At 38.6% G+C, this 72,089-nt stretch overlaps 2 protein-coding genes across 2 annotated transcripts in view; one reads left to right on the top strand and one right to left on the bottom strand.

The window, feature by feature from the left end:
• Positions 1-36,849: 36,849 nt before the first annotated feature.
• Positions 36,850-37,398, bottom strand: LOC139191151 (uncharacterized). Its single transcript, XM_070811713.1, has one exon. The coding sequence runs from the start codon at positions 37,396-37,398 to the stop codon at positions 36,850-36,852; it is 549 nt and encodes a 182-aa protein (XP_070667814.1).
• Positions 37,399-70,024: 32,626 nt separating this feature from the next.
• LOC139191150 (uncharacterized) overlaps positions 70,025-72,089 on the top strand; it is a 3,318-nt gene continuing 1,253 nt past the window's right edge. Inside the window, exons 1-3 of the mRNA XM_070811712.1 lie at positions 70,025-70,268; positions 70,395-70,865; positions 71,898-72,031. Coding sequence (XP_070667813.1) covers positions 70,025-70,268; positions 70,395-70,865; positions 71,898-72,031 — 849 coding nt within the window. The remainder of the gene's footprint in view (positions 70,269-70,394; positions 70,866-71,897; positions 72,032-72,089) is intronic.

Raw genomic sequence — 72,089 nt, 5'->3', positions numbered from 1 at the left:
CCTAAAAGATTTGGATTCATTCCAAAGAATATATTTATCGATATGAGTTAGTAAACTAGTATATGGAGCCACATGAACACCAAAGCAAGGGGAAAAAATAAGAATTAAGAAATAAATTAAAATTATTAGAGGCTTAGAGGTCCTAATAAAAATATTTAGTAAGTGAGCAGGTTCACCCAATGATGATTTAGAAGTATAATTTAGAAAGACTTATGGGCAGATACAGTGAAGCCACAACGAAAACGAAGGCTGTTAAGTAAAGAGATACGGTTGTACTTTATCTTTTAAAAGATAAACAAATAATTTAAAAGATCGGATCGAGTTGTTTAAAGGGGGAATAAAATTAGGTCTTCGGGGGGTGGGGGATGCCAAATTACCAATTGTCAAGGAAAAGCTAATTACGCACGCCCAAAAGGGAGATAAAAGAAGCAATCACAAAAGCCTAACGAGATGCCAAAGTTGGAAAATTAGTGCTAAAAAGGCTCATCAAAGAAACTAGGCCATTGTATTTGTTTGTATAGGATCTGCGATGATGGCTTTTGAAAGTCTTCTGTTACCTTGTGATTACTACTTGCTAATCAGACAATTTAAACCTTTTTATTTATCAAATAAAGATTACAAGGAGTTCGTAATGTTATGCTCATAAACTCGACGTTGTATTCATATCAATTCTCAGCTTATTTTTAGCTATACTTTTTGTAACTCGACTTTAATTTTATTTTGCTCTCTATAACTTAAAAGTCATCACTTTACTTTCTGAAACTCAAAACTCAACCCCTGAAATAATGTGGGACTCACCACCCAATTAGATTATGCCACATGTGCCAATGAATTTGATTATAAATTTTTACTATGCGTTAACATTCAATAATCAGAAAATATTAAGTTTAAAAGAAGAAAAAAAACATTAAGAATGGAATTTTTTTTAAGTTGCTGTGCTTGAGTTGCTGAGATTAGGGCTGGTTCGGGTCGGGATCCCGAATCGAAACCCAAAGCCCGAATCCCAAACCGACTCTCTTCGGGATAGGATTCTAAAACCCGAAACCGTACCAGAAATTTGGTATTCCCGAATTTCCGGAATCCCGAAATTGTTTCGGTTTTTCGGTTCGGGATCGGGAATGAATGCAATCAGAAGATATCAACCTAAATTAGGAAGATCGAATGAATGCAGTCCCCAAATAACAAATTTCCAGTCCCCTAATCCCAAATTTGCAGACAACCCATCAAAAATCAGACAATCAAGGATCGAAGAAGCCGTTGATCAAAATTCAAAAGCAGAAAAATACAAAGAAATCAAGCATGCATTAACTGAAATGAGGGGATTTTCAAAACAGAAATCCTAATTTTAATTCTAAATCCCCAAATTGAAAGTTCAAAACCCTAATCCTCAATTTCAGAATCCAAATCCAAATCAAGGTACAATAATTTCATGAAGTTTGGCACCTTCAGATTGGAGAAGCTTCGATATGGAGGTCGTTGGAGGTGGAACCGTGGAAGTTTGGATTTGGAATATAGTGTAGTGGTCGATGACTCGACGGCCGACATGTTGAGTTTGTGACAAGCAGAGGAGGAGGGTGCAGAGAGTCTAGAGACGATTGAGAGTGTTGAGTCCGAGCCTGTTAAGTGTTGACATAGCAGAGGAGGAGATGAGACAGTGCAGAGAGATCCAAGAGGTTTCTGTCTTGAGTGTGAGAGAGAGAGCATCGCATATTCATTTGAGAAAAGAGAGACAGTGAGGTCTTTTAGGCTTTTAGCCAACGGTTGAGATTTAATCTCAACCGAATCCAACGCTTAAGGTTTATTCAAGTATATATAATATATAAATAAATAAATATATATATATGTATATATCGGTTCGGGATTACCGAACATTTGACAACCCATTCCCGATTCCCATACCGTAGTTTCGGAATTATTTCGGTATGGGTTACCGAACTTTTTGGGATTTTTGATTTCAGGATTTTTCGGTTTCGGGTTCGGGAATTTTTCGGTCGGGTTCGGGTAATTCGGGAATTTTATCCAGCCCTAGCTGAGATGGAAGAACTTGAGAATTTGGATTTTTTACTTTAAGTGTAACATGATGATTTTTGAGTTTCAGGGGGGTAAAATGAGATCAAAATCAAGTTCCATATGGCAAAGTGGAGCGAATTTGAAGTTCTAAGGAGTAAAGTGGCGACTTTTGAGTTACAGGGGGTAAAAAGATTAAAATCGAGTTTTAGGAAGCTTAGCTATAAAAAGCCTTAATTTTCCTTGTTTACACCTTTGTTTTACTCTTTATATTCTATTTGTGTTTTGTAGGTTATAACAAGCGAAGAGTGGAAAATGACTAAAAAGAAAGTATTGAAACTAAAAACGCTTTCCTATGCGATAGTTCTTTTGTTACTTGGCGTAGGCACAAGACTTGGTCATTTTAATTTACTTATGTAAAAAACTCAATACAAGACGTGATTATGGTGATCAAGCATAACAAATATATGTAAAGAGTGAAGTATAATATGAAATTAATCAATAAAAAAATAACTTGGCTTTCAACCGAACCCTATGGTACTTAGTTATTCATGATGAAATTGGATAGCAAAAACATCAACAAGAAATTAAAAGAGGAAGAAAAAAGCTCATGCACGTTTCTGAAATGTATCCGAATGAATTTTTTATTGCATGATATATGAACTATAAAGTCGTTGTACGATTGATGAAAACATGTATTGGACATGTAAAAAATACCAACAGGATTTGCCTCATACTTCTTCGCAACCTCAATTGAAAAGTGTAGAGAAGTTTTGATATCCATTACGGAAATTATAACTTTTTCTCAGAACTGCATTTCAAGGGGTATTAGCTCATTCCAATAACAAGTCATTTGAACCTTGTTAAACCCTATCTGATACAAGAATATATACACTAGTATTCTAGTTATACAATGCATGAAGACATAAATTAAACATTTTGTAAGAAAATGACATGTGGACTATTAGCTCAATTTGATGGATTTACATTTGACGCCATGAGTAAACCACACACAAAACCCTAGTGGGCTAAGGACCTGCTTGCCCTATAGGTCTTGGACCTTCGGGCTCAAGTACATATCATGGTGTCCATTCCAGGCCCATGATATCCCTACTCCTGCCATTGTGCCCTTCTTCGAGCCCAAGGAGGCAATGACTCTCGAAAGTCTCCCTTAGGAGTCCTCTGCTTTTGCAGACACATCTACCAAAAGATAGCGCTTACCACCAGAGACTGCACCAGCAATTTGTTGAGTGAGGTATACACCACACTAGCATTACGCAAATGTCTACCTAGTATGGCATGCAATCTCACTTCTTGGTTGCCTACGTAAAGTCTCTCCTATAAATAACCAAGTCAAACAAGGAAATCAATAATCGTCATTTATCTCTCAAAGCTCTCTCAAGTTCAATTTCTCTCAAATTTATTTCTGACTTTGGCAGTAGAGGACCTTTGGCAGACACCTCTCCCCCTTTTCTTGGTGTTTGCCAATTAGCCTAACAATCTTATTGTTTTGCCAGTGTGATTTTCTTCAATCTATCATTAGTAGAAATTTGCATTTACAATTTTTTTTACAGCTTGAACTACTGTTTGAGTATTATTTCTATGTACTTCTACTTAATATCTTTGTATGAAAAAATAACACTTACTTTGCCAAGAGTCAATTCAAAGTTATTTAGAACATAAATGATAAAACGGGTCATCTAGATATATTGGGACCTAAAATTAGATATCCTAATATAAACCATATAATAAAGGGTATTTTTTTAGTTGATTTATGAGATCTAAATTCAGGACCTCCACCAACAAAATAAAAACTGCATACCACTAGACTAAATTGTGCGATAATGCACTTATTATATTGAAACAGAAATGGGTGTTTTTTAATTTTCGAGTTCTTTAATAGCCATTGTTGTCTTTCGTGAGAGGTTAACAAATAATTTCAAAATTATTCCTATAATAACCTACCAAGAAATGAAAATCAATGCATGGCGAGGCCTCCCAAATAACTTGGTAGGTCAACCCTCCAAGAGTTGTCTTTACATCAATCCATCAGAAAAAATGATTTTCCTAGATTTTCTCTTAACGCATGAGCTGATATCGTAGACCTTTCCTCGATCCATATTAGCACGTAATATTCACACCTCAATTAGGTCTTTCAATACGCCATGGTTTGCACTCTTTGTAGGCAAATTAAAATGCGATTGACTTCTGCAAGTTCTTCAATCAAATAAATTTGAGCTTCTCATTAGTCTGTTTCTCGTTCCTTGAATTAATAAAAAATAAAAAAAAGTGTTTCATGCTTATTGCGTTCCATTAACTTACATGTCATTGTTCATGCCTTTCACCAACGAATGAAGATGCTCTTCCATTGGGACTGTACTCTTTTTGCTTTTGGTGTTTGTGGAACAATGTATTGTACTAGAACACATACTGCAATTCCAAGAGATGGATGCTCGTGTTTGGATAAATCAAAACGAAAGTGACAATCAAGATTATACAAAGGTATTAAGAAGTTAAAAATAGTGTGTATATATCTCCTAGTATACATATGTGTGTGTTTCTAACAACCTAAAAACCCAAGTTGCTTGAACTGGGGTTATAATTAACTTGGGAATCACTCATTTGTAAAAGGTCAATGTTTTTTTTTTTTAAAAAAAAATGCAATTTGTTGATGCACAAAATCAGTGAGGACTTTGGTACAACATAAAGTGTTAAGTTTGTGACCTTCGCTAGATTGCTTTGGTCACTAGTGTGAATAAGTATGTAAATGGATAGAGACAGGGAAGCAAACACAAGATGTACGTGGTTCACCCAAATTGGCTACTTCCACGGAGTAGAGGAGTTCTCATTAATTGTGAAGGGTTTACACAAGTACATAGGTTCAAGCTCTCATTTTGTGAGTACTAGTGAATGATTTAGTACAAATGACATTATGAAATATTGTGAGAGAATGATCTCTATTTATAGAAGAGAGTTTCTAGTTTCATTTTGACATTGACACGTATCGTGTTGTGATTGGCTTCTGATGTTGACACGTGTCGCGTTATGATTGACTTCTGATGTCGACACGTGTCGCGCTGTGATTTGCCATTTGGTTGGAGGGAAACTCTTCCGGGTCCTTGACGGTATAACGTTGATCGGTGCTTAGTAATTTTGGGATTTGTCAAGTATGGTACAAATAGTGCTCCCCTAAGTTCCTGAGTGAAGGAAGTTCCTCGGTTGGGGACTTGCAAGATCCAAGCCATTGAGTAATCATGAAACTTCTAAGTACCAAAGTGTGGTATTATTTTCACTTGCCTTATTTGTCTCATATGTAGATGTGGCATCTTCTCTAAAAGTAATTTTCCTCCATCAAGGGGTGGTATCTTTAATCGATGAAGATGCACAAGGTAATGTATCAATTTCACTTGAAGCTTACTTGTAGTTTCGGGCTTGGTCAAGTGTGATACAAACCCTATAGTAGGAGTCCCCCAAGTCGCCGAGCTAGGAGATTTGCCGAATAAGGTAACAGACAAGGTAAGCAATCAGACTTCCAAGCAAGCAACCTGGATCGGATGTTCGACTTCGGCTTCCGGTTGATTGTTCTCATTCTTTTTGTGTCGTAAATAGCAACAAGGATAAGGAGAAGCAAATGGAGAAGAGATGATATGAGATACTTTTTCTTTTGAAGAAGTAACTTTCCACATGCTTATTCTTGAATTGGGCTGGAGGGTTTTCTGGTTTCCTCCAGAGTATAAGGCCGACTCAAGAATTTGAGGGTCAAAACAAGTCCATCAAATCTAGAGTACGTTCGACCCTGATGATATGGGATACTTTTGCTGTTGACAAAGTAGTGGATGTATCGGCACGTGTTCTGTTACGCTTGTCTCCACATGCTTCCATGTATCCTTCTCACTTGCCCTATCTGTTCCTCATGCAGATGTGGTATCTTTTCTGGAAGCATAAGATGTTGAAGATGAGTACTTGAGAGCAATGCCAGGTAAGTAATCAGGCAAGGGGTTCCAAGCAGTCAGTTCCTGACTGGAAGCTTGATTCCAAGTGCTGACTGATTGCTTTCTTTCTCCTTGTCTTGCAGGTAAGAAAAATGGGAAAGGAAGAGACAGGGAAAAAACGTGATATGGGATACTCTTGCTTTTAACCCTGATGATATGAGATACTCTTGCTCTGGTGTGGCTTGTTTACAAATGTATTATCTGGGGGAAAAAAAGCTGAGTATTTCGAGAGACTCTGCTGAGAGTGCCTTCTAGGATGTGACTACCTAGTATTGAAGCTCCGAATAATCACCCTCTGGTGCCTCTTTTTTCTGGGGCTCTGCAGATTGTTGAGACTTATTCTGAGCAACCTTTGTGAAGGCTCCCTCTTATTTATTTATTTTGATTCATGTATATGTACATATTTGTAACTTAGCGGAGATATCAATAAACAAGTTTTGCTTCATTTCAATATGTTGTGTTAAATACACCAAGGCCTTCTTCACTAAGTTCTTTGAGTTTTTTCTTTTGTTGAAGCTTGTATGTTGAAGCTTTGTGAGTGAATCATGTATGTTGAGGTAGTGCTCCCTTAATTTCCCGAGTGAGGAAAACTTTTTGGTTTGAGACTTGAAAAATCCAAGTTATTGAGTGGTTGTGAGACTTTTGAGTATCAAGGTGCGGTAGCATATGGTAGGAGTCCCCCAAGTCTCCGGTCGAGGGAGTTGACGAATGAGGCATTTCCTTTCTAAGTGGTAGCCCAAAACTCCTCTTTCATGTACATTTGTTATGAAAGTTGTTAGGCCCAAAGAAGGGAGGCCTAGGCAATTTTTTATTTCGAATTTTTTGAATTTTTGAATTTTCGAAAAAAAAAAAACAAAAAAAAAAAAAAATATATATATATATTTTAAGCTTTGTAGGTGAAGCTTTGTAGATGAAGTTTTGAGGTTGAAGCTTTGTTGGGTACCATGAATCGATTTTGTTTCACACTATCTTGATCAAGATAGTGTGAAGCTTTTGTAGGTGAAGCTTTTATGTTGAAGCTTTGTAGGTGAAGCTTTTGTAGGTGAAGCTTTTGTGGTGGGTGAAGCTTTTGTTGGTGAAGCTTTTATGGGTGAAGCTTTTGTAGGTGAAACTTTTGTGGTGGGTGAAGCTTTTGTGGTGGGTGAAGCTTTTGTGGGTGAAGCTTTTGTTGGTGAAACTTTTATATGTGAAGCTTTCGTGGTGGGTGAAGCTTTTGTTGGTGAAGTTTTTATCGGTGAAGCTTTTGTAGGTGAAGCTATTGTGGGTGAAGCTATTGTGGGTGAAGCTTTTGTGTTGAAGCTTTGGAGTTGAAGCTTTGTAGGTGAAGCTTTTGTGTTGAAGCTTTTGTAGGTGAAGCTTTGGAGTTGAAGCTTTGTAGGTGAAGCTTTGGAGTTGAAGCTTTTGTTGGGTACCATGAATTGATTTTGCTTCACATTATCTTGATTAAGATAGTGTGAAGTTTTTGAGAATTTGTAGTTGTCCTCCATTGATGAAGCTTTATTGAATTTCCCATTTTTTTTTTGGAAAACTAGAAATTTGTTGAATTTCCCATTTTTTTTTTTGGGAAACTACAAATTTAAAAATGTGGGAGAGACAACATATACAAATTTTGTTTCCACATTGTTGACCAAGAGATTGTGATGCAAGTCATACCTTGTAGTAGTCGAAGGTTTGGACGAACCATATAAATTGAATTTGCTTCGAACAGTCTTGATCAGGAGTGTGTGAAGCTTTCTACGAGTTGTAGTTGCCCTTCATTGATGAAGCTTTTGTTGGCACCATAAATTGGTTTTGCTTCACACTGTCTTGATCAAAGGTGTGTGAAGCTTTTGAGAATTATGGTTGTCCTCCTTTGATGAAGCTCTTGTTGGCACAATAAATTGGTTTTGCTTCACATTGTCTTGATCAAGAGTGTGTGAAGCTTTTGAGAATTGTGGTTGCCCTCCATTGATGAAGCTTTTGTTGGCACCATAAATTGGTTTTGCTTCACACTATCTTGATCAAGAGTGTGTGAAGCTTTTGAGAATTGTGGTTGAACTCCTTTGATGAAGCTCTTGTTGGCACCATAAATTGGTTTTGCTTCACACTGTCTTGATCAAGAGTGTGTAAAGCTTTTGAGAATTGTGGTTGCCCTCCATTGATGAAGCTCTTGTTGGCACCATAAATTGGTTTTGCTTCACACTGTCTTGATCAAGAGTGTGTGAAGCTTTCGAGAATTGTGGTTGCCCTCCATTGATGAAGCTCTTGTTGGCACCATAAATTGGTTTTGCTTCACACTGTCTTGATCAAGAGTGTGCGAAGTTTTCGAGAACTGTGGTTGCCCTCCATTAATGAAGCCCTTGTTGGCACCATAAATTGGTTTTGCTTCACACTGTCTTGATCAAGAGTGTGTGAAGCTTTTGAGAATTGTGGTTGAACTCCTTTGATGAAGCTCTTGCTGGCACTCTAAATTGGTTTTGCTTCACACTGTCTTGATCAAAAGTGTGTAAAGCTTTTGAGAATTGTGGTTGCCCTCCATTGATGAAGCTCTTGTTGGCACCATAAATTGGTTTTGCTTCACACTGTCTTGATCAGGAGTGTGTAAAGCTTTTGAGAATTGTGGTTGAACTCATTTGATGAAGCTTTTGTTGGCACCATAAATTGGTTTTGCTTCACACTGTCTTGATCAAGAGTGTGTGAAGCTTTTGAAAATTGTGGTTGAACTCCTTTGATGAAGCTCTTGTTGGCACCATAAATTGGTTTTGCTTCACACTGTTTTGATCAAAAGTGTGTGAAGCTTTTGAGAATTGTAGTGTTTGCATTGTTACAGAAGAGAAATGCAGATGTAAGAGGGTTGAATAGCTTTTGAGAATTGCAAATGTAAAAGGGTTGAATAGCTTGATCTTCGTATGCCATGCACTGAAGTTGTTGTTGGCTTGCAATAAGACTTTGTTGGTGACTATAACTCTTGTTGGGCATAAGTACTCCCCTAGTTGAGTTGTCAAGCTTAAGGATTTTTGATTATTTGTGAATGTTAGGAGTTCACATGTACAAGTTGTACCACTCGTTTTCTGGTAGGTGGAATGAATGGTGAGTTGCTTTCATCACTTAGTTGGTGGTACGAATGTGAGTTCCTTCATCACATTTCATCACCTGGTTGGCACGAATATGAGTTCCTCCTTCACCTGGTTGGTGGCATGAATGGCAAGTTGCCAAATGATATTAGAGTACGGTTTGTACATTTCATCACTTGGTTGGTGGCATGAAGATGAGTTCCTTCTTCACCTGGTTGGTGGCATGAGTGGCAAGTTACCAAATGATATTAGAGTACGGGTTGTACATTTCATCACCTGGGTAGTGGCATGAATGACAAGTTGCCAAATGATATTAGAGTACGGGTTGTACATTTCATCACCTGGTAGGTGGCATGAAAGAGAGTACGGGTTGTACATTTTATCACCTGGTTGGTGGCATGAAGATGAGTTCCTTCTTCACCTGGTTGGTGGCATGAGTGGCAAGTTACCAAATGATATTAGAGTGCGGGTTGTACATTTCATCACATGGTTGGTGGCGTGAAGGAGAGTACGGGTTGTACATTTCATCACCTGGTTGGTGAGAATAAGGGCAAGGTGTCGAGGCACATTGTAACAAGTGTCGAATGACACAAAGTATGTTGAACCCTTTCGAAGCACAGTTGGCTTATGTATGAATATGTTGGAATGTATGATTGAATGAATATACTGTGAAGCTGTTCATTTATTTGTATAGTCTTGTTGACATAGACTTTGTTTGATGTTGGAAGCATTCATGTTGAAGCTTTGAACCCGAGTGTTTCATTGCTAGGAATGTAAGAAGATTAAGACCAAGTTGTCTAAATCACCTCTTTATTGAATTCATGCCAAATAGTCTTCGTTACATAGGATACCGAACGGCTGAAGCTTAACACTTGTACAATGTGAGTTTACTTGTAATAGTACTTCAAATGATCAGCGTTCCATGGATGGCCAATGGTTTTGCCATCAGAGCTTCTAAGCTTGTAGGAGCTAGGGCGATTGATGCCAACAACTTCAAACGGTCCATCCCAGTTTGGACTAAGTGTTCCTTTACTCGGGACTCTGTCGCAGAGTAATCTTTTCTTTAATACCCAGTCCCCCACTTTGAAAGAATGAGGTTTGACCCTTGAGTCATAGTAGTTGGAGATGCGCTGCTTGTAGGCGACATTCCTCAAGTAAGCCTGGTTTCTATGTTCCTCGACTAGATCTAAGTTGAGGGTAAGTTGTTTGTCATTTTCGCTTTGCACGTAGTTCTGGACTCGGAACGTTGCTTGCTCAAGCTCAACTAGGATAACTGCTTCTGTACCAAAGGTAAGTGAGAATGGGGTTTCTCCTGTTGATGTCCGATACGAAGTGCAGTATGACTAAAGAACTTGGGGTACAAATTCTGGCCAACAACCTTTAGCCTTGTCCAAGCTGGTTTTCAATGTTCGCTTGATTATTTTGTTGATGGCTTCAAGTTGTCCATTAGACTGGGGATGAGCTGGGGAGGCAAAACATAAGTTGATGTTGAACTTAGAGCAGAACATCATGAACTTATTATTGTCGAACTGTCACCCGTTGTCAGTGATTATCGCATTGGGAATCCTGAATCTACAAATGATGTTCTTCCATATGAAGTCTTCTATTTTTGCCTCAGTAATGGCTGCCAAGGGTTCTACTTCAGCCCACTTTGTGAAGTAGTCAATTGCAACGATTGCATAACGGACCTTACCCTTCCCTGTAGGTATTGGGCCGATCAAATCAAGTCCCCATTGGGCAAAGGGCTAAGGGCTGATCATAATAGTGAGCAGTTCGTGAGGGGAGTGAGGAATAGTTATGTAACGTTGACACTTATTACATGAGCAAGATATTCTGATAGCATCTTGGTGGACTGTTGGCCAGTAATATCCTTGGCGAAAAACCTTGTGTGCTAGGGATCAAGATCCGGCATGATCTTCGTAGACTCCTTCATGTATTTCCCGAAGGACAATTTCTGCCTCTACGGGCGTAAGGCATCTTAGGTATGGTAGGTTAAAACCCTACTTGTAGAGTTGGTCATTAATGATCATGTAACGGGTAGCCTTGTATCGAATCTGCTTAGCTTGGACTTTGTCATTTGGAAGGGTGCCATGAGTAAGGAATCTATAAATCGGGGTAATCCAACTATCACCCTGTTGTAAGTTACACACTTCCGCAACCATGGTGCTTGGTGCTGCCAACAATTCGATTTGAATTTTTCTCCCAATCTTGTCTTCCACCGGTAAGGCGAGGCGAACGAAAACATATGCATGACTGTTTGCAGCTCGAGGATTTTGGGTGATCTGGTAGTAGAAGTGCTTGAGCAACAATTGTGTTTGTGCCAGATATGCTGCCATGGAGCTATCATTAGCGTCAAAGTTGTTGGTGACTTGGTTAACCATCAATTGGGAGTCACTGAAGATATCAATTTGTTTAACCCTAAGGTGTTTGGCCAAACGTAAGCCTGCTAGGAGGGCTTCATATTCGACCTCATTGTTCGACGCCTTGAATTTGAAACGAAGAGCATACTCCATCGCCACTTTATCAGGGGTCGTAAGGACTAATCCTACTCCACAACCTTGTTGCTTGGATGAGCCATCAACATATAGACTCCATGCTGGGGCTGTTGGTTCTATTTTCTGAGCTTCCGAAAGTAATGAAACCACTTCTTTAGGCGTAGAAACAATGTCAACAGGATATATGAAGTCGGCGATGAAGTCTGCCACTGCTTGGCCCTTCTCAGCTAGCTTTGGTTGGTATGAGATGTCAAACTCACCCAATGCTATAGCTTATTTGATCATTTGCCCGGAAGTGTCAAGACTTTGGAGTATCTGTCGAAGATGATGATTGATAAGCACGATGATGAAGTATGCTTGGAAGTAAAGGCAAAGTTTTCAAACAGACATGCCCAATGCTAAAGACAATTCTCAATGTTGGAGTATCGTGTCTCCGCATCTTGTAAGTCCTTGCTAGCATATTAGACAGACCGTTCAACATTACCATCATTTCGAATGAGAACAGAACTTACTGCTGAAGTTGATACCGATAGATAGATAATGAGAGTGTCACTAACCTTAGGTTTGGAAAGTAGATGGGCTTTACTCATGTAGTCCTTGAAGTTCTTGAATGCCTCGGCACATTCATCAGTCCATGTAATGTACTTCTTACTTCCCTTAAGTGCTTTGAAGAAAGGAGCACATCTATCTGTGACTTTAGAGATGAACCTAGTTAAGGTTGCCACCTTGCCAGTAAGGCTCTGGGTGTCTTTTGAAGTTACCGGTTTCTTCATGTCGAGGATTGCTTTGATCTTCTCGGGATTAGCCTCAATGCCTCATTGGCTTATCATGAAGCCTAAGAATTTTCCAGAGCCTACGACGAAGGCACATTTGTTGGGGTTCAACCTCATTCGATACCTCTTCAGAATGGTGAAAGTTTCAGATAGGTTGGTGATGTGTTGGTCAGCATGTTTGGTCTTGACTAGCATATCATCAACGTAAACTTCCATGCTTTTCCCAATATGTTCAGCGAACATTGAATTGACTAGTCTCTGATAAGTTGCTCCTGCGTTCTTTAGGCTGAAAGGCATGACTTTATAGCAATATAGTCCCCTATTAGTAGTGAAGGCTATGTGTTCTTGGTCCGGAGGGTTCATGAAGATTTGGTTGTATCCTGAGTAAGCATCCATGAAGTTTAGGAGTTCATACCCTACCGTAGAGTCTATAAGTCTGTCTATGAAAGGAAGAGGAAAGCTATCCGTCGGGCATCCTTTGTTTAGGTCAATGTTATCGACACACATTCTCCACAAGACCTTTTGAAGCAGAAGACTTTCCTTGGTCTAATTCTTCTTAATAAGGACAACATTTGCTACCCACGTTGGATAATTGACTTTGCGAACGAAGCCTATGCCTTTGAGTTTTTCAACTTTTGCGTTCATTTCCTCGTATCAGCGTCATAAGATCTTCGTTTCTGTCTCACTAGCTTGGTCTTGGGGTCAATACTTAAGCGATGACAGATGATATCGGGCGTGATGCTTGGCATGTCCTCGTATGACCAGGCGAAGACCTCAGTGTTCTCTTGCAAAAAAGAAATCAATGCCAACCAAATAGGTGGTGACAAGGTGGTGCGAATCTTCACCATGCGATCTGGATAATCTTTTGAGATAGAAACCTTCTCCAGCTTTTCAGCGGGTTATGCTTGCTGGGTGAAAGAGTCATCTCGAGGATCGTCGGGTTGACTGTTGCCACCGTGAAGATCCAAGTTGGCTTTGTTCGGCTAGTCTTTATGACTTGGTTATGTATAAAAAATGTTTCCTTGGGCACAGGCAGTTGCTGTTGCTTGACCGAAGTGTTGTAACATGACCGTGCATTAAGTTGATCTCCTCTGATGTAACCATTGCCATAGGGGGTTGGAAATTTCATCAACAACATATGTGTGGATACCATGGCCTTGAGATCATTGATGCCTGTGCGTCCAAATATGACATTGTATGCCATTGGGCAATCAACCACCAGGAAGTTAGTGGTAATGGTAGCTGTGTAAGGGCTTGTACCAATGGTGAAAGGTAAGTGTATGCTCCCTAAAGGTTGCACGATATCACCGGAAAAGCTTATCAGAGGAGAAATTGAGCGATCTAGCAAGTGTTCAGCTACATTAAGTGCCCTAAAAGCTTCAGCAAACATGATATTGACCGAAGCCCTCGTGTCTACCAGGATTCGTCGTACTTCAAAGTTGGCTATGTGAGTCTCCACGATCAGTGGGTCGTTATGAGGGTAGATGATTCCTCTTTCTTCCTCAGGGTAGAAACATATTGGATCCCAGTTAGGCTTTTGATACTTGCCTCCCCTGATGTCTTCCACGTGAAACACTTGGTGGCCAGGCGTTAAAGCTCGTTCGTTGTTTTTCATAGCCTTATTGGAAGATTCAGATATGGGTGTGTCGCCGCTTGTGGAATATATCACATTCACTTGGCGTTGGTTATGGTTATCCCTTGAAGGGTGAAGAAGGAATCGATCAATTTTTCTTTCACGCGCCAAAGCTTCAATATGATTACGAAGGGTGATACACTTCTCGCTGTCATGGCCGTTATGCTCGTGGTAGCAACAAAACGTGCCCGTGTTCTTCGTGGGCTTGTAACCCGACTGCCTCGGCATTGGCTTCGGTATCAGGTGTGCTATGCTAGGGTAAATGGCCACGCATGTGGCGTTCAAAGGTGTGTATGTCTCATACCTCGGGGTAGGGCCTGTCCTGACACGTGCTTGGCCCACTGTGTTGATTGCCTGGGGGCGAGCATTATCGTGGCGATACCCTTGGTTGTCGCGATAGTGTCCCTTACTCATTTTACTAAAATGAGACTGGTGAGGATGGAAATCTTTCCTTTTGCCCTGAGGTTGATATGTCTGTTGACTTAGCGAAGTATTAAGTAAGGCAGAGAGAGGCACTGCTGCCGTTTGGAAGGTCGATGTCTTCTCATTTGGTTGGATCTGGCTTCTACTCGCTGCTTGTTGATAAGGGGTGGTTGTGGGGGGTTTCCCTTGATATGTCCTTACCTCGGCGGAGGCATGGTTGTAAGCCTGTGCCATCACCTCAGAGTAAGTCTTCCAAGTGTTGGCATTAATCATGTACTTGAAGAAACAATCACGTAGGCCTTCCATGAAGGCTTTAAGGGCAGTTTTGTTGTCTGCCTCGACACAACGGGAATACTCATGGCTGTAGCGACCAGCATACATACGTAATGACTCGTCTGGCTTCTGGCGAATAGTGTACAAGTCATCCGCAGAGTCCAAACGATCAGTCTGGAAAATGTGTTGAGAAACAAACAGTTTCCTCAATTCCTCAAATGAGTCTATTGTCTCAGGAGGATGACGGTAATACCAATTTAGAGCTCCGCCAGAGAGGGTGGATGGGAAGAGAAGACATTGCTCTTCATCGGTGTGCATCCGGTATGCCATGGTAGACTCAAAGAGGTTAAGGTGTTCAATCGGGTCCTCCTTTCGAGTATAGAGTTGCAAGCTAAGCTTCTGCTTTGTCTTTACTTAGAGGGGTTGTCGAGGATTCTCCTTGTAAGAGGGCTAGACTTAGGTTGGTTCCAATCAGGTATCTCAGCTTGTTGTTCGGCCTTCAACTTGTTTACTTCCTTAAGGAGTTGTAGGACAAGAGGGTCCTGAGTGGAGTCATTTACCACTGGAGCTTTCTTTCGTAAATCTTCATCTCTTCTTAAAAGTAGGAATGTTTGATCAAGAGCATGTGATTTTTCCCTGGACTCACCGTACTGACTTCTAAGGTATGTCTGTTGGAACATTTTTGAGTCCCCTATACCTTTGTGTTCCTTTAGGACTTGTTTCTCCTTCCCCAAATTGGTAGCTGGCCTGGGACATGGGAGGGGACTGAGTCTTTCAGACACCCTTGGGTCATTGATCTTCAAGCTTACATGGATGGGATTGTCTCGATGTTGCTTTACGAAGTCTCGACAGTCGCGAAAGACGACTTTCAATCCTTCCACTCCTTCTGTAAGAAGGTGCATTCCTCCACTTCTCTTGCTTCGGGTTGAAGCAGCTGGGTTGAGAAAAGTCTTATGTTGGTCACCATTTCGATAAGTAACTCGTTCCTCAACAAGAATACCCATGTCGAGGGTAAATGACCCTTCATGTTGGGGGGCACCCGGTTGATGGTTAACTTCCACATGGGTGATGAGCTCGTGTGATTTAGTATATCTAGCCTTGTGGAGCATCTCGAAGACCTTCTCATACTGCTCCTGGAGGATCTCATTCTTCATCGCTATCTTATTGTTCTGAGCTTCCAACTCATTGACTTTAGCCTGAAGAGCAAAGTTCTTTTGTTCCTTCATTCGTTGCTTCGCACCAGGTGCAAAAGGGGTGTCATTATGTGTGATGTGGCTTCCTTCGCTCCCCATGTTGGAAAGGGATGCCTGGTCAAAAGAGAGTGTACGAACGGTGGAAACCAGTTTAACAAAGCTGAAGAGAGTGGGAATAAATGTCGTTCCCACAGACGGCGCCAAATGTTGATGCACAAAATCAGCGAGGACTTTGGTACAACAGAAAGTGTTAAGTTTGTGACCTTCGCTAGATTGCTCTGGTCACTAGTGTGGATAAGTATGTAAATGGATAGGGACAGGGAAGCAAACACAAGATGTACGTTGTTCACCCAGATTGGCTACGTCCACGGAGTAGAGGAGTTCTCATTAATTGTGAAGGGTTTACACAAGTACATAGGTTCAAGCTCTCATTTTGTGAGTACTAGTGAATGATTTAGTACAAATGACATTAGGAAATATTGTGAAAGAATGATCTCTATTTATAGAAGAGAGTTTCTAGTTTCATTTTGACATTGACACGTGTCGTGTTGTGATTGGCTTCTGATGTTGACACGTGTCGCGCTATGATTGGCTTTTGATGTCAACACGTGTCGTGCTGTGATTGGCCTTCTCGTTTGAGGGAAACTCTTCTGGGTCCTTGACGGTATAATGTTGATCGGTGCTCTGTAGTTTCGGGATTGGTCAAGTATAGTACAAACACAATTCATAGGTTATATTAAACAGACTAATCGTCTGTTCACATGCATATATCAATATACAAAGGTCAAGAATACATAGTACCATCCATCCAAAAAAACATATAGTACCATAATTTGGCTTAGTTGCCGTTTGGAACTACTTTTATAGAACATAATTGTGCTTGTAGTGTCACTTAGTACTACAGTCTAGTGATATTTCTCTTCATTTGTAAATGAAAGGTCTTATATTTGATTTTCGCTAAAGGCAAATTTGAACCATATTATTATGTTGTAAAAGAATCAAAATTATATTTTAAAGAGCTACACTTAAAACATTCATCCCAAGAGATGCCATAAAAGAGTCTTTATTAGAGTGTGACTATTCACTTACTAAATATTAAATATTAAATATTAAAAATTAATTAAATTCTAGGATGGATCCTTGAGCAAAGGAGAAAAGAAGAGAGAAAAGGTTGTTTTAGAAACTGAGTGAGTTGAGTTTTTTTTGGAGATGAAAAACTAAATAGAGTAGTTAAAATATTTTTTGACACTATTTACTTGCTAATTTAACACAAATTTAGAGTTTTTCTTGAAGATGCGTATCTTAAAAGCACTTCTAAAATTTTCTACCAAATATATTTAAAAGCACATCTATTTTTTTCTTTTTATTTAAAAAAAAAGAAAAAGAAATTCTCTTAATAAAATGAGTTACAAATCCATTGCATAATCGGTCTTACTTTGTTAGAAACAATCTCAAACTTACATGCGCTTGCAAATCTACAGATTGTGTTACATGCACTTGCAAATCTACAGATTGTGTAGTTATGGCTGATTTAAATGGGAAGAATGGTCCCAATATCTTCTCTCAAAGATATCAAAAATCATCAAAATTCAAGATGATATGATCTATGAATTATAAATTAAAATATAAATGATTTGAATCCTTAAATTTACGAAGTGGGTTTTACAAATAGTGTGTATAAAATAATGATTCCCGATCTTTACCTCCCTGTTGTACTTTTATGCGCAAACGGAAGTGAATTCTAACAAAGTACCAATATCAACGTCGTAGGTGGAAGCTAAAACAAACAATCTCAAACTAACACAAGAGATTTACGTGGTTCGGCGTAAAGCCTACGTCCACGAGCGAAACACGGCGAATTCTAACAAAGTACCAATATCAACGTCGTAGGTGAAAGCTAAAACAAACAATCTCAAACTAACACAAGAGATTTACGTGGTTTGGCGTAAAGCCTACGTCCACGAGCAAAACATGACGAGAAATTTCACTAAACAAACAGAGATTACAAAAGAGTGTTTAAACTCTCACAAATTATAAACCCTAAACCAAACGAGTAGAGAACCCAAAACTAACGGAGAAGATTCTCCCAAATTCTAACTCACAAACTCACAAATTGACTCTCACCAAATTGCCACACGAGCCACACAAAATACACTAACCCTAAGATCCTATTTATAGTGCAAAGGACTTAGGTTACAATAAGAATCCTAATAGGAAGTAAATCCAAATCCTAATCAAATAGGTAATTAACAAAATCTCTCCACCAAGGAAACCAACTAAGAAGTCAAAATCCAAACCCAAATAGGACACCAAAACCAAATAGGTAACACAAACCTAATTCTTTGCATCATCCTAATTTTGAGCTGTAAAAACCAAACAATCTCCACCTTGGCGAGAAATTAGCAAACTTCCAAATCAAATACAAACTTCAAATTTGGGATACCAAAATACAAACACAAACGTGCACCAAATTCTTTCAAAATTGATCTCCACCTAGAATAAAAAAAATCCAAAAGTCTTCAAACTTGAAATTTCCTCCAACACCGTCTCCAACAAATTCCATTACAAAAACTAACAAATATGAAACAAAATCCAAGCAAAAGCATGAACATACGAACAAAAAAGTGCGAATTGCACTCCACCCAAAGAGCTTGAGTACCAAGCTCCACCTCCTCACATAACCTTTAAAGGAGTTCAGAACAATAATCTTCTGCAATGTTTGCATCAACACTAGCAAAAGACTTATCAGATGGCTTCTTTTTGCCCTTGAGTTTAGGGCAATCTACTTTCCAATAGCCTTCCTTATAACAATAGCTACAAGTGTTCTTTCCAAGTTTGCTCCTTTCCTTATTCCTTCCTTGAACTACCAAAGCTCCATTTTATGTGTAAGACACTTTATTCTTTAGCTCTTTAGAATTCAAAGTGGCTTTAACATCTTCCAATCTAAGACTTTCTCTACCAAATAGCATGGTATCGACAAAGTGTTCATACGAAGGAGACAAAGAACACAATAAGGTTATTGCATAATCTTCATCATTAATTTGGTCGTCCACACTTTTCATCCATCATAAGTTTATTGAATTCATCAGCATGCTTATGAATTGACGTACCTTCATCCATACGAAGAGTATGCAAACTTTTCTTCAAATACAACCGTTTAGCAAGGGATTTGGTCATATACAAGCTATCCAATTTTTGCCAGAACTCCGGTGCAGATTTGATGCTACCAACTTCACGCAAGACTTCATTCGATAAAGTCAACAGGATTGCTCTAAGTTCCCGCTCCATAACGTCTTCTTTGTCTTCATCAATCCACGAATTCGGCAAAGCCTTCACACCCTTTAGCGTTTTTAAAAGCCCTTGTTGAACTAACAAAGCACGCATCTTCAATTGCCAAATACCAAAGTCATTGCCGTCGAACTTTTCAATATCAACTTTCACAAACAACATAGAAGGCTTCATAGTGACTGCCAAGCAAAGCCCAAGCTGAAACCTGGGCTCTGATACCACTTGTTGTACTTTTATGCGCAAACGGAAGCAAATTCTAACAAAGTACCAATATCAACGTCGTAGGTGAAAGCTAAAACAAACAATCTCAAACTAACACAAGAGATTTACGTGGTTTGGCGTAAAGCCTACGTCCACGAGCGAAACACGACGATGAATTTCACTAAACAAACGGAGATTACAAAAGAGTGTTTAAACTCTCACAACCCAAATCTCACAAATTACAAACCCTAAACCAAACGAGTAGAGAACCCAAAACTAACGGAGAAGATTCTCCCAAATTGCTCTCTAACTCACAAACTCACAAATTGACTCTCACCAAATTACCACACAAATGAGCCACACAAAATACACTAACCCTAAGGTCCTTTTTATAGTGCTTAGGACTTAGGTTACAATAAGAATCCTAATAGGAAGTAAATCCAAATCCTAATCAAATAGGTAATTAACAAAATATCTCTACCAAGGAAACCAACTAAGAAGTCAAAATCCAAACCCAAATAGGACACCAAAACCAAATAGGTAACACAAACCTAATTCTTTGCATCATCCTAATTTTGAGCTGTAAAAACCCAACCCCCCCCCCCCCCCCACCAACCACACACACACACACAAAATATAATCTAAGAAATAATAGCTTTCGTGAGACACAATGTATGTAGCTAGCTTACGAAGGTTTAGTTAGATATATAAGTACGTGAGAAGTAATAATTTGTATTCTTGTCTCGTACTTTGTTACAAAATCTTGTTGCCAGCCTATGATTGTTGGTTGTCATGTTTGAACTTTTGAACTTTAATAATGTCTGAGTTTCGAATTTACAGATCAGTTACGAAGTTTGTGGCAAGCATCCTAATCCATGCAATTAGAATTGGACCAAATGCACAGACCTCTGATGCTCTTTTAATTTACTTTCAAAAGCCTTGAGGTTGTTTGAAAATAATGTATCGCAATTCGCAAGTCTACTCAAATGCGAGAAACGATGTTCTTATGAAGAAGGAGTCGACCACCTACATACGGGCATCAGAGACATTTAGGTGGAAGCAGCTCTGGGTGCTAGATAGGCTGCTCGTATGTGAGACACTAGAAGTCGCCCTTTAGTAGAATTATTTGGTACAAACGATATTCTACACTAATCTATACTAAAATAAGGAGTAGGGTTGAAGCAGGAACATAGTGGGTTGAAGAATAAGCACCGGAGGAGCCACGTTGAGGGCTATAGCCTAAATAGCTTTCAGTGAAAAATTAAAATCTTACATGTACTTTTTATTGATTTTCGCATGTAGCTCACCATATATTTGGTCAATAATCCTAATTCTCCTGGTTTAACTATATAAAATTATATAATACAGTTTACAAACTGTCTCTTTTTCTTACATATTTTCTTAAGTTAGATGATACTGTGAAAAATATAGTATCAAGTTTCTTGTTTATAAAGATTTAAATCCATAAGCTAATCCACCTAATGAAAAATTCCTAATTCCTCCAACACTAAATGCCAGGACAATTCACCATATGCAGGTCTGACAGACAAGTGAAAATTGGAAGATTTTGCACGAGTGCTTAGCAATTAGCATGGGTTTCCTGCTAAACATGGGTTTGGGCTAGCAATTCCTAGCTTTAACTGGTCTTTAACTTAGGGATTGTACCCGTTGTCAATTGCAATATAACCATGGATTGTACCCGTTGTAGATTGAGATCTAACACCACGTGCTATGACTGCTGTCGATTACTAATTGACCACAGCTAATGCTCGTTATAAATTATTTTCAAAATTAAAAAAAAATAAAACTATATAACAAATATATATATATATATATATATATATATATATATATATATATGAGTACATAATAACCAAGAAAATTGCATATTTACTACAATATAATAACTACCTAAAAAATACTTGATAATATTATAACCTAATTTAAAAATACTTGAGTTTCCAAATGAATACATAAACAACAGAAGTCATAAAGTACTATTCATGTAGTGCCAAAGTACCATTTTCTAGTTTAAGTACGAACTAAAATTACTCTCAACTCCGACGTACTTTGATGACCAAGCAATTGTATAGATATAGCATCCTCCAGGACACAAAATTCACTTGTAGGGCGGTACAAAGATATATTCTCCACTTTGACAACAGTTACCCAAAATTTCCAATAATCAGGACCAAGCACCATGTGATGAACTTTTGCCTCAGGATTTGTTAATTCTATTTCTCTAGTTGAAGACATCGGGACAAGTTAAACAAAATCAATTTCATACATGGGGAGATGATTTGGAATCCTGGTAACTAGAATTGGGAACCTATTTTACACCATTCTTAGTTCTTTGGAGATCTATACTGCCTCCCTGAGATCTATAAAGCCCCAAAATCTGACCCACAGGCCGTGCATTTTGTAACTGCTGCAATTATCTATTATTTCTCTTTATCTATTTATAGAGAATTCGTGCGCTTGGGAGTCCCTGATGATTAATTATTAAATAAACCAAGATTTTACCATGACTGCAATTTTAGATATGGGATTGCGCTAGGATTTTTTTGTTTTTATACCATGTGCAAAAGATTCAAACATAAAACCTCTCATTTAAAAGTTAAAACATTGCCACTTAGTACTACGATATGGTATTCCTCTTCACTGGTAAGTGAGAGGTTTTAGGTTCAATTATCGCAAAATGTGAATATGAACCACATTATTGCTAGCCCATTAAGAGGTTAAGCCAACCATTTCCCCTTAGTGTAGATAATATCATTTGTGAGGCTAAGCCCACCCTTCCCGCTAGGTAATGTCCTTAAAGTTGATGAAGTTACTCTCAATCCTAATGGAGTTTTTGTCAGGGTCCTTGTGGAGGTGGATTTAAGGGTTCATCTGAAAAGAGTTTTAATTATTAATGATGATGATGATTGCCCCATTCTGGTAAGCTATGAGAAGCTGTTCGAAGCTTGTTTTTATTACGACCATATGAGGCCTGATGGTCATATTTTTCTAGAGTATGAAATGGATGATAGATGCTTCCTCATTGAGAGAATGTTCGAGGATGAGCCTGCGATTACCCCTGAAGACACAAATGTCGATGATGATATAAATGAACCTTTACATGATGATGTCATGCTTTGCTTCCCTGTTGCTTTGCTACCAGAGGAGAATTTCATGGAAACGAAAGAGGTAGGGCAGATAATGGTTGTTGAACCACAAGAAAATGAGGGTTGGACTACGGTGGTCCTGAAGTGGAAAAAGAAAGCTGAGAGACGCTATGGTTTTGGACAAGTTAAGGGAGGGAAGTCCTACAAGGATGTTGCCTCTGAGTCGCTAAGAAATGCTGGAAAAGATGTTGGAAAAGTTGAGAAGTATAAGTGGGTCCCGAGAGGTGACTTGGTCCAGGGTTGGAGGAAGTCTCCCAGTAAGATGATCATGTGCAGGAGGTATTTTTATAGCTTTAAGTTAATTATTCTAGAAATTCGTTTTAGATTTAGCTTGCTGGTATATAATTGATTACCTTGGTTGGCATAACATTAGTGTAGACACTGTTTGTAAGATTAAAGGGATAGGTTTTTGTGACTTCCAAATGAGCTTTATATTGGTTAAAATTGATTTTTCTTTATATTGCACCGTCGGTGGTTTTTCTATGGTATTTATCAGGATGTAGGTTCTGGGTTGAGTAATAGAGTTGTGGGTAACAAGGGGGAGATGGATGTGAATATGGTCTTTGCGTCAATGGCTGCTGAAGTCAGTAGGCCTCCCCTGAGGTTAATGGTGGGTATGATAAGTCCAAGAAAGAGAATCCGAGAGGATTTTGCGAATGAGGCTGGGACTAGTTATCTCAACGAACTGGACTAATGAAGATTGGATCATGGAATTGCAAAGGAGAAGGAATGATGGATTTTAGTAGTAATTTTAATTATGTGTGTAGTTTAATGATGGTGGACCTTTTTTGTGTTTTGAAAACAAAGACTTCTTTTGACAAGGTCCTTTGGAATGTTTATGTCAAGTATTTTGATCAATTGTATGGTTGTAGTCCTGATGGTAGATCAGGTGGCCTGTGCTACTATTTTGTAAAAGATTGCTATTCAAATTATGAGTTTTACTGCACTTTTGTTTATGCATTCCCTTATAAGCATTTGAAGCACTCTCTTTGGGATCTAATTATGTCTCTTAACCCTATTTCTCAGCCTTGGTGTCTTATTGGAGACTTTAACAACATTGCAAGTTTGTCTGAAAAGTTTAGTGGATCCTCCAATGTCTCTGGGGATATAAATAAGTTTATTAGTTTCCTAAATAAAGGCAATTTCATTTTTTTTGAATGCTTCTGGTGTTCCTTTTACCTAGTGTAACTGACACCAAGATAACTCTATTATGTTTGAAAGATTGGATCGTGCCAAGTTGATTTCTCAAAGGTTACTGGATAATCCAAATTGCAAACTCCATAATTTCCTCATTATTGGCTCGGACCACAGTCCAATTTTGCTCTCTACTAGGTGTTCTAATCAAGTCAGGAAGAAATACCAGTTTAAGTTTGAAGCTATATGGTTACAACACCCAAACTTTAAAGATTTTATTAAACAAGCTTGGCACTATGATGGTAGTGTACAAAATAAAGATAGGTTCAAAGCTTGTGCTGGAACCTTTAAATTTCTTGTTCGAAAATGGAATAAGGAAGTTTGGCGACATAAAAATTAAACAAGAAACACTTTTTTATCACCTCAGTGAAACCTAAAACCGAGCTATGAAGGGGGATATCTCGATTTTAAACTTTGAGAAGTGCTTAAGAGAATAGCTGAGTAGTGTTCTAAGAACTGAAGAGGTGATGTGGGCTCAAAAGGCAAAGATTAATTGGCTAAAGTTGGGGGATACAAACACTAGGTTTTTCTAAACAGCTACAACAATTCGCAAGAAAAGAAACGAGATCTTCAAGATTAGAGATGGTGAAGGTAACAAGTGGGTTGTTAATGAAGCTATTGAACATATTTTTGTTCAAGATTTTAAAAAACGTTTATGTTGTGATGTGTAGAAACTCATGATTGTGAGAGAAATTGAAGGTAGAGAGAAGGAGAGAAATTGTAGTGAGAGAAAGTAATTAAAGTTGAGTACATTTCCATATATGAAATGAATGAGTACACATGTATAAATATATACAATATTGGCTGAGTCATCATAACTACTAATAAACTCTAACAAACTCTATGGACTAACAATCTTATCTTAACAGCTAAGACTTAATATGGTGGACCTTATTTATCCTTAACATACCCCATCAAGCTAAAGTTAGAGGATCTAACTGCAAGCTTGTAAGTCAAATCTGCAAACTGATCAGTTGCCAAGGATTTGGTGAAGATATCTGCAACTTGATGTTGAGAAGCAACATGAGACACAGTGACATGGCCAGAGAGAACCTTTTCACGAATGTAGTGATAGTCAATCTCTACATGTTTAGTTCTAGCATGGAAAACTAGATTGAATGCTAAGGCAATAACACTTTTATTGTCACAGAATATAGCAAGAGTTTTCTGTAAAGGAAAGGAAATATCGTGCAAAATTTGACACCCAAGTAATTTCAGCAGCTGTGTTGGCTAGAGATCTATATTCGGCCTCAGTAGATGATCTAGCAACCATGTTCTATTTCTTTTCACTTTAGGAAATTAGATTTGGACCAAGAAAAACACAATATCCACTAGTGGACCTTCTGTCGACAAGGCATCCTGCCCAATTTGCATCAGACCTAGCAGTTAAGTACAGAGATCCCTTAGTAAACCCTAAGCCAGAATCAATTGAACTCTTTAAGTAATGCAGAATCCTTTTAATTGCCTACAAATGAATTGTTTTTTGTGCATGCATGTATTGATAAACTTGATTAATGGCAAATGCTAAATCAGGTCTTGTCCATGTCAAATATTGAAAGGCACCAACAATGGATCGGTAGAAAGTGGGATCAGAGAGCAATGTGCTTGAGTGATCGAGTTTTGTAAAACTAATAGGTGTAGAGCACGGTTTAACACCAACCATATCCGTTTTGGAAAGAAGATCCAATGCATACTTAGATTGGTGCATAAATAATCTCTTGGCAGTCCTATGAACTTCAATGCCCAAAAATTAATGAATGTCACCTAAATCTTTGATAGGAAACATAGTCTACAACTAAGAAATAAGTGATTGACAAACGGAACTAGAGCTGCCAGTTATGATGATGTCATCGATATAAACCAAGATGAAAGTAATAGTGGAATCCCTCTTGATGAATAGACTCTTATCAGAGAAAGATGGAGAGAAACCTAAGGATAAAATGGTAGAATATAAAGCATCATACCAGGGCTTGGGTGCCTGTTTGAGGCCATAGAGAGACCTCTTAAGTTTACAAACATGAGTTGGCCGATTAGAATCCACAAAGTCAGGAAGCTGGACCATATAGACATCCTTTTTCAAGAAACCATGCAAGAAGGCATTACTCACATCCAATTGATGAACAAACCAATCATAGGTACAACTATGGATAATAGAATCCGTATAGTTGTAGGTTTTGCAACAAGGCTAAATGTCTCAGAAAAGTCAATGCCTTCTTGTTGATGAAACCCCTTAGCTACTAGCCGCGCCTTATACCTTTCAATTGAACCATCAAGTTTGTGCTTGATCATAAAAATCCACTTGCAGCCTACTAAGTTGTAATTAGGATTAAAAGGAACAAGATCCCAAGTTTTGGTAGCTTGTAAAGCTTGAAATTCATCCTTCATTGATAGGAGCATATTTATGCAACTTAGTAAGCTTGTTTTCTTGCATTTTCATAGTTAGTTTCTGTTTATTATAGTGATTTAAGCTATTTTCGTGTGTTTGTAGGTCCAAATGACAAAGTTGGCAAGAAAGTGCGTTTTAGAGCATTTTAGAGCTATTTTGGACTGGAATGGATAGCTTACATATGGAGCACAAAGAATGGATGAATTTGAAGTTCAAGAGAGGCTAGGAATGTGCTAAAGAGTTGAAGAAATTAATTCAAGACATTGAAGATAAGGAATCAGCTCAAAAGAAGGAGACATTATCCAAACTGCCTTATCTTATCCAAAACCTTATCCAACCTTATCTTATCCAAATTAACCTTATCTTATCTTATCCTATCCTAATCTTATCATACCTTAATTCTAGCTGCAAGGGGGGGATCAATTACACATTAAATCACCTAAACAACTGATGAGTAGATTTTATATTATATATTTTACCCTAATCTTAGTATATTTTGGTTAATATATTGGAAGAATTTTGATACTTTGAATTGTATTTTCAATATAGGACTTTCAACTTCCTCTGGAGCAAAACAGAACCAAATGGATGAATTTTGGAGTAATTCCAGTTGGAGGACGTTCGTGAGTCACTTAGCTTGATCGTATCAAAATTTGGGATTTTTCCACCAAGCGGTTATTTTCTGGCGATGAAATAAAGAAGCAGTGCGCAGTGCTGGAAAATGACGTTTTTGGGCTTAAATGACGTTTTTGGAGCCCAAGATGACCTCGGATGGGTTCGTGGCCTTCTGGAAAAGTGTTCAGAATATTCCAAACATTAAATCCAGCTATATTGGGCCAGTTTTGGAGCAGCTTATGGGTCAAAACGTGGCTGTTCAGATTTTAGACGAATTTTATCATTTAATTTAGGGTTATGTTTCCTAGGGTTTTTGGGGAGGCTTGGCAGATATATTGCTTGGCCATCTACAGTTTTTCATTACGCTTTATTTTATGCAATTTTGGAGACAGAGAAGTGCTAGGGTTTTGAAGATTTTCTACTTGAAGGTGTTTTCAATCCTTTTCTTAATAGATATTTCTATGATTTCAATTATGAATATGCGGAACTAATTTCTTTTGCTAGGGAAAAGCCTTGAGCCTTAGCATGAATATGTGATTTTTATTTAATTTCTTATGATTGATTGCATGCGTACTTTGAATTGTTAATCACCGGGATAAAAACTATCTAATTGTTTTAATACCTGATCACCATTAGGATTTTTAGAAAAGTAATTTGATGCAATTTTGGTCGGAAGGTTCCCTGAAATTGATGCTGACTTCTTGTGATTAATAATTGTAATTTCTCTTAGGATGAATATCATGTCTTAAGGATTGCATGGTTTTTCAAAGGATTTTCATAAAGCATAATAAGTCTTTCATGTTCAGATTTGATCCGAACGTCCGGACGGGTTGCATGTTAGATATACGTTCTATGTTGGAGGTTCCAAGTAGAATATGAATTAGGAAAATCTAACCTTCAAAGTAGCATGTATAGATCATAAGTAATGGGTAAAAATTCATAGGATTGCTAGGTGATGGTGGAACCCTAGTGCTTTCTTAATTTGATTTTCTCATAACTGTTTTCTTCTCTCTAGTCCTAATATTGCAGATTGTTTATTTTAATTCATTAAATTTGTTTTTATTTTAATTAGGTTATAAAATCAATCACTTCAATTTCTACTTTACAATAATTAAATGGAATCTGATTAGTTCGAATTATTTAATAATCCCTGTGGAGATGACCTTGCGAAATCCGTTTATACTACAATAACCTTGTGATTCTTGCAAGTAAAATAGGAGATTTAAGCCCGTTCACATAAGTAGTAAAAATCCCTATCAACACCCCTTTCTAGAAACCTTATCACTTGCCCTAGATTGGTGCCGCACCTTTTATTGCTTTTCTTCTAGAAATTTGCTAGATATTCCATTCTAGAAGCTTTGGCCGAATTTCCTAGCCCTTTTTCTCTATGATTGTGTAATCCTTTTCCTCCACTACGTTGTGCCATACCCTAGTCCTTTTCTTTCAAGAATTGTGTCAAACTTATCCCTCTCATCTCAGGGATTTGTGCAGAGTTCCCTATGCCTATATATACATATTTTATGTGTCACAATTTACACCACCACCCCCATATATTTCTACACCACAATACGCACTCATATATTCAGATACAATTCAGGGAAAATGGAGTGAGTGTCGCAGGTTTCTTGGAGAATTCTTGGGGATTTGTGTGTGCTTGCAAGGAAGAAAGGATAAGAATGAGTTTTGTGCCGTGGCTTGCAATCCAAGGAGGGTTCGAAATCTTCCATTGAAGTTGCTGGGATGTTCCTGGTTCTTTCTACCCTTAGATTTGTTTCAATGTTTGTTTTAATTTGGTTTTATGTTTTCAAAGACATGAGGAACTAATTTCTTTATAGTTTGAGGTGAATTCGAAGCCATGATTATATATTTTATATGAATTGATTACATCCAGTTATTGTTTCTTGAGTCCTGAATGTGATTTGCTTATTTGAGTTATCAAAACTTGTTTATGTATGTAGACTGAGGGTCGACACTTAATTTGCATGCATGAATTTGATGCTAGAGTATAAGGGAGTTTCACCTAATCGTTATGAACTTATATTCACAAGTAGTGGAAGTCACTAGTCATGATTGTGTTAAGTAAATCCTTGGCAGGAGTATCATGCTTTTCATAGTTACAAATGTCTTGTCAATGCTTATGGTTTTCAAAGAACTTAATGACCTTTGATATGTCTTTCTATCATGCTTTTCATAGTTAGGGAACTTGATAAGGATAATTTGGTTGCAATGCGTATTCCATCCAACTCAATGAATTAAGGAAAATATGATGGTTAATTTTTGCTATCACGGTTAACTTGGGGTGTTGTCATTCATAGTCTAAAGGAATAATAACTGGAAATTGGTTTGTATGAATGTTTCTCTAACTAGCCTTTTACCCTTTTCAATTCACCAAATTCGTTTTTATAAAGTGTTTTATACAAAAGTTTCTGTTTTAAGTTTTAAATTCGTTAAAAACAATGTCCTTTTCATTAAGTCATGTTAGTTGAGTCATAATCTGTTTTCTTTTAATCTTTGAGTCAAGTTAACTTTAATTTCGTCAAAATCACTTGTTAAGTCTAAATTGAGTCTTTTTTTTACTGTTTGTTGCTGTTTTGAGTGTTTTGAGTCAGTTTTAAGTTTATAAAGTCTAGTTTAGTGTTTTTGAGTCTTATTTGTGTTGATTAGCATCCCTAGTTAATCTCCGATCTAGAACGATCCCTACTTACATCTTTACTACAATTGTCAACAATAGGGTTTAATTTGTGTGTCAAGTTAATTCTCACATCAAATTTTGGCACCGTAGCAGGGGATTAGCAAAATTGCTAATCTTCCCCTTTGTGTTGTGCGTTTCATTCTAGTTTTTGCTTCTGTTTTGTTTCGTTTTCTGATTTTTTTTTTTGTCTTGTTTTCTTTGTTTTAGGTACTAGTTTATGACTCATAGTTCTCAACCGATTCGTGCACACATATTGGAGTTTGACGACGATTTTGAACGAACGTTGAAAAGGAAAAGGAAGCAACTAGAACCTAATCTACCTAGTTCTAGCTCGGAATCTGAATCTGAAGTTGAAATTGAAGAGGAATTCAAAGAGGAACAAGACATGGCTATGGACAATCGAACAATCAAATAACTTTCAGCCTCGGGGTTGGACAATGTCGTGCCTCTTTGCATTCAATACCCTAGAATAGCCCAAGGCATGACCGATGAGTTCGAATTAAAGTCTAGCTTGCTATATCATATTCCCAAATACCATGGGATGTCCATGGAAGATCTAAACAAGCATTTGAAGGAATTTGAAGTAGTATGCTCAAGTATGACACCCATCAATATGGATGGGAATATTTTGAAGATGAAAGCCTTTTCATTCTTCTTATGGACAAGGCTAAAGATTGGCTCTACGAATTAGCACCTGGAACTGTCACTTCTTAGGAAAGCATGAAGACAACGTTCTTAGAGAAATTCTTCCCAACTTCAAGAGTCATTCTTTTGAGGAAGAAAATTAATGGCATTCAACAAAACCAAGGAGAATCGTTTCCAGCATATTATGAGTGTTTCAAGAAGTTAGTTGCATCTTGCCCACAACATCAGATGAAGGAGGAGCTTTTAGTTCAATATTTTTATGGAGGACTTCTTCCAATTGAGAGACAAATGCTTAATGCTTCAGCGGGAGCTGCTTTGGTTGACAAGACTCCAGTTGCTACAAAGATCTTAATTGCAAATCGAGCCTTGAATGCATAACAATATGAATGAGTTGGAAGAAGAGACCCCACATGGCATCAACAACAAGTGAATGAGGTAAGTGCAATTTCTGAAATTCAATCCCAATTGGCTAATCTCACTGTTCTTGTGTCCCAGGTTTTAAATGGAACCAAAGTGCAAGGTGTGATAGGAGCATATTTATGCGACTTAGTTAGCTTGTTCTTGTGCATTTATGTTGTTATTTCTTAGTTGATTTAGTATTTCAAGCCATTTTCGTGTGGTTGTAGGTACTAAGGGTTAAAGAGGCAAGAAATGCATTTTGGTGCCTTTTGGAGTAGTTTTGGGCATGGAATGGATATCACATGCATGGAGCAAAGTGGTTGGATGAAATTAAAGATCTAAAGAAGCTAGGAATGTGCCAAGGAAGGAAGAAAATAAATTGTGGACCAAGGAAGACAAGGAAACCATTAAGAATGAGGAAAAACTAGTCAAACTTGCCTTATCTTGTCGTTACCTTTCATAATCCTAAATTACCAAAGATTTAGTCACACGAAGGGTTCCTAAATACTTTGGGACATTTCATTACATATTCTACAAGTCCTAAACCTGCCCTAAAGATCCAAGCCATACCATCATTCACCATTTCTCTTCCTTGCCGTGCAAGGGAGCCATTCCTTTCCTATTTTCTGCCATAAATCACTCCATGCCATGCACATTCATCCATGTTCCCTCCTTGCACTCATTTGCTGCACCATTCCATTTCCTTTCCTTTGTTTACCATGTGCACACTATCCTTTCACCTCCTTGCACTCATTGACTTACCATTTACTCACCTTTCCACCCATGCCATGCATAATCACCTTTGTCCCCTTCATGCACCAGATTTCTTGCACTCATTTCATACAACATTACACTCATTATCCACCCACGCCATGCACTACCCTTGTCTCATTCATTATTTCTAATTTCATGCATCAAAACATTGAATCATTGCACTTAATTGCTGCACATTTCTTGTCCCCTTCACCCATCAGATTTCATACAACTTTTACCTCCACTACATGCACTCATTGATGCACCATCCACCACATTTGGAATCCCATGTTGTGCATCATGAGTCTTGCTGCACCTTTGACTCATTTTTGCACAATTCCACATCCCTTTCCTTTCTCTACCATGTGCACAATCATTCATGTTCCCTATTTGCATTCATGGCTGCAAAACCACTCCATTTTACCCCCCATGCTTTGCATCTTCACTTCACGTTCACCTTTGAATCATTTCAACACCACTCTATGCACTTATTGCTTCAACACCACTCCAATTTACCCCCCATGCTTTGCATCATTACTTCATTTTCACCCTTGAATCATTGCACACACCACCAATTTCCCTCAATTGCCGTGCACTTCCTCTATAAAAGGAGGTGTGTGTGGCAGCCATATAGTTTAGTTTTTGCTTGATCATTCATCCCCAATTCAATACAACCTTCATCCAAACACATCCATTCATCTTTACATCCATTCCTCCATATAAACAAACCTGCAAACACTCACCAACACCTTGTGCCATAGCAAAGGAAGAGAAGGAAAGTGCTTGGACGTGCTTGCTGTCCAACTTGGATCGTTGGAGCATTTAGGTGTTTTCTTTCTTTTATTTTCAATGTCTAAATTTGTTTATCTTTGCTTTGTGAGTATGATGAACTAAACCCCCCTTAGCTAGGGGGGAATTTGAAACCATGTTCATGCTTGCAATATGATTTGATTACTTTTAGTTGTGATTCATAAGTTGTGAATTCAATTTACTTATCCATTTGAATTAAAACTGATTTGTGTGTGTTGGTTGAGAGTGCACGCTTAATTTTCATGCATAAATCGGATGCTAGGATATAAGGGAGTTTCACCTAATCGTTATGAACTTATATTCACAAGTAGTGAAGGTTGCTCGTCACAACCATGTTAAGTAAATTCTTGGCATAAGTTTCATGCAATTCATAGTTACAAGTGTTTCGTCAATGCTTATGATTTTCATAGAACTTAATGATTCTTGCTTGTATCTCTATTATGCAATTCATGTAGGGAACTTGTGGGGAATGCTTTGGGTTGTTGTATGCAATCATCCAATTCAATGAAATTAGGAAAATCTGAGGGTTAATTAGTGCATTTCACAGTTAATCTGGGGCGTTGAGAATTCGTAGTTTATTGAAAAGCAATTGGAAATCGTTTTGTTTGCAAGTGTGTCATGTGTGGAGAAGAACCTCCTAGCTAGCCTTACATCCATTCAATTTACTCAAATTCGTGCAGATTTCATTAGTTCTTTAATTTACTTGTTTTGTTTTCAAATTCGTCAAAACAAAAACCCCATTTACCTTGTTGAGTCATATTAGTTAGAAACTGGTTTAGTTTGTGTTTTTAAGTGTTTCGAACCAAGTTAAAACCAAAATTCGTCCAAAAATGTGTTTAGAGTCCAAATCTGCCCAGTTTGTGTTTTTAGGCAGATTTGAGCGTTTTTAGTTTGATTTGAGCGTTTTTAGTTTGTTTTGAGTTCTTTGAGTCTAGTTTAGTGTTTTTAACTTTGTTTATATGTTTTTAAGTCAGTTTAGAGGTTATTAGCAAGCCCTCCTAATTCCCGGTCCAGAACAATCCCTACTTACATTCTTTACTACAATTGATACAAAAGGGTTTAATTTGTGTGTTAAGTATTTCGCATCAAATTTTTGGTGCCGTTGCCGGGGATTAGCAACTTTGCTAATCCCTTGTTATTTCTTTTTGTTTATTTTCATGTGTTTTTATGTTAGTTACTAACCTTGTTTGTTTTCTTGTTTTAGATACTAGTTTATGACTCGAAGTTCTCATCCGGTTCGTGAGCATATCTTGGACTTTGACGACGATTTTGAGAGGACTTTGAGAAGGAATAGGAATCAGCAAGATCGTAACCCATCTATTCCTGAACCTGAGTTTGAAGAACATCCACTTGAAGAAGAAGATGAGAGCCCACAACACAGGTTGTAAAGGAAGATCCTAACATGATAGCGGACAATCAAACAATCAAGGAGCTTTCCACTTCGGGATTGGACAATGCCGCTCCCCTATGCATCCAATACCCCATGGCTGCCCTAGGGAAGACGGACGAGTTCGAATTGAAATCAAGTTTGTTGCATCACATTCCTAAGTTCCACGGGATGTCCATGGAAGATCCTAATAAACACTTGAAGGAGTCTGAGGTTGTTTGTTCAAGTATGACTCCTGTGAATGTTGATGGGAGCATTTTGAAGATGAAGGCCTTTCCTTTTTCTCTCTTGGACAAGGCTAAAGATTGGTTGTATGAACTAGCTCCTGGAACTCACATCATGGGAGAGTATGAAACGGGCGTTTTTGGATAAGTTTTTTCCAACTTCTCGAGTCATTCTTCTACGCAAAAGGATTAGTGGCATTCAGAAAAACCAATGTGAAACCTTTCCAACTTATTATGAACGTTTTAAAACCCTTGTTGCTTCATGTCCACAACACCAAATGAAGGAGAAGCTTATTCTTCAATATTTCTACGAAGGGCTTCTACCAATTGAATGCCAAATGATGGATGCCTCGGCGGGAGGAGCTTTGGTGGACAAAACACCTATGGCTGCCAAGACACTAATCGCAAATTGTGCATTGAATGCACAACAATATGAAGGCATTGGGCACAAGGACACCCCACGGCGGCAAGTGAATGAGGTAAGTTCCACATCCGACATTCAATCGCAATTAGCTAATCTTACTTCCATTGTGTCTCAGATGGCCGAAGGAATGAGGATGAAAGAACCAAGTGTGTGTGGTGTGTGTTCTATCTAATGACATGCCTCTGAAAATTGCCCTCAATTGATTGAAAATAGTGGATGGGAAAGCGCTAATGCAATTGGATTTCAAGGCCAAAACCAGCCAAGGAACGATCCATATTCTAATACGTACAATCCAGGTTGGAGAGACCATCCAAATTTCAAGTGGAATGAGCCCCAACAACAAGGAGGCTTTAGTTATCAACCCCCGGGCTTCTACACTAAGCCATACGCACCCACACAAGCCCCACAACAATCTGCCCAAAACATTTCAGGTACTTCTTAGGGCAAGAAAATCATCAAATTGTCTCATGGGCAAGAAAATCATGGTGTAGGCACCCACAACAAGCCCCAAAATGAGTGTTGGAAGATGTTTTGGTGTAGGTAAACCACTTGATTTTTCCTGCAGATTTCTACATGTTGGAAGATGTTTAAATTCGTCAAAAACAATCCCCCTTTCATTAAGTCGTGTTAATTGAGTCATAATCTGTTTTTTTTTTTTAATCTTTTGAGTCAAGTTAAGTTTAATTTCGTCAAAATCACTTGTTAGGTCTAGAATTGAGTCTTTTTTATTGTTTGTTGATGTTTTGAGTGTTTTGAGTCAGTTTTAAGTTTATAGAGTCTAGTTTAGTGTTTTTGAGTCTTATTTGTGTTGATTAGCATCTCTAGTTAATCCCTGGTCTAGAACGATCCCTACTTACATCTTTATTATAATTGTCAACAATAGGGTTTAATTTGTGTGTCAAGTTAATTCTCACATCATTCATGGCTGCCATATAGTTGAGATTCTTAGAGGCTTGCAAAAAAGTAGTAGAAGTAGAAGGAAGCCGTGTGAAAGAATCAACTGAAGCTGGAAGTTGATGTTTTATTGCAGTAAAAACCTTAGGGTTATGGATCCCTGCTTTTGCTCTTGTAATCATAGGGTGAGCATTTGCAGGAATAGGGACTTGCTGAGGAATAGAGACAGGATGAGGATCAGATGTAGAGTGAGAAATCTCAGAATTTGCAAAGGTTGCTGAGGGAAAAGTAGTTGATGAAGTAACGAAAGTGCTTGCTGGGGAAGTAACTGAAACACTTGATGATGAATGAACTAGAATGGTAACAGTAACTGGAGCACTTGCTTGAGAAAGACTTGTTGATGAATGCACTGTAGCTGAATTTGAAATTGAAAATGAACCAGTCTTAAAGGGAAAAAACTACTCATCAAAAGTTACATGTCTGGAAATATAAACCTTTTTAGTCATAAGATCAAGACACCTATATCCACTGTGATTAAGGCTGTAACCCAGAAACACACATTGCTTGCTTTTAGCATCCAGTTTGTTGGAGGAATAAGGTTGTAACCAGGGATAACAAGCACATCCAAATGCCTTAAAAGTATGGTACCTAGAAGTGGCATGAAAAAGCAATTCCCAATGACTAATAGTAGAACTCTATGGTGGTAATTTGTTGATAAGATAAACATAAGTTTGAAAAGCCTGTACCCAGAATTGAGAAGGTAAACCACTTTAAGAGAGTAAAGTTTTGCCCATTTCAACAACATGTCTATGTTTCCTCTCAGCACACCCATTTTGCTCAGGGGTATGAAGACAACTCAATTGATGAGTAATACCTTGATCATTGAGAAAATTCTGAAATTGTTTACTTAAAAACTCACCCCATGAATCAGATCTAAGGAATTGAATCGTGCATTCAAATAAAGTTTGGACTTTAGAAACAAAAGTCTTGAACACTGAATACACATTAGATTTATAGCACATAGGATAAAGCCAACTGTATTTAGTATAATCATTTACCAAAATGAGGTAGAATCTGTAACTAGTACATGAAGGAATCGAAGAATGACCCCATACATCAGCATGAAGTAAATGAAATGGCCTAGTGGAAGTAGACGGCAAGGAAGAAAATGAAAGTTTAGAGGCCTTCCCTAATTAACAATCAGCACAAACAGAAGATTTACTAACAGAACCAAGAACAGGTAATTGATTCTTATTAACAACATTATGTAAAATAGGACTAGAAGGATGGCCAAGTCTTTTAAGCTATGTATGAATGTCAGCTTTAGCAATCATCAAAGCTTGAGGAGAAATAGCAATCCTAGAGATGCTATTGAATGCTTTCCAGCAGAAAGGATATAAACCACCTTCACAAGGGCCCTGGAAAAGCATCTTCCCAGTGATTAGATCCTTGATATAAAATCCAAATGGATCAAATGTCTGAGAACACCAATTATCATATATAAACTTGTAAACTGACAACAGGTTATGGGATGCTTGAGGGACTAACAAAACATCATTGAGTTTAAAAATAGCGTTGGTTGTACAAAGTAAAGCTGATCTAGTGTGTGAAATACACAGACCTTTATCATCTCCAACAAAGAGTTGTTCACTGCTAGTGTAGGGAATAGCAGAATTAAGAGAAGTTGGATTGGGAGTGACATGATGAAAGGCACCACTATCAACAAGCCAGTAACTCGGGGGAGGAGAAGTAGTAGCAATCATGCCTATAGGAGATCTAATTTGAGACCTCTGAGATGTAATTTGAGAAAGACAATTACAAGTGAAAGCTTCATGGCCAAATTGAAGGCACAATTGGCATTGAAGATCGCGGCCAAATAGAAATAAGGATTGACCAGAATTGTAAGGATTACTGTTTTCACCAGAAACTTAAGATTTAGTAGATAAACCAGGTTCAGGTCCAAGAAGACCTCTTGAGGCGTTGGTGTTGCGATTCTGAGTGGCACCAAAATTACGATTATGATTGAAACGATTACGATTTTGAAACTTACCACGAGACTGACCTCTGTAGTAATTAAATCCAAAATGACCTTGCTGAGTAGTAAATGCATGAAAAGGTGTAGTTGATGAAGACGTTTTGGTCTTGTGCTTTTGAAGAGAAATTTCCTTACTGAGGAGCATTCCATGCAATTCGTCAGTATTCACATAATCATTTTGTGTTTCAATCGAGTCAATAAAAGACTCATAGGCATCAGGGAGGCTAGAAAGGGTGTAAGCAACCAGATCTGACTCAGAAATTGGATCTCCAACAGCATCAAGCTTGTCATATATTTCTTTGAGAGAATTGAGATAATCAGGCATCGAGGAGTCAATTTTTTGAATAGTCTGAATCTTGGACCGTAAACTATGAACATGAGTGCGAGAAGCCCCAACGAAGCGACGTTCAAGAGATTGCCAGAGAGATCTGGAATCTTCCATACCAATTGTAAGAGGAAGGAGATCTTCAGAAAGTGTTGAGTTAATCCAAATCATCAGAATTTGATTTCGTTCACACCAAATCTCAAAATCAGGTTATGAACTCGAGAACCAGACGAATCGCACGCAAACTGAGGTGGACAAATATCAGTACTAGTAACAAGCCCTAAAAGCTTGAATCGCTTCAGAACAGGGATGAACAAGCTACGCCAAGTGATGTAATTTTAATGGTTGAACTTGGCCGGCACCATGCTTGTGATATTCTGAATAGTGATGGAAGTGATAGAAGTAATGGAGGGATGAGAAACAGCACCTGGAGATCCAGAAGAAGCAGTTGGAGAAGGAAAATCTACAGAGTTCGTAGCAGTTGCCATAGAAATGCAAGAGAATTGGATAAAAAATTGATGAAAGCAGAGGAAGAATCGAAGAATTTGAAATGGATAAGACCTGTTTGGGAAGCAAGAAAGTGAGAAAATTTTAAGTCGGTGGAAGCGGTGGATCAAAGTCGGTGGACAAAGGCGAAGATACCATGTAAAAACTCATGATTCTCAGAGAAATTGAAGGTAGAGAGAATGAGAGAAATTGTAGTGAGAGAACGTAATTAAAGTTGTGTATATTTCCACATATGAAATGAATGAATACACATGTATAAATACATACAATATTGGCTGAGTCATCATAACTACTAACAAACTCTAACAAACTATATGGACTAACAATCTTATCTTAACAGCTAAGACTTAATCTGGTGGACATTTTTTATCCTTAACATGATGTGCCCCCCATCCTAAGTGATCTTCAAAACATTGGGGATATCATTGTTCTCTGCATCTTCGGGGGACAATGATGCCCTGCTGAACCCCATAATTGACAAAGAGATTTGGTTAGCTACTAAAAGTATTGTGGCTCTAAAGGCTCTTGGCCCTAATGGTCTAAGTGCTAGATTCTTCCATGATTGCTAAGACATTGTTAAGGATTCAGTTATTAGTATGGTTAAGAAAATCTTCACTGATCATGCTTTGCTTAGTCAATTTAATCATACTAATATTGCTTTAATTCCAAAGGTAGAAAACCCTGAGGTTGTGAGAATTTTAGGCCTATAAGTTTATGTAATGTAATCTATAAGATAATAAGATAATCATTAATAGACTTAATCCCCTCTTGGATAAGTGTATATCCAATAACCAAGGGGCTTTTGCTCCGAGCCTCTCCATCCAATATAACATTTTAATTGCTCATGATATGTTTGCAGGGTTCATCAAGGAAAAAGAAGAGTTGGCGTCATGGGAATCAAGCTAGATCTTGAGAAGGCCTATGATTTTTTGAATTGGGACTATGTAAGGTATCTTTTGACAAAATTTGGTTTCAATCAATGTTGGATTAATCTTATCATGCAACGTCTATGTCTTTCTCTATTATTATCAATGGTGAAGCACACTAGTATTTCTATCCTAAATGTGGTATTCGACAAGGTGATCCACTTTCACCCTATATTTTCATATTGAGTATGGAACCGTTAATTAGACATCTCAACAAGATGACTAAGAACTCTTCAATCGATATTGGTATTCTTTCCTCCCCTAGAGGTTTTAAAATTTCAAACCTTGGGCCATAACTAGGGGAGCTAGAAATATTTGTTTGGTCCTTTGTATAAGAGAAAGAGAGTCTGAGAGAGAAAGGCATATGTTCAATCAATGTATGCTTATGGTCACTTAAATTTGTTTGGTTCTAGGTAGATGTGGAATTGGTCCCGTTACCCTCTCAAATGGCAACTGAAATCGAGTTATATCACTATATCATTTTGGCGGGAGAAAAAAGAGAGATGTAGGTAGACTTAATTAAGGATCAAAGGTAATAATGTATCGCAGAGACTTTGGATGCGGTCCTTATTTATGAATATTCTTTGATTGAAACCTTATTGGTTTTTAATTTTTGATCGAGGTCCCTGAAATTAATGTGATAATTTATTTCTTTGTACGTTACTATATTTTTTAAATTATAAATTAGAAATTTTAGTTGTTTATATAAATGAGATTTTAAATAAAAAAACATAATTTGTGGGATTAAAATTATTAAAAATATAAATATACTGTTGTGTGCGCATGTGTGTGTGTATATATACATGGGTACATTCATCACATGGGTACATTCATCAAAATTAACCAAAAAATTTATTGTATCAAAACATAGGTACATTCTTCAAAAATCACAAAAAAAAGGCTTAATAACATTAGTAAATTTCTTCGATTAAACTTGACATAGATACGTTTTAAAATCAAAGAAAAAAGAATGTACCCATATAAGTTTAAAAATTGATTAGAAAAAAATTGAATAGATTTTGTATAAAAAAAGGGTACATTTTACATATAACAAATTGGTATATTTAAAAATGAGTACATTTTAAGATTAAAAAGTTTTACATGAATGGGTACATATAATTAGCATGGGTACATTTAGCAAAATAAAAAGTACAAATAAAAAAAATATATGGGTACAAATACAAATAAACTTTAAACAATATGGGCACAAAAAGAAATTAATATATGGGTACAAATTAAAACTGAAAAGAAAATTCGTACAAGTTAAAAAAGAAATATAAATTAAAAATGGGTACAACTAAAACTAAAAATATATGATAAAAAATTTAGTCATAAATATAAATATACTAATTGTAACATTTTTAACATTAAATGAATATATTTAGAAATAAAAAAATATTTTTTATTGAAATAATTAATGATGTTATTAATACGCAAGAACCTTGATTAAAAATTGAAAAGGAATAGGATTTTAATCAATGGAGTAGCAAAATAAAGGATGAAAACCTAATTTCTCCAAATAAATAATATAGTTAGACTTTTAGAGCATCTTTAAAGGAGACGTTAGATATTGACCTTTAAATTTTAATTTGATGATGTACGTGATAGTTTGACATTATGTTAACAGTCTATCTTCAACCGACGTGTCTAATAAATTATTTTGTATTTTAATTTGCTATTTTTTCCAAATTGCTGGCCCAAAAGTTAAAAAAAAAATGAAATAATTACATGTCATTTGAATATTAGAGGCATCATTTTTTACCCCAACCACTGAGGCTCAGCTTTTGGTTGATTGGTTGGGATGAAATGAGATGCCATTTTTTACCGTTACATGTCCATCTGGGAATTCGAAGCATCGGTTAAAGAGGTGATTAGGCTATTCTTAAAGCACAACAAAAACTTTTCTTTTAAAGCACTGCAATTCTAAACTAGCTCTTAATAAGGTATCTGAAGAAGAGAGTAATACCAACAAATGGTTCGCCTGCTTATTATTTGTTTATATTAGTTTTTCCCTTTTCCATGATTTCTAATTAATTTCGTGTGATGTTTTGTTGTTTCGTATTCCTTTATTGTATTTTGTAAGGATAATACTTGGGTATACTAGTCAATACCCATTTTACTCACCAAGTTATGTGGCCTAATGAGAATATGACATGTGCTCTTCTTAACTCTTGCTATGTTCATATACAAACACCCATCTCCAGTGACCTGACCCACCCCCTAACCCTTATTTCTCCGGCGACCCCAACAGCATCTCTGATACCTCTCTTATCTGGCGACCCCAACTCCAACTCTGTATTCTCTGGCCATTCCACCATTCCAATTTCCAACGAACCTGTTTTTGGTATAATCGGCGAAGGCATGGAGGGTGTCGCCTGTGCTATTTTTCTGGAGAAATACAGGTCCACTCCACCATTTTCGACACATCTTGTTGCATATTTCCTTCAAGTTATTAGGTTTATATAATTGGTAGCGTTTAATTTGATGTCAGTTTGTTTAGGTTGATGTAAAATTGGGTTGTTTTGAAGAATTTTTCTCTTGTAAATGGTCAATTTTATAAGCAAAGGTTGATGGCCAAGGTGGTTGATGGAGGAGGGTAAAGTTAGGGCTGGCATTTTGAACCCAACCCATTAAAACTAGTATTTGGGTGGGTGCTTAACAGGTTGGGTTATTAACGGGTCAACCCGTTAGTTACCCGTTAAATAACGGGTCATTTTGGGTCAACTCGCGAAACCCGTTAACACCTATTAGGGAGGACTTTTGTGTAATTTCATAGTTATAATAGAAAACCTAGCTATCTGTCTGTTCACTCACGTTTGAACCCTGACTGCACATTCCTCTCAGGGGCTGCTGCTCTCTCCCTCATCTTCTTCCTTAAAAATCAAGGTTTCACTGAGTTCTGCCACCCTCTCTCCGGTAAGTTCCGATTCCCTTTCACCTCTTCTTCCATGGCGATTACTTTTTGTTTATACAGATTGTTTATACCATATATTGGGCCTCGTCTTTGGGCCTCATATTTGGGCCTCATCCCTAAGCCCATGACAAATGTAAAAAGGGAAGGAGCCCTTATTCTATAAAATGGACTCTCCCTCACCCTCATTGAGACACATTCAGTCTCACATTCACTTAGAGAAAACCTCACCTTCAAAGGAAAAGGCCTCACATCCAGAAGATCCAAAGAGTCTCATACTCGACCCTCACAACAATATAAAGGGCAATACCCTCTCAGCCAAACAGAGAGAAAAATGGCAAGGGTTGCATCCACAAAGAGCTCCCTTGCCGATCTATTGTAATCCATACATACATACATAATCAACATCAGTGTGGACGTAGCCCAAACATTGGGGTGAACCACGATACATCTTTGTGTTCTTGAGCGTTTGTGTGATTCACGGTCGGATTTATGTTGGTCCAAGATCCTCCGGATTTTGTGCAGCAACATTTGGCGCCGTCTGTGGGAAACGACACAAAAAACTATGTCGGTTCTTTTTCATTTTTTCATCTCACCACCGTGAAACCTCACCACAATATCCACCGTGGATTTGCAAAACCCAAGAAACCAAATCTCTCTCCTCTCTCTATCTTGTAGTCTCTCCCTAGTTTCTTCTTTCTGCTTCCACGACACCACCAACTCCTCACCCATCAAATCAATCAAACCCTAAATATTTTCAAGAAATCCAAGAATTCGATGGCACCACTATTAGCATTTCTTCTGGTTCTCAACATCTTCATAAACTCACCTCAACTCGGGTCGAGTCGCCCCAACCTGCATAAGTTCACACAGTACTAGCCGGCCGACCAGAAAGCTGATGTCAGCAAGTGAAAACATGGAGTTTAAGGACACTGAGCTCACCTTATGGTTACCTAGTACGACGTCATTATGATCATCATCGTGTCTTTGGAGTGTTCAACTTCAAGATAAGTAGTAGCAGCAACAACAACTCGATGAAACGTGGGTTCATGGAGACCATTGATCAGATTTGCCTACAGAAAAGCTCACCTGGAACGGTCCACGTGGCAGTTCATTATCAAGTAATAGTTCTACAACTACTCCCGTCGTCATCAAAGCCCCAGCTGCAAAATCAAGAATAATTAGAGGGCCATTTCTAAACCGAGGTATCGAGAACGGAGTTCGTAGCATCTCATTTGCCGGTCGTGTCTTTGTTCAGTCCTCCGTACCTCTACGTCCTTATCAACTGCATCATCATAACCATCGCCGCATATTCTAGGTTCTATGACCACAACAGGTCGCCTCAACCGAAGCTTCAACCGGAGTGGGAGGCCATTTTCGAACTGAGGTATCGAGAGCTTAAGGTTATGAGCTGACGTCTGCAGTTGTGATCAATGGATATGTAGAAAAAACAGAGCATAAGGCGGCTGAGATTAAAGATGATCGTGAATACGAAGACAAGCTTGTGATCTTGCCGCCGAAGAGTATGTTGGAGTCCAACGAGATTACTTTGCCGGTGGAGAAACCTCCAGTTTCAGCGAGATTCAGTCACCGGAAACCGGCTAGATCTATTCCTGAAGCTCGCATTTGCAGAAATGGTGGAAACTTACTGTCTAGAAAGCTCAGTTCTCTCTGCAGCACCAAGCCGTCAGAAGATGCCCACCAACTTCTGAGAAAAATAAAACTTTCATCATGAAGGGGAGCATGTTCCCTGCTCACTTTCTGAAAAAACCCACGAGGCAATTGTCAACCACCAACATGGGAGAAAGATAAGACATTATCTAAATCTAATCCCTATTAATATTTTATATTATTGTTCAATAGTTTATTATTTATCTTTAATCATTCTGACTTCATTATTTAAAGTAGTAGGGTAAAACTTACTTATACAATATTTATTCATTGCCTAGAATATTGTGACTGCCATTAAACTATGTCATTTATACAACATGTGATTTACCACATAACTGAATAAATTATTTATTTATAGAAGGTACATAGTACAATATTTTGCCTTGACAAACTTTGTCAATTTGATTTATTCATTATACGGTCATACTTATATTGTCATTTATTGTCAGGAATTATTGAGCAACTAGATCCACTGATCAACATTGTTGCTGATTAAAAGAACCCAATATGCGAACCCGTCAAGCAGACCCGAATCATGTCGAGAACCAACTCATACTGAGTGCACGCTGACATAAAGTACATACTTGCAATGACGAATACCACGAGCCAAGTCGTCTCGCAGCGAGCATAGCCTCTAGCCGAGCAGCTTCGCAACGAGCATCGCCTCTAGCCGAGCAACCACCTCGCCGCGAGTATAGCCTCTAGCCGAGCAGCCTCGCAACGAGCATCGCCTCCAGCCGAGCAGTCTCATAAGGTGTGATAGCTCTAGCCAAGTATTGCTTTATGTTGAGCATTGTCTTGTGTTGAGTACTAGTTCAAGACATCTAGCCATTTCGGCTCGTACACGGATTGGATTTGAAGTCTCCAGCCAAAAGACTCTCTTGACTAAAGACTTGGGGGACTCCTATTTGTACCATATATTGGGCCTCATCCCTAAGCCCATGACAAATGTAAAAGGGGATGGAGCCCTTATTCTATAAAAGGGACTCTCCCTCACCCTCATTGAGACACATTCAGTCTCACCTTCACTAAGAGAGAGCCTCACCTTCAGAGGAAAAGGCCTCACATCCAGAAGATCCAAAGAGTCTCATACTCGACCCTCACAACAATATAGAGGGCAATACCTTGCCGATCTATTGTAATCCATACATACATACATACATAATTAACATCAGTGTGGACGTAGCCCAAACATTGGGGTGAACCACAATACATCTTTGTGTTCTTGTGCGTTTGTGTGATTCACAGCCGGATTTACATTGGTCCAAGATCCTCCGGATTTTGTGCAGCAACACAGATTATATTTTTCGACTATTTTTCTCAATTTTTTATTAGAATTGAGAACTACTTTTTGTTCCATGATGGAAAAGCCGCCTCAACGGTGGTGAAGGAGCTACGAGCGTCCTTCGTCTCGGCCTCTTGGGAATTGGGTTTTGATTAGAATTTGCAAAAAAAATTGGGTCTTGGATTTTTTTTGTTGGTTCCTGAATGTTTTGGTGTGCACATGCTGATCGATTAGTGCACGTCTCACCAACTCTCTCTCTTACATGTTAATAATTCATATCTATATGCTAAATCATGAATTGGGTTGTGATTAGAATTTGCTGATTGATGTAGTTCAATACAAAACTCTTATATGCTGATTGCTCACTCAGTTGTTTTGTTACATCATTGCTCACTCAGTTGTTTCGTAATAAAGCTCCAGGTGTTCATCAAATCACTCCATGACTTGTATATGCACACAAACCGAATGAAAGAAGGAGGTGGCTAGCACAAGCACTAGGATGCTAAGACTTCTTTCTTACACAGTGTAAAAAAAGGGGGGGGGGTTAACTGGTGAAACGGGTGACCCGTTAGCTTAACGAGTTGGGTTTGGGTGGCCCGTTAGCTTAACAGGTTGGGTTGAACCCGACCCAAACCCAGTAAACCCGACCCGTTTACAGGTCTAGGTAAAGGGTGTGATATGACGACTGGCGGAGAAGAAGATGAGAGGTCTGAAGGAAAGTTTGTCTGTTTGGTTGCTGATTATGAAAGTAAACTAATGACGCGTGTTTTAATCTCATTGGGTCACATAGTGCGGTGAGTAAAATGAGTACTGACTAGTCAGCTAGCCAAAGGGTGTGGAAAATTCACAAAATTCAAAATTCAAAATTCAAGAAAAAAAAAAGAAAAAAAAAAGCTTAGGCAGCCATTTGAGACTTTTGAGTTTCTTTGGAGAAATTATATTACGTTGTAATCTATTGAAGTAGAAGTATTTAGAAATTTGTGGTCCAATTGATGTGATGTATATGTGTTTTTTATTTCTTACTTTTTATGCTTTAAATCATAATGTATAGAATTTTAAAATTTTGTACAATCAGGACAAATGCTACTTGGATTCACTTTAGTAAAAAATTTCAAAATCTTTTATGATCAGTTACCTCTGTGTTTGAGGTTGATCTCGTACAATTGAACAAAAAGAATTATGAAATATCAAAACAAGTGATACAATTCACATGTACAATCGCATTAAAAGTTTGTAAACCGACGTAGTGCGAGTAATTAAAAAAAATCTTTTGCATGTGCAAAAACATTTAAAAAAAATGGTATTTCGCAAGCATGGTAGTACGTGCAGAAAGACTAGTAATACGATGTTGGATGGATAAGTGCTATTGATAATTAATAGTATGTGTGTTTGTTTGTGCACTACACACTCATTATGAGGGGGCACTCTATTAACCCGAGTAGCTTAGGGCGTGCTTAAGGTGGTCTCACACTACTACATGGTCATGAACAAATTTCAAAACCATGTCCCACTTGACCTAAGGTCCATTACCACTCAATCACTTTAGTGCCTTACTTAGTTACAAGCCTATGCTGGTCGACAGTAGTAATATGTGTGTATATTAAAAATACACGTATATAATATTTATATGACCCAATTAATATTATGTGCATAGTTAGTAAATACGAAAAGGATATAGTACGTGAAAAATATGTTCACATATTATTTGACAACTTTGCTAAAAGTTCGCTTTGAAAAATTTGGCTATCATTTAAAATTGTAATATTTAAACTTTTTATTTCTTCAATTATATGTCAAAATACATATACAAAATGAAGGAAGTTTGGAGTTACATGTGGCGAATTTTCAAGCCTAACACGTGGACATCATAAAATTGAGTGATTTTGGGCTTCACACGTAGGCCAACATTGTGGAGACAAAAATAATCACAAGACGACATGTGGATTTTTGGATAAAAAAGAACAAAAATACCCTTGAGGCATATCGGGATTCCTACGCATGAACAGCAGGCAATCATCCCTCAACCAAGTCAAAAGTGCCCAAAATAGGTAAACAATTCAAAACCTATCTCATCCAATCCTCTCCACAAAGGTAACTTCCCAAATCTTCCCTTTCTTATTATATTGATTACCTAATCAATTAGGTAATTATTCCATAACTCCCAATTTAACACAAATCAAGAACCTAGTCCACAAAGGGAGCTATGTGGTCGGTCATCTCTCACCCAAGGAGGCCGACCACTCTCCTATTTAAACCCCATCATTCTCCTCAAAGTGCACTTCCAATACTCTTATTAAACACTAAAAAAAAATTCTCCAAACACTTTCCCTCAAAATTTTAACTTTGGCATCGGAAGTTCTTCGGCCAAAGCCCCCCCATTCATCATGGGCGCGTGAGGCTCTTGGCCTTGACCTAAAGTGTTATTTGTTTTGTAGGTGCAATTTTGTCCAAGATCAAGGAGAAAGAAATTTGCATCCACAAATTGGTGCTTTCATTGAGAGTTGAGTCCCACACTCATAGAAGACTCTCGCATCCAAGGTTTTCTATTTTCTTGTGCATTTGTAGATTTTTTGTACGTTCTTATTTTTAGAATTTTTTACTTGCAAAAATTCTTTGATAAAACGTAAAAGAAAAGTACAATGGCTAGAAATTTAGAAACTTCAACGAACGAAAATTCCAATGTTCAAGAAATGGGACCACGACGATCCATGAGGCTAAACATAACAATAAGTGGAACGGCACCACCACCACAAGGCTCCACCATGGCAACCACCACGATGGCCACCACGGTAGCCATTCGCGGCGAGGTCTATGGTGTCACCACCACGGCCCGAGCCGTTGTTGGAAATGTGCCCTAAAACCAATCATATGATGATACTTTACGGACATTTCAAATGTTAAACTAATCTAGTTTAATATATAAAGGGCAAAGATTATTGTTTGAGCCGTCTCATATAAATGTTATATGCTTAAACGATAAAGTCCAAGGAATATGTGATTGGGAGAATGCAATCTAATGAAGTTAGATTAATGAGACCATTCTTTCGTAGACACATCCTAAATGTTCCTGATCATAGGATTACCAATTGGGCATTGACAGTCCGTTAAGATCAGTACGTACTGTGTCTTCTCTCAGGGAGAGTGACTAGTCTCGAGTCATTGGTGTGTGTGACATCAAGACAAGTACGTAGGTGCTCAATAAGAGAATGAGTTCACTGAACGTGATCAACGAAGAGTTCTTATATTCCATGTCACATGAGAACTCATGGTTGGGATAATGCAAAGTAGTCCTTTGACCTGAGGCATCACAGTTGTCTTGTGGTTAAGTCCTTAATCTTTGATTATGTCTAATTCACCCCCTCGGGGTGTCACGGCATCGTTGGGGTTAAGCCACTTAGCTATGGAGACAAGTGAATGCGCAACAAGGGATCTCTAACCTTCAAACAGTTGAGGGAGAATACTCTATGATATGATTTGGAATCTCTGGCCAGAGTATGAATGAGATTGGGGAATGCGTTCCAAATCACATTCAAGGAAATCATATAAGCAAACGATTCACATTGGATAGTAGACATGAGTAAATAAACTATCATGCCAAACAATGTGGTCAAGAGTATTAGATTAGAGAAGGACCGTATTGCATTTGTAATCCCGAACTGAATAGGTTCTCCACCTCTTCTGATTAGCTTGGGTAACCATGATATGCTGCTAGGTGTCACTCATGGTTTGTGGAAGCCCTAAACGTGTGTAATCACTAAAGGGAGAATTGAAAATAGTTTCAATTCACAATCGATGTAAAATGGTTTTAATCGCCCACTACCTCGCTAAAAGGAACCTAATGGATCGCACACCGTAAAAGGTAGAGATTGGAGATTAAACGGAAATGAGTAAGAATGATTAAATGGTTTAATCATTTAATTATGGCAAGGATTAATTAATATGTTAATTAATCAAACGAATAAGTTCGTTAAAGACTTCGGGATAGTTTTGGACCTTAAGGCCCAATGGGCTTCGAACGTCAAGCCCATTAACTTAAATTGTATGACAATTTAATGAATAAAGATTCATTAAAGCCCAAAAGCCCAAACATCCCTAAATGGCCGGCCATATTAGATGAATTAGGGTTTTGGTTGTTTAGGTTACTTAAAGAAGTGACTATATAAATGACTTTATAGCCAAAATTCATTAAGGAAAAATTAAGGGTTTATTTTGGGGGAAAATTGGTGAGAATTGTCTCTCCATTTTCTCTCTAAAGAGGCCAACACCTTGGAGGGTACATCTAGCAATCCTACTACTCCAAGGTCACTCATTTCTTCTACAATCAAACCTTGGTGAAGAGACTTAGAGGTTCTCAATTTTGGGAACTTGGAGAACCTATTCTTCCATCCAAATCCATGGATCTAAGAAGCAAGGAATGAAGGCCCTATCTCTTTGGGTGATTAGCCTTTGCTTATGCAAAGAGGAATCTACAAAGGTATTAATTTCAACTCACTTTGTTTTGAGTTGATTATTGGTTCACCAATCTACTAGGCTTTGAATTTCATGGGTAATGTTTTGTTTTTGAATGCATACAAGCATGATTCCGCCTTTAATTTGTTAATTGCATGCTATAGATGTTATTCAAATGAACATGTTTTTCAAAATAAATCCTTCAAGTGGTATCAGAGCCTAGGTCTAGTAGTTGGTGAATCCTTTTGGGTTTTGTAGTTCATAAGTTTATGATTTAAAAGTTGTAATTGTTACAAGCTTTATTCTTGCTTCTTTGAATGTAAATTTTGTTTGAAAATTTGCCATCTCAAATGTTGTAGATGTAGTTCATATGAGGATGAATATTGGAGCTAAAATTTGGTGCCATGATTTTGGGAATTTTCGGCCAAATCCAAAGGGTGATTTTTTGGGTTCATGTTTGTCTTGTTAAAATGGTTTTAAGGTGACTTTTGGAACCCCTAAGTACCCTAGGATGTTAGCCTCATTTTGAATGATGAAAATTTGAGTTTTTTGGCTTGAAAACATTCATGGAGCTCTTATGGGTTTTCATGGATGTTCTTCATATGTTCTTGATGTTCTTGCCAAGAACACAAAGGTTTGTGTTTTGATTCAAAGTTTTGATTTATTTCATAAAGTTTATGATATATGTTTTTCAAATGATTTATCATGTATTTAAAGTGTTAAATATTTGTATAAATGATGATGGAAACATCAATCATCAAAACATATATTATTTTTATGAAAGTATTTAAAGTGTTAAATATTTGTATAAATGATGAAAGAAATATCAATCATCAAAACATATATTATTTTTATGAAAGGTGAAAGCACTACTTGATTGTTTTTGACAAAACTAATAAATCAAAACACCCACCACTCCTTTTTATCCCTAAAAACCGGCCACCCTAATAAAATAGGGTATTTTTGGGGCTTTTATGCAATTACATAAAGTTTTGATACTTTTGTGTATTTGTACTTTGACCCGAAAATTTACGTTTTGACGTTAAGGCCTAAAAACGCTAAAGGACAAATTGTTTTGCTCCTTTAATGAAGTTTTGAATTTATTTAAATTTTGGGTTCTAGTTGTATTTACATGAAGTAGTGACTTTTGTGTTTTTACAAAGTGACCCCAAAAGTTTATGTTTTCGCAATATGGCCCAAAAAGTTGTGGTTATTGCATGATGGCCCAAATAGGATGAGAACAAAATTGTTTTGTCTCTTTAAATGAGAATTGGATTTTCATTTTGTTTAGCTCCACTTAAATCAATTTTATGGATACAAAAACCAAATGAAAATGTTGCATTCAATTAATTAGTTAAAGCGTTAATTAATTAAAGGATGATTATGAACCTAAGCCTAATATAATTGAGCTATGTGAAAGGCGTTTCAAATTTGTTTGAACCATGGGAATGTGTAGATTAGATTTTGGTTGTAATTTGATTTGATCAAATGTTGTAAAAGGGCATAAGTCCTTCTTTACTTTAAGGTAATTTGTTTTATGCAAATGTTGTAATGAGCATAAGCTCATCCTTTACTTTGAAGTATTTCTTTCTTGCTTTATATGATATGCATGAAAATGAAGTAATTGGGTCCAACGCCCCTAAGACAACACGCCTTAATGTGATTAAACGCGTAACTAAAATCAATCTCCATCCCTAGACCGAGATTCAACACAAGGCTCGTGTTGAATCTAAACAAAGGTTCATAGTCATCCTAAGGCCCTAAGGCAACTATATAGTCCATCAAATGAATGCAAACCTAATGTTAGTAGTAACATATACTCTTGCTTTAAAAACCGTTTTAAAAGTATAGTGGGAGTATTATGTACAACTAAAACAATCATATGGACCAATAGTTGTAATAGGACCAAAATTGTTTTAATAGAGATTAAAATGTATATTGAAATGTGATGAGACCTAAAAACCCTCAACCAAACCAATATTAAGTTGATAAGCGAGAGATGTTTAGAATATCTCTTCGTGGCCTTCCACCGTGGTGGGATCCAATCGTTTATGACTTGTACACCGGCTTCACCCTATCATGGGGGAGTACAAAGTGCATGCTTATACTCAGGAGGAATCCATATACATATGATGAGGTGAGTGTAGGCAACGAGGATAGCTATATATCGTATCATCGTGAGGCTATTCTTGAACCCCTTCACGCACTAAGCATGGTGGGAAGAACTTAACTAAGTGCAATGGAACCAATATCATATCATTGTGAGGTTACATTCTCTAGAGGCCAAATAAGATGGGTACTTGCATTAGTTGCAAATGAGTAAGCGTACTCTCTCATTATTATTGTTGCTAGCCATATATCGTATCATCGTGAGGTGGGCTTGATAATAGTGAGCCTCCCATAACCTACTAAGAGTTTCATCCAAAACTCTCGAATTCCAATGAGGGATATGGAATTTGCCAAAAATAGTGGGTGATGCTATTTGATTTAAAGACCCGAATCAAATGGCTTAAAATCAATCAATTTATATACGTTATGTATTTGTTTACCAATATATTTGCAAACGCTATCCAACACTTGACAAATAAAAGCCGAACGTTTAGTTTACGGACTTGGTACTACAAAACCATAGATTGTCTTTAATGGCTTGTAAATGTACCTAAGTAGTCTCATCCTCACAATCTTCCTATTGATAATGTATCATTAGAAGAATATGTTAGAAAAGGTCTATCATAGAGAGGACAACACTTTTAATGTCATAATTCTTCAATTACAAATTGTTGTATGAAGAAATAGGAGTTGCTTTGAACAACCCTTAGTCAATGCAAACACTTAGTGCTTGTTTCTTTGTTAAATGAACAAAGAACTTGAGAAGAAAGCACAAAGGCATGGACACTTAATGTGCCATGATTCTTCACTTGCAAATTGTTGTATGAAGAAATGAGAGTTGCCTTGTACAACTCTTGAAAGTTTGTAATTATGTTTAGAACATAATGGTTGGTTGACAAAAATAGTCCATTAACATGGACTTATGATGATTTTGAATCATTGAGTGTTGAAGTGTTAAACCACTTAACGAGACGGAAACTAGGCAAGGACTTCACCTTTGTTTCCCCTATCCTAATGGTTCACTAAGTTTATGGTAAACTATGTAGTGAACAATAACCACATACTCTCCAAATTGTTTGATGTGTATAACACAATTGAAAAAGGTTTCAAGAGAGATAGTGGGAGTTTAGGGACCATGACTAATGTAGTCAAAGGTGAAACTCAAATAAAGAAGATAAATAACTCCAAGGGAACAAACTTTCTTTATGAAAGGATGGACATTGGAAGGGGTATTTGCAAGAAATGTCTTGCAAGTGTCAAGAACACACCTTTCGAAGGTGTTGTAAAATGTTCTTGAAAAGTTCAAAACAGTTGGTTCTTCTACTTGAATGTATGATTCCGTATTAGTAACTATATTTTACAAATCGTTGTAAAAGTGTGACTAATAAGAAGTAGAAGATATATGAGAGAAGAAAAGGTGCTTCACATACGGAACGTGAATAAGATATAGATCTCTGCGAAAGCAGATAGTACTTACTTCCTCATATGAACTACCAAAGAAATTGGATTATAGTAATCTAATTGATTGTCTCTATAGTAGAGATGATATGGTAGTGTTAACTGTTTAGAATATAATGATGCTTAAAACCCAAAAGGTTGCAAGGTAGTGACTAATCCCAGCTAAATTGTGATACCTCTAAAACATAAGTTACGAGTTGGTGAAACAAGGATGCTTTGGATCGTTAGATCCGGATCCAATACCTTCTTGTTAAAATTGTATAGAGGCGAAATGTTCGAATCTTTATTCTTTTTGAAAGAAGAAAGAATCACAAAGTTGTTGAGGTTAATTCACTTAGATGTTAGTGGCACTTGTCCACAACATAATACTACTCATGTTATATGACATTCACCGAAGATCACTCTCGGTTGGACTATAGTTTATTTTGAATAAACACAAGTCCGAATACTTTGCAAAAGGTTTCAAAGAATTCAAGTAATGTTAGTTGATGAGTAAGACGTCTAAAGTATTTACCTCCTTAGATTTGATCCAAGGAAAAGTAACACTTTAGATGAGTTTCCTTGAAAGATATCAAGGAAAGGAGAATCATGAGATAATGAATTTCTCCATTAGGAGAAAAACGAACTCGAATAAGATTTAGTTCGTTAGATGTTATCTATTACCCATATATAGGATATATACTTCTAAAACAATATGATTGTCAATTAGAAGATCTTCCAAAATTTTCATAACTCCATAAGATGTAGTTGGAAAGAAAGACAAATCTTAAGCATGTTAAGATTTGAGGTTGTGTGCTAATAAGCAATATTTGTTTGATAACAATCTTGTGGGATATCCTTAAATTAACTTTTGGATATCGCTTCTATAATCCAACTAACAAATGTTGTTTTGTTGGGAAGTTCATTGTAATCCTACAATGTGATTTGCCTAAGAGCAAATGAACGAGAGATAGAACTCAAAGAATGGGTTCTTTGAGAGACAAGGAAGTAATCAACAAATATAACAACCTAGTTCCTATACCTCAAGCTCCAAGGTAGTCAATAAGGATTTATAAACCGTCTCAGTTGAATGGTTTTGAACTTTATGACTATGTCATAGAGTTGCACCTCTTAATTCGAAAGAAGTAAGAATGAAAATCCTTATACACTGAGTGCATATACAATATATACTCAAGGAAATGGTAAAGTACCATTTGACTCGAAATAATGAAACCTTCATAGCTAATTGGTAGCTTAAGGTGACTACAATCAAAGAAAATGGTTGACTTTGAAGAAACCATCTTTGAGATAGTCTTAGTTTCAATTAATTCGAAGATTGCTAGCTACAACTAAATGGTGATTCAATGTTTGGACATTATTAAGATAGTCTTGATAATATATGTCTAAAACTATGAATCACAAGACATGTAAGTTGTAGAGATCCATCCATCATGGATCTTAGCAAGCTAGTGGGAGCTATTTGCATCTTATGAGAAAAAGATCAAATCGTTTGATTGCTTATAAAGATGTAAATGAATCTTTTGTTTACTAGGTTTACAAAAGATTAGTGGGAGTTAATCATGTTCCTAAAATTTAAAATATATATGATATATTAATTTTGGAAATGAAATGAATTCTTCTTCGTTAAAGTTATGACTTTAAGCATTCTATAAAAAGATAGAATGTATATGGGAGATATAGTCTATATACATGGGAATGAAATCTATATTGATAGATTTTAGGATATAATTGGATTGTATCAATCCCTAATAATAGACAAGAGATGCTGGGAAGTTTCTCATATGATGATAAACTTCAATCAAATGGACAATTCTAGTAAGACTAAGAAGTTGTTGACTCCCAAAGAAATAATGCGTAAATAGAATCCTTTATGCGTAAGCAGAAAGGTGATTTATGTATTTCATATTGTATGAAAAACATTGATATGAGTTGTACCTAGAACGGTACAAGACGATATCAATACAAGACCAGGATCAGAACCATGGCAACTGTCAAGTGAGTCCTTAAGTATTTAAGAAATACTAAAGGATAAATTCCTCAAAGATCGAGGAAGAATTAGAGTAACGTAATGGAAGCGTAAATGTATTAGATTATGAATCTAATCCATCATTGGATGTTTCTTCATTACGAATGAAGAAATAAACAGATATCTCTTTATTATGACTAAAGAGATATTTGGATGGAAACATTAAAGTAATGACTTTAGTGTGTTCCATTATGAATGCAAGATATATTGCCATATAGAAGTTTACAACAATGTTGTTTGGATGGGAAAGTTCATTTATGAACTCTCTATACGGTTCCAACCAGAAAGTGTATGACACTAATGGGGCGATAGCTCAAGCCTGGGAATCAAGGTCTCATCAAGATCCGAACTCAAATGAGAGACTGAACCACATGATTGAGAATCATGTATAATGGTGACGTCGTTATTCTCAAGGTTGCTTCTATGGATAACACATATAGATATCCATTGTCTATGCCTACTTTTCAGCCATTTATGAAATGACTACAGAAGAGGTATCATCACTGATGACCAATGCTGATTGGCTCTAGTGCAAGTGGGAGATTGTTGGAAATGTGCCCTAAAACCAATCATATGATGATACTTTACGGACATTTCAAATGTTAAACTAATCTAGTTTAATATATAAAGGGCAAAGATTATTGTTTGAGCCGTCTCATATAAATGTTATATGCTTAAACGATAAAGTCCAAGGAATATGTGATTGGGAGAATGCAATCTAATGAAGTTAGATTAATGAGACCATTCTTTCGTAGACACATCCTAAATGTTCCTGATCATAGGATTACCAATTGGGCATTGACAGTCCGTTAAGATCAGTACGTACTGTGTCTTCTCTCAGGGAGAGTGACTAGTCTCGAGTCATTGGTGTGTGTGACATCAAGACAAGTACGTAGGTGCTCAATAAGAGAATGAGTTCACTGAACGTGATCAACGAAGAGTTCTTATATTCCATGTCACATGAGAACTCATGGTTGGGATAATGCAAAGTAGTCCTTTGACCTGAGGCATCACAGTTGTCTTGTGGTTAAGTCCTTAATCTTTGATTATGTCTAATTCACCCCCTCGGGGTGTCACGGCATCGTTGGGGTTAAGCCACTTAGCTATGGAGACAAGTGAATGCGCAACAAGGGATCTCTAACCTTCAAACAGTTGAGGGAGAATACTCTATGATATGATTTGGAATCTCTGGCCAGAGTATGAATGAGATTGGGGAATGCGTTCCAAATCACATTCAAGGAAATCATATAAGCAAACGATTCACATTGGATAGTAGACATGAGTAAATAAACTATCATGCCAAACAATGTGGTCAAGAGTATTAGATTAGAGAAGGACCGTATTGCATTTGTAATCCCGAACTGAATAGGTTCTCCACCTCTTCTGATTAGCTTGGGTAACCATGATATGCTGCTAGGTGTCACTCATGGTTTGTGGAAGCCCTAAACGTGTGTAATCACTAAAGGGAGAATTGAAAATAGTTTCAATTCACAATCGATGTAAAATGGTTTTAATCGCCCACTACCTCGCTAAAAGGAACCTAATGGATCGCACACCGTAAAAGGTAGAGATTGGAGATTAAACGGAAATGAGTAAGAATGATTAAATGGTTTAATCATTTAATTATGGCAAGGATTAATTAATATGTTAATTAATCAAACGAATAAGTTCGTTAAAGACTTCGGGATAGTTTTGGACCTTAAGGCCCAATGGGCTTCGAACGTCAAGCCCATTAACTTAAATTGTATGACAATTTAATGAATAAAGATTCATTAAAGCCCAAAAGCCCAAACATCCCTAAATGGCCGGCCATATTAGATGAATTAGGGTTTTGGTTGTTTAGGTTACTTAAAGAAGTGACTATATAAATGACTTTATAGCCAAAATTCATTAAGGAAAAATTAAGGGTTTATTTTGGGGGAAAATTGGTGAGAATTGTCTCTCCATTTTCTCTCTAAAGAGGCCAACACCTTGGAGGGTACATCTAGCAATCCTACTACTCCAAGGTCACTCATTTCTTCTACAATCAAACCTTGGTGAAGAGACTTAGAGGTTCTCAATTTTGGGAACTTGGAGAACCTATTCTTCCATCCAAATCCATGGATCTAAGAAGCAAGGAATGAAGGCCCTATCTCTTTGGGTGATTAGCCTTTGCTTATGCAAAGAGGAATCTACAAAGGTATTAATTTCAACTCACTTTGTTTTGAGTTGATTATTGGTTCACCAATCTACTAGGCTTTGAATTTCATGGGTAATGTTTTGTTTTTGAATGCATACAAGCATGATTCCGCCTTTAATTTGTTAATTGCATGCTATAGATGTTATTCAAATGAACATGTTTTTCAAAATAAATCCTTCAGCCGTGCCATCCAAGGATCACTGCACCAAGGCCACGGCCCAAGCCATATCACTTCAATCCCAACGTGTTGCCAAACCGAGCCCTAGCCTTGCACCCACGTGCGCCACAAGCCGAGCAACCCACTTATGTGGCCCAGCCTGCTCCTACTGAGCAGCCCATTCTCATGGCCCAACATGTTCCCGCCGAGCAGCCCACTTTCGTGGCCCAACCTGCTCTCGTGGCCCAGTCTACTCTCGTGGCTTTCCAAGCAGCCCAAATCGATCGAAGATTAGTTCAACCGTCCCGGCTCTAAATTTTTGAACAAACGATCGAACCAGGAACATTTTCACCACATTTTTCTGTGAATATGACATTTCCCAACTCAAATCTCGCGTTCGGAGTCTACCACACTTCCACTGCTCAAAAAGACGCATTCCTTCCAAGCTATTCCACCCAAATGGAGAACAACACTTGTCTCGACAAGTCATAGAGTTGACGAGTGCCCTCGTACAATAGACAACCTTGGTGAACCAGTTTTTACAGCACACCGAAATGTAATGTGCCCCAGATGAGGTGTCCCGAAATAGGACAAGGGCAGACAAAAAACCTCTCCAGCAGCATCCCGACAAGCAGCCACTCAACCAACCACGAACCTAGTGTTCGGGCAGTGTACACTCCCAATTAGGCGAGATAGAGTATACTCACGTCTTAGCGCGTGGAGGAGCGTGCACTCTCGACTAGGACCACGGACGAGCATACATTCACTGTTGGGGTCATACTCTGATAGTCAACATGAGTAACCTTCCAGGTGAAGTGTTCATTCATGACTAAGCTCGCAAGGAGCATCCTCCACCTTACATCGGAGTAGGCAGCACGACGGACGGAGAGAAGCAGTCACTCAATCCAACTCAAGTTTAACCGGCAGCTTGCGAAGAACTCACTCGTCTGCTAGAAACGCACCACACACACCGTATCCGCAGCATAGACGAGCCAAACACATGAAAGAGTAGCCTAGACCAGCAAGTCATGGTTGAGGGTAACCGAAAGCTTCGCTACCCCCAACAAAGGCAAATTCAGAAAGAAATAGAGAGACTTTTGACCAAGCGATTTCTCAATTTCCAACGCAACGAGGTCACCGAAGAGGCACTATGACGAAACATGACCAACATAAGTAGGTCACCCTTCACGAACGAGATCGAACAGGCAGAGCCTCCACGCGAGTTCAGCATGCCACATTTCACATCTTTCAAAGGGGAGGAAGACCTGGAGAGACATTTAAAGCACTACCAAAGCATAATGATCCTCTATCGAAACAACAACGGTCTCATGTGCAAGATATTCGCCACCACTCTACAAGGTGAGGTGCAAGATTGGTTCTACACCCTACCACCACAATCCATCTGGAGTTTCGATTAACTTTCTTTGGTTTTCACCAAAGAATATTCATCCTATTACTCGAAAAAAAAAAAGTCCGACCATTTGTTCAACATCAAGAAGAACCCAAATGAGTCTTTTCACGACTGTGAATAGGTTCAAAGTAGAGAAGGCACGGATAGTCGGATGCAACGACTTGATAGCTAGAGCAGCCTTCTAAAAAATAATTCCAGCAGACCACCCGTTATTCAAAAAATTGATCATGAAAGAAGATATAAATCTGGCAGACTCTTTCGCTCTGTAGAGAAGCAAGCATTTTGGGACGAGACTCGCCAATGCACATTCAAGGACTTGAAGAAGTACCCAACATCACCTTCTTACTATCCAAACTGGAAGCAGCGGAGGACTTATTCGCATGTTTGACGGTATCTACAGCAGCAATAAGCTCTACCATCAAGCGAGAAGAGATGGGGGCCCGACTATCTGTATTCCACAGTTCAAAAGCTCTCATCGATGCTATCACAAATTCAAAAGCTAACTTTGGCGATAGTGATTGCAACCTAGAAGCTCAAGTTTTACCTTCAAACGCACGCAGTCATCCTCATGACGCACTATTCCGCCCAATCCAGATGCGCGACGATAAAGACGTAGACCCTGGCGGATGCAAAGTTTTCTGACGAACATAACAACTCGGCCCAAAAGACACGCCAAGGGTAGACGAACACTGGAAGGACACACTCGGAAGCAAGTTTTATCCTCGTCGTCCCAAAAGATTCTATATAGGAGTAACATGTATCGACAGTTGAGCATCTCATGTTGCGTGTAACAAGGCCCTAGCTTCACAGCTTTCTACCACGCATTCACGACTCAACAGAGCGGCCCAACGATGCCCCGGAGGTAGCCGAGCACGCCCTAGCCGCACCTGCTCCACCTGATGGAGACTTCTGGCATTTGCATGTCAACGGTACATCCAACTACAAAAGTTCGAGAGCAGGCATATTCATTGTCACCCAGACGATTCGATGCCTGAGCAGGCGATCACTTTAGGCTTCAAAGCATTCAATAACGAAGTAGAATATAAGACCTACTAGCAGGTCTCCGAATGGAAAAAGACTTGGCGGTGAAAAAGCTCGCAATTCATTATGATTCCCAACTAATCACTAGCCAGACTACTTGAGGTGTTTCAGAATTACACTCTCACTCAAGTTCCATAGGAAAACAACGATCACGTGGACGTACTAGCTGGCCTAAGCTCCGCCCTCGGCCACCAACTCAAACGTTCTATTTAAGTGGAGTATCTAAACGAACCAAGCATAGAGGCGAAGCCAGCAACCGAGGTGTCACAGGTTAGTACAACTCCAAACGGACAAGATTCCATTGTAAACTACCTGGTCAATGTCACATTCCCCATAAAAATATTGGAGTCTAGGAAGCTCCAAATCAAGGCAGCACGCTACTACATGTGGAACGGCATTCTCATCCGAAAGTACTGCACCAAACCACATCTTCGCTACCCAGCGTGTCCCAATGACTTGAAGGTTCTAAGCTCAATCCATGAAGGCGTTTGTGGAAATCACTCCGGAGGTCGATCCTTAGCACATAAGGCTCTTAACGTAGGCTACTGTTGGCCTACCATGCACCGAGATGCTAAGGAGTTAGTACAAAACTACAACTGTTGCCAATGCTATAAGTCAGTACCATCACTGCGTAATAGCGAGCTACACCCACAGACGAATCCTTGATTGTTCATGCAATGGCAATCGACCTGGTATGACCTATGCAGCCTACTACTGGGGGCAGATGCATGATGATCGTGGCAACCGATTACTTCACCAAATGGGTAGAAGCAGAACCCAAGACGACCACGACTTAGACGGACGTAGAACATTTCATATAAAGGAACATCATTTGCCAATTTGGCATCCTTCAGTCCATCGTCACTGACAACGGACCGCAGTTCATGGGCAAAGATGTGGTGAAGTTCTTCCAAAAGTATGGCATCAAGCAGCACATGTCCACGTCGAGATATCCTCACGACAATAGGCAAGCCGAAACATCCAACAAGATGATCCTCGACTCCCTCAAGAAATCCCTCGCCAACAAGAAGGGAAAATGGCCAGACGAACTCCCCGGATGTCTATGGGTATATCGCACCACCAAAAGACGAGCAACCGGTGAAACTCTTTTCTCTTTGGCATTTGGCTCAGAAGCAATCATTCATCCCAATGTCATCAAGCCAAGTATCATCGCTCTACTACCAAGCATTGAGCAGAACAATAAAGACATAGCCTAAGCTTAGATCTGGCAGAAGAGAAACCCGAGTAGACCATCACTCGCATCGCAACCTTCCAGCAGAATCTCCTTTCCAGCTACAACAAAAGGGCCAAGATCCGGCAATGCCAGCCTAAAGAAAAGCCTTTATCACTGCCTGCAGAGAAGGCTCTAAAAAGATCTAGTCCTAAAAGAAGCCTACAATCTGATGAAGTACCATGTGTGATCTCCCACTACATCAAAGCCCGAAAACTCAAGCAGCTCGACGGGCACCACATCATAAGCTGAAGACTATCCAGTTGTTATGCAGTTCCTACCTTACGGCTAAGTTCTCGTTCGTTTCACTCATTTTTCAATGAGGAATTCAGAAGTAATCACAACTTGGCTTGGCTGCATGCTTATAACAACTGATCACTCCTGCACTTCAAAAGAAAACCGCACCCTTCTTAGGGACTCATCACAGGAATTGCGCCCCCCCCCCCCCCGAGGGACCAACTATGTTCTCCAGTGCAAGAAGGTAAACCAATTCCCTAATACCCACATGGGCTAGCTCTCCAAGACGAGAAGATAAACTCTACACTCCTAATATCCAGACATGGATGAGCATGGCTACCCTAGTATAACTAGATGCACGATGGCTTGTGCCGTGATTCCTAGAAGTAGCCACAAAGGTCTTTTTCAAGGCTTAGCTAACTAAAGGATTTTGGGTCTTTTGGCCTAATACGCAGGGAATCAGGCCCTAAAGACAGAGATGGCACATTATGCAGTACGTCCTACAAACTGCTGCCCTAGAACCCTAAAGCTACTATCAAGTGCACTAAGGTAGCCTACGATTTTTGAAAGACTGCCTACGACTTGCCCTTCGAGCAGTAAAACCACGTTAGACTTATATAACTGCACATTCTTGTGAAAGGTTAAACAAGCTAGCGTGCATATACGAAGCTTTATCCACTGCCGACATGCTACGTAGTCGATATGCTTCACCTCTGCCAAGTGCAGAACAACCTACACCAAGTCCTAAAGTGTTATGATACTTGCTACGCAACCTACGAAATTGGAAAAAGCCAAGGTTAACAGCCTAGTGGTTACGCGAACTTGTCTGTTTCTGTAAGTAAGGCATCCAGCTACCAACCTTATGGCTAACAACTTTGCAAAGTTATACACCAACACCTACTGCTGCATAGGCTATGCGGGCCCGTCTACTTATAGAGAAGGTCTCAAAACCTCGAGCCCATCATTCTCACCCTTCAGCTACTCATTCTCCTCGAGCAAACTAACAGACTAACACGGACGCGTTGCAGCTCATCCACTTCCTTCTTCGGACTTTCGTTGATCTTCAGTACACCTTGAAGTTCTAAGCCTATCAACGACTCCCCTGAAGTGGATCACTTGATTATAAGCGGCAATCAACTTTTCATCCTTTGCATAAGTAGCGAAACGAAGCTCAGAAACTGCATACTCAAGATCTTGAATATGAGGTATATAACATCCAATCTCATTCTCTGCACTTTCATACTTAACTTGGATTGCGTCAAGCCTAGTTTTCAAGTTAACGATATCTTAGTGAGCGATCTTAAGCTGTAAAGAAGTGGGGGCAGAAATATTAGACCCATTCAAAGCAATGAGCTCAGAATCCAACCTTTTAATCTCCTCGACCGAGGAATAAGCTTCAGCTGCCATAGTCTTCAACACCTCTTTGGTAGCCTTGTTATATTTGCATCATAACAAGCAGAGCAGTCTTTCTATATTGGGTCGTATGCTTCGCAAAGGAACTTGGGCAAACAAACCTTTTTAAAGCCATCTATAAACTTGGCACAATCGTCCATGTCTTCAAGCAGATCTGGTTTCAAGAGCACACAGATCTCAGCAGCCTCCCTAGAAGCAGGCTTAGTGGATTTCTCACAGCTGCCCATGCAAGCAGTCTCCTCCTTCCCAGCAGACGAGTCAGTTTCATCAGCAGAGAGAGTGAGCATTGGTGCCACTTTAGCAGCAGAGTCTACCTTATAGCTCTTCATAATAGTAAGACTCTCCAAAGGTAAACCGAACTTGGTTCCCAACATACGTCTTGGTACAGACTTCTGCACTGGGGGCATGATATGACCTTTACACTGAGCAATCCTACCAGCAATCGTACAAGCCATTCTCGACATAGCAGGTGCCATATGCTCAGATCTAGCAGCCTCATTTTTCTTCCCATTGAAAGAAGTCATGTCAATCACAGGCCTCTTGGCAGCAGGCGGACCCTCACAAGCAACGAAGGAAGTCTTCAGTTTTCTCAACCGGCATCTCTTGAGCAGGCGGGGAAGATCTCTTCTTTCCACCTTTATTCATAATAAGCTCCACGACAGCGTTCAGACGAGCCAATACATCCGCCTTAATCCTTTTTACCTCCTCTCTCGGGAACAGCCTACCTTTCTCCCGGCGAAGAGAACTAAGCAGCCAACGTCATTCAAGGTACTCAGCAAGAGAGCTCAACCTATACTGGCTTTTCCCTCATTTTTTCTCTTAAACCAGTAGACAGAGGCTTTTATGCCCAGCATTTTAGCAGCCAATGAGGCTCGCAACCTCCTCATTTTTCTTAATTGTCAGCCTGGCCGGCGTCAGGTCCAAGAGCCTAAAGAACCAAAGCCATGTGGCTCGCCTAGCACTACGCCTTAGCGCCACAATCCGTGGCCCCAGTCGCACAAGCTGTCTTTGGCTCTAACCTAGCCGAGTAGCCTAAAGCAGTGGTTCTTGCCATAACACCTCATCGGTCCATACCAAGCTGACTCCTGGCCCCTGCCAACCGACATATCGCACCACCCCGATAGCTGCCTTGCGACATCACTATCCACGAAGAAAACAAGAAAAATTAAATTTTTCTTACATCAGTGCGGCATAGAGAAAATGAAGAAAGCAACGAAAGACGGTCCTTTGCAAAGGCAAGATGTAGAAGATTGCTAGAGGAGAGGGAACAAATATCCTCTAAGGTCTCTCTCTCTCTCTTGTAGGGTCGAATAAATCACTCTCCAAAGTTGATTTAATAACCTACTTAAGGTGGACTTAAATAGGCTTTGAGAGAAATTTATTTCCCTTTCCTAGAAGGATCTAATTTCCTATTAAAGAGGGAATCTACATCAAAATAGGAAGCAATCCAAAGTTTCCTAAAGCAAGAAAATCTCTACCCATGTTGCCCTTTCCTGCGAGCAACCCAACAGGTGTGGAGGCATTTGTGGAGTCAAAAATAATCACAAGACGACATGTGGATTTTTGGATATAAAAAGACAAAAATACCCTTGAGGCACATTGGGATTCCTACGCATGAGCAGCAGGCAATCATCCCTCAACCAAGTCAAAAGTGCCCAAAATATGTAAACAATTCAAAACCTATCTCATCCATCCTCATCCAATCCTCTCCACAAGGTAACTTCCCAAATCTTCCCTTTTTTATTATATTGATTAGCTAATCAATTAGGTAATTATTCTATTAATTAGCTAATTGATTAGGTAATTATTCCATAACTCCCAATTTAACACAAATCAAGAACCTAGTCCATAAAGGGAGCTATGTGGCCGATCCTCTCTCACCCAAGGAGGCCGGCCATTCTCCTATTTAAACCTCATCATTCTCCTCAAAGTGCACTTCCAATACTCTTGCTAAACACTCAAAAATTCTCTAAACACTTTCTCTCAAAATTCTAACTTTGGCATCGGAGGTTCTTCGGCTAAAGCCCCCCCCCCAAATTATCATGGGCGCGTAAGGCTCTTGGCCTTGACCTAAGTTGTTATTTGTTTTGTAGGTGAAATTTTGTCCAAGATCAAGGAGGAAGAAATTTGCATCCACAAACATGCTCTGATACCATGAAGGAAGTTGGGGTTTCACCATAAAAGCAATTGACAATATGGAAAGCAGCCCAACCTCTTATAAGCCCTTGCATGGTTTGGTCCTCACCAATGTAGAACTTTGTCCTCACATTCTCACAGAAACGTGAATTGTATATGTATAAGGGAAAAATATGTATAAATGACGTGTATTAAACTTGAAAGGTACATACAAGCATGTATAATACTGTTAAGGCCCAAAAATGTCATTAGCAAGCCCAACCCAGCTTCGAAGCCCAATTGCAACGAGAGTCCCAAGTTAAGCCCAAACACATGCAACGGTGCGAGATCAATGAAGAAATATATTCACAACCATGTCATGCTACTATAATTAAGCCGAACATTTATATAAATCACTTCATACCAATGCCTATTTGTCACACTAAAACAAGCCCAAGTCACATGCTCGGGGCTTTTCAAGTGAACTGTGGTGTGGATGGTTACAGGAGTTTATTGGGCATTTTTGGAGTCAAAATTATGGAAGACTTTAGGCTACTTGGGTCCCCAAACGTCCAAGCCCATAACCCTTGTAGCCTACATAGGCAAGCATTGAGAGAGAACAAACTTAGTTCCCTTTCCCTAGCAAGCTAACCAATCCAATTATAAAGGAACCAAGTCCTAACCCTAGGCTCACGCGAAACCCCTAGCAAAGCAGACATTTAATGAAGAGAGAGGCTGACTTTCCCTTCCTGACTGATGCAGAATTTCAACTTGCGAATGCCATGAGGCGTGTTACCAAAAGTAGGGCTTGTGAAAAGCTGACTTGAGAAAACAGCGCCTTAGGAAGGAGGCCTGATGCAGGTTTCATAAGTTGGCAACACCTAGCCATCTTGCACCAAAATAGAGGGTAGCAAAAGAACTAGGGAGAAAAAGTAGAAAGAAACAAGCCATAACTAGAGATTCCTTAGGAAAGAATCATTCAACTAAAAATATACGTCAGATCAAATCCCCCATCATAGCACAGAGAGCTAAAGAAACCCAAGAGGCATCACTCTGCAACCTTAGTATTTTCCATAACCTTACTCTAAGTATTCCAACCATCATAACCTAGTTACCACCCTAGGAAGTGATAGGAGCATATTTATGCGCCTTAGTTAGCTAGTTCTTATGCATTTTCGTTATGTTTTCTTAGTTAAAGTAGTCTTTTAAGCTATTTCCATGTGTTTTCAGGTTTTAAGGGAATATTATACAAAAAGTTGCAAATTGGAGCTTTTTGGAGCAAAAGTGATCTTGGATTGAATAAGCACATGCTTGGAATAAAAGGTTTGGACGAAATTGAAGATTTGAAGATTTGAGGATTCCTAGTCCAAGAAGGAGTCCTAATTGAAGAAGGATTCCTAATTAACGAGGGATTCCTAGTTGAAGATGGATTCCTAGAAGAATGAAGATTCCTACTCAAACAAGGTTTCCTACTTGAAGTAGGAAAGTTAAGCCTAAAAGTTCCTATTTTGGGTTGATCTTTCCTAAACCTAAATGGCTTTAAGTTTCAGTAACATTAGAAGGTTCTTAAGCGTTGGAAGACACAAACAAAGGTTGGAGAGCATTTAATTATCCTTGTTGTGGGTTAGGGTCTATTTCCTCTTGGTTTTGGGTTTCTAGAAGCCCTATCCTTTTTCCCCTAACCCTTGCCGCACTTACCCCTTTCTAGAACCTTTTTCCTTGCTTTGCAAGGCTTTCTAGAAGCCTTATCTTACCCTATCCAAACCTGTCGCACCCCCTAGGCCTTTTTCCTTATGGATTCTGATTTTTAAAGCCTTTTTCCTTGTGGATTTGGGTTATCCAAGTCCATATCTGATTACCCTAGGGTTTTAGGTGCCTATATATACTCATATCTCAGCCCAAGCCAAACCACCACCCATCATAATACATAAATCATGCCAGAAATCATCCCCACTCTCTGCCGCAGCCTTCCATCACCATTCTCCCTAATTTATGCCAGAAACAAACCCTTGCCGCACCTATCATCCACCCTAACCACTCTCATACCATTCCATATCCATTCCCCCATACAAATACCACCCAAAACCTGTCCCCAAGTTGTGTCGCAGCAAGGAGGAAGGAGGAATTTCGTGGATGCACCTGCTGCCCAAGTTGGAGTGTCTAGGTGTTCTCTTTCTTTGGATTTCAATGTTTAAACTTATTTATCTTTGCTTTGTGCATATGAGGAACTAAACCCCCCTTGGCTAGGGGGGATTCGAAACCATGTTTATGCTTGCTATATGATTTGATTACTTCTAATTGCGTTTCATAAGTTGTGGATTCAATTTGCTTATCTATTTGAATTAAACTGATTTTTGTGTGTTGGTTGAGAGTGCACGCTTCATTTTCATGCATAAATCTAATGCTAGGATATAAGGAAGTTTCACCTAATCGTTATGAACTTATATTCGTAAGTAGTAAAGGTTGTTGATCACAATCGTGTTAAGTAAATTCTTGGCATAAGTATCATGCGCTTTCATAGTTACGAGTGCCTCGTTAATACTTATGATTTCCATTGAACGTAATGATCTTTGATTGTATCTCTATTATGCGCTTTCATGTAGGGAGCTTTTAAGGAATAATTTGATTGCAATGCACTTTTTCCATCCAATTCATTGACTTAAGGGAAATCTGAAAGTTAATTTAAGCTTATCTAATTAACTTGGGGTGTTAAGAATTCATGGGTTATTGAAAAGCAATTGGAAATCGTTTTGTATGCAAGTGTGACATGTGTGGAGAAGAACCCCTTAGCTAGCTTTCCATCCATTCACTTTAACCAAATTCATTTTAAAATCTGTTCAAGTTACAAAGTTTCTGTTTTGTTTTTAATTTCGTCAGAACCAAATCCCCCTTTATTTTGTTGAGTCATCTTAGTTAGAAATCCATTTAGTTTGTGTTTTTAAGTGTCTTGAGTCAAGTTATAACTTATTTTCGTCCAATTTGTGTTTTGTGTTCAAAATTGCGCAGATTGTGTTTTTAAGGCAGTTTTGAGTGTTTCTGGGCTGTTTTGAGTCTTTTGGTTTGTTTTAGTGTTTTAGAGTTTAGTTTTGCATTCTTTGAGTCTAGTTTAGTGTTTTAAACTTTGTTTTTACGCTTTGAGTCAGTTTTCAAGTGATTTAGCAATCCCTCCTAATCTCCGGCCTAGAACGATCCCTACTTACATACTTCGCTACAATTGATAAAAAGAGGGTTTAATTTGTGTGCTTATATAATTCGCATCAAATTTTTGGCGCCGTTGCCAGGGATTAGCAACATTGCTAATCCCTTGGATTGTTTTATTTCAGTTTGTTTTAATTAATTCCAGATTCTGACCTTGTGTTGTTTTCTTGTTTTTAGGTACTAGTTTATGACTCGGAGTTCTCATCCGATTCGTGAACACATCTTGGACTTTGACAACGATTTTGAGCGAGAATTGAGACGAAAAAGGAAGAATCTAGAACCTAGTGAATCAAGTTCAAATTCAGAAGCAGAAGTTGAGTTTGAAGAAGAGGAACCCACAGCAAGAGTGGGTGAAGTAGAGGAAGCCATGGCACAAGACAATCGTACAATCAATGAGCTTTCGGTTTCGGGATTGGACAATGCCGCACCTCTATGTATTCAATATCCTGCGGCTGCTTAAGGAAAGACCAAGGAATTGGAGTTGAAGTCAAGTTTGCTACACCACATTCCGAAGTACCATGGGTTGTCCATGGAGGATCCTAACAAGCACTTGAAAGAGTTCGAGGTGGTGTGTTCAACCATGACTCCAATCAATGTTGACAGGAACATATTGAAGATGAAGGCCTTTCCCTTTTCTCTCTTGGAAAAAGCGAAAGATTGGTTGTATGAATTAGCTCCCGGAACGGTCACATCTTGGGAGAGCATGAAACGGGCTTTCTTGGAGAAGTTTTTTCCCAACTTCTCGAGTCATTCTTCTACGAAAAAGGATAAGTGGAATTCAACAAAATGAAGGTGAATATTTTCCTACTTATTATTACGTTTTAAATCTCTTGTTGCTTCTTGTCCACAGCATCAAATGAAGGAGGAGCTTCTTCTACAATACTTCTACGAGGGGCTTCTACCAATCGAACGCCAAATGCTAGATGCCTCAGCGGGAGGAGCCTTGGTGGACAAGACCCCCACGGCAGCAAAGACCTTAATAGCTAATCGAGCATTGAATGCTCAACAGTACGAAGGTGTTGGACAAAGGAGCACCCCACGGCAACACCAAGTGAATGAGATAAGTGCCATCTCCGAACTTCAAAATCAAATGGCTAACCTTACTACTCTTCTTTCTCAGGTTGTGGAACGACTAAAAGTATAAAATGTAAGTTCTTGTGGCGTGTGCTCCATGCAAGGACACCTTACGAACAAGGGCCCACAATTCATAGAGAATGGAGGGTGGGAGACCCTCAATGCCGTGGGATTTGGGCAGCCATACCAACAAAGAAATGATCCCTTTTCTAATACATACAATCCAGGATTGAGGGATCATCCAAATTTCAAATGGCGAGAACCCCAACAAGGCCAACAACAAAGCACATTTAGGCAACAACCCCCGGGTTTCTATCAAAAGCCGTTTGCACCAACTCAACCCCAAGCACAACCTACCCAAAACAAATCAGGTTTGTCCATTGATAATGATCAAATCTTTCAATTACTAACTTCCATGGCGCAGAGTATGCAAATTAAGGACAAGAAGGTGGACGAGTTGGAGAAGCAAGTAGGGCAGATTGCGGAGTTTGTGGGCCAATTCCGAGAGCAAGGCAAGTTGCCTAGTTCAACCGTTGTCAACCCAAAAGGAGGATTCGAATCCGCCAAGGCAATCATGTTGCGAAGTGGGAAATAAGTGGGAACAGCCCCCCAACCATCTAAATCAGCCCCAAACGAGGTGGAAGAGTTGATAATTGAAGAGGAGGAACAAAGCCAACCCACGGCAAAGGTGGAACCACCATTGCCGCAAGCTTCAACTGCCCCTAAACTGTCCAATATGTCCAATAAGGGTAAGAACGTGTCCAATTCAATTCCTACTAATGCTTTTCCTTTGAATGTTCCTTTTCCTAGTAGGTTCAAGCAAACAAAGAAAGAGGAAGCCGAAAAGGACATTCTAGAGACATTTAGGAAAGTTCAAGTCAATATCCCTCTTTTGGATGCAATTAAGCAAGTACCAAGGTATGCCAAATTTTTTAAAGAACTTTGCACCACTAGGAAGAGGATTTCGACCAAGGAGGTTGTAAAGGTAAGTGAAAATGTCTCAGCCATCTTGCAACGCAAATTGCCCCCTAAATGCAAAGATCCGGGTAGTTTTACAATTCCTTGTGTCATTGGTAATACTAGGTTTGAATATGCCATGTTAGACTTAGGTGCATCTATAAATGTCATGCCATATTCAATTTATGCATCTATGAACCTAGGAGAGTTGAAAAATGATGGTGTGATTATACAATTAGCCGATAGATCTAATGCCTATCCAAAGGGAGTTTTGGAAGATGTTTTAGTGCAGGTTAATCATTTGATCTTTCCGGCGGATTTCTACGTGCTTGAGATGGATGAATCAGACCATGCCCCTTCATTGCCCATCCTCCTTGGAAGGCCATTCATGAAAACGGCTAAGACAAAGATTGATGTGTTTAATGGAACATTGACGATGGAGTTTGATGGGGAAGTTATTAATTTCAATCTTTCTGATTCTATGAAATATCCTAGTGAGAATCATTCATGTTTTGCTATTGATGTAATTGACTCTTTGACACATGACCATTTTGACAAATTGAACGACGATGCACTTGAATTGGTCATTGCACGAGGAATGGACAAACAAAATGTTGAAGCAACAACCATTGGTACCCACGGCATGCATGGAAACTCCTTTGTCGTGCCCCCTAATGATGAGGTCATTAAGATGGTGGCTGCCCTTGAGTCATTGCCATCATAAACTGGTAAGTTTTTTGACCCAATTTTAAGTTCAGTTTCGGCTAATAAGATGCTTCCCTCAGTTGTGCAGCCACCTACACTTGAACTTAAGCCATTGCCTAGTCATTTGAAGTACATTTTCTTGGGAGACGATGAGACGTTGCCCATCATTATTTCATGCTCACTCACGGAACAAGAAGAAGGCAAGTTAGTGAGGGTGTTAAAGGAGTACAAAACAGCAATTGGGTGGACGTTAGCCGACATCAAAGGAATTAGCCCCACAACTTGCATGCATCGCATACTTTTGGAAGATGGGTCTAAAACATCTCGAGAGGCTCAACGCCGACTCAACCCTCCTATGATGGAAGTTGTGAAGAAAGAAGTCATCAAGCTTTTATATTGTGGAGTTATCTATCCAATCTCAGATAGTAGGTGGGTTTCGCCCATTCAATGCGTTCCGAAGAAATCCGGAATGACGGTGGTAGCAAATGCAGAGAATGAACTTGTGCCTACTCGCATTCAAACTGGTTGGAGAGTGTGTATCGACTATAGGAAGCTAAACGCCACTACAAGGAAGGATCACTTTCCCTTGCCATTCATTGATCAAATGCTTGAGAGGTTAGCCGGTTATGCTTTTTATTGTTTTTTTTATGGTTATTCTGGTTATAATCAAATTGTCATAGCACCTGAGGACCAAGAAAAAACCACTTTTACATGTCCTTTTGGTACATTTGCTTATCGTCGCATGCCTTTTGGTTTATGTAATGCACCTGCCACATTTCAAAGATGCATGATGAGCATATTTTCTTATTATGTTGAGAAAATAATTGAAGTTTTTATGGATGATTTTAGCATCTTTGGTGATTCTTTTGATGGTTGCTTGCATAATCTTAGCTTGATCTTAAAATGTTGCGTTGAAACTAACCGTGTGCTTAATTGGGAAAAATGTCATTTCATGGTTAAACAAGGCATAGTTTTAGGTCATATTATCTCTGAAAATGGTATTGAGGTTGATAAGTCAAAGATAGATCTTGTGCGTCACTTACCCTCTCCTACTTCGGTTAGAGAGGTTCATTCGTTTCTTAGCCATGCAGGTTTCTATCGTAGGTTCATCAAAGACTTCTCAAAGGTGGCACAACCTCTTTGCCGACTCCTACAAAAAGATATGGTGTTTGATTTTAATGAGGAATGCACGACATCATTCAACCAACTCAAGGAGTTGTTGACCACGACACCAATCATTGTCCCACCGGATTGGAGCCTACCTTTCGAGCTTATGTGTGATGCGTTCGATTACGCTTTAGGAGCTGTTTTGGGCCAAAGGAAAGACAAGAGGCCGCATGTCATCTACTACGCCTCACGGACGTTGAATGATGCCCAATTGAACTATTCCACTACGGAAAAAGAACTTCTTACCGTTGTTTTTGCTTTAGATAAGTTTAGATCATATCTAATTGGTACTTAAGTAATTGTTTTCACTGACCATGCAGCTTTGAAGTACTTGCTCACTAAAAAGGAAGCCAAGCCACGGCTAATTCGTTGGATGTTGTTACTTCAAGAGTTCAATATTGAGATTCGTGATAAGAAGGGAAGTGAGAATGTGGTGGTTGACCACCTAAGCCGAATGGTGCATAATGAGGAGTCCCTACCCATTGCCGAGACATTCCCCGATGAACAATTGCTGTACATAAAGGTAAGTGAGCCTTGGTATGCCGACTTGGTGAATTTTTTGGTGTCAAAACACGTTCCAA

The sequence above is a fragment of the Malus domestica genome, chromosome 14 (assembly GCF_042453785.1).
Source record: "Malus domestica chromosome 14, GDT2T_hap1".
In the NCBI taxonomy this organism is placed as follows: domain Eukaryota; kingdom Viridiplantae; phylum Streptophyta; class Magnoliopsida; order Rosales; family Rosaceae; genus Malus; species Malus domestica.
This window is presented reverse-complemented; position numbering and strand designations above follow the sequence as displayed.

Bases quoted from the DNA above. Each gene is read 5' to 3' on its own strand.
- LOC139191151 (XM_070811713.1), bottom strand. From the start codon at position 37,398: ATGGAAGATTCCAGATCTCTCTGGCAATCTCTTGAACGTCGCTTCGTT.